The 64674-nt window shown below is 43.3% G+C and overlaps 5 protein-coding genes across 10 annotated transcripts; 3 read left to right on the top strand and 2 right to left on the bottom strand.

Annotated features, from left to right (window-relative positions):
* The first annotated feature begins 6814 nt into the window (after positions 1-6814).
* Positions 6815-9284, top strand: LOC123449578 (ER membrane protein complex subunit 6). The gene is made up of 4 exons (XM_045126856.1): positions 6815-6993; positions 7825-8020; positions 8720-8739; positions 8872-9284. The coding sequence occupies exons 1-4, from the start codon at positions 6905-6907 to the stop codon at positions 8900-8902; spliced, it is 336 nt and encodes a 111-aa protein (XP_044982791.1). The 5' UTR covers positions 6815-6904; the 3' UTR covers positions 8903-9284.
* Positions 9285-9681: 397 nt separating this feature from the next.
* LOC123449570 (50S ribosomal protein L7/L12-like) lies at positions 9682-11001 on the top strand. The gene is made up of 2 exons (XM_045126845.1): positions 9682-10315; positions 10800-11001. Exon 1 carries the CDS (start codon positions 9706-9708, stop codon positions 10294-10296), a length of 591 nt encoding a protein of 196 aa, XP_044982780.1. The 5' UTR covers positions 9682-9705; the 3' UTR covers positions 10297-10315; positions 10800-11001.
* Positions 11002-11100: 99 nt separating this feature from the next.
* On the top strand, positions 11101-22165 carry LOC123449542 (disease resistance protein Pik-2-like). Of its 5 annotated transcripts, none has more exons than XM_045126814.1 (9): positions 11101-12119; positions 12229-12326; positions 12430-12553; positions 12720-12765; positions 12852-13033; positions 13122-13324; positions 13452-14140; positions 19710-21715; positions 21817-22165. In XM_045126814.1, the coding sequence occupies exons 6-9, from the start codon at positions 13136-13138 to the stop codon at positions 21951-21953; spliced, it is 3021 nt and encodes a 1006-aa protein (XP_044982749.1). In that variant the 5' UTR covers positions 11101-12119; positions 12229-12326; positions 12430-12553; positions 12720-12765; positions 12852-13033; positions 13122-13135; the 3' UTR covers positions 21954-22165. The 5 variants fall into 5 exon arrangements, with proteins under 5 accessions (XP_044982749.1, XP_044982741.1, XP_044982735.1 ...); XM_045126806.1 differs by having other exon boundaries at positions 12681-12765; XM_045126800.1 differs by having other exon boundaries at positions 12652-12765.
* A 1019-nt stretch (positions 22166-23184) lies between these two features.
* Positions 23185-27646, bottom strand: LOC123449530 (protein DETOXIFICATION 14-like). 2 transcript variants are annotated; one of them, XM_045126784.1, is made up of 7 exons: positions 27194-27646; positions 25349-25893; positions 25176-25262; positions 25042-25098; positions 24708-24946; positions 23730-23935; positions 23185-23619 (listed from the first exon to the last, which is right to left on the bottom strand). In XM_045126784.1, the coding sequence occupies exons 1-7, from the start codon at positions 27461-27463 to the stop codon at positions 23536-23538; spliced, it is 1488 nt and encodes a 495-aa protein (XP_044982719.1). In that variant the 5' UTR covers positions 27464-27646; the 3' UTR covers positions 23185-23535. The 2 variants fall into 2 exon arrangements, 1 of the variants encoding a protein (XP_044982719.1); XR_006632022.1 differs by lacking the exon at positions 23185-23619 and having other exon boundaries at positions 23843-23935; positions 24257-24946.
* An 8670-nt stretch (positions 27647-36316) lies between these two features.
* LOC123418606 (antimicrobial peptides-like) lies at positions 36317-37642 on the bottom strand. The gene has a single exon (XM_045107034.1). It carries the CDS (start codon positions 37605-37607, stop codon positions 36669-36671), a length of 939 nt encoding a protein of 312 aa, XP_044962969.1. The 5' UTR covers positions 37608-37642; the 3' UTR covers positions 36317-36668.
* Between the last annotated feature and the right edge of the window lie 27032 nt (positions 37643-64674).

The raw sequence follows: 64674 nt of genomic DNA, 5'->3' as shown, positions 1-64674 counted from the left end.
GCAAAGCAATATGAAATTTGTCGTCCCGGGCCAAGTAACGGGGTTGTTGGGTGCCTACCACATGATACTACAATATGTAACCATAATTTCCAAGTACCTACTCAGCATGCAATTGGGCATAGGATGGTAGAACTACGATGCATAAAACATAGGTGATACATGATCAAATGACTTGCCTGGTGATGTTGACGAAGAAGAATTTCTCGAAAAAATAACTTGATAGACTACTCGTCACTCTCCGATGAAATCTATATAACAAACATATCATTCACATAAGCACTCATACTAGCAATCATTCTAGCAATCAAAACAAAAGAGAGAGCGAAATAGAATCCGAAAGAAACTTCAAATAAAACTAGGGAGTCTTCTACTACATCAACACTAAATAGTTTTTGTCTAACACAAAATAATACAAGGAACTAAGATATAAATCTAACTAAGATAAAATAGAGTATTTTTCACAAAACTATTTGAAAGTACTTCCAAACGGGATTTGAAACAGTGGGGAAACCAATTGCAAGTTACTAAGGAACTAGAATTGATTTCATGAAAACAAATAAAAATAAAATAAAAACTTGTTGCAAAACTACTGTTTAACTAACATAAACAAAACAATAATGTTTCTGAAATAACAAAGAAAATATTTTAAAACAAAAATAGAAAAGGAATTAGCCGAAATCCTAAAAGAGGTGAAACAGAAATTGTTTCACAAGAAACAGTGAGCTAAAATACTCAAACAAATCTGAAATTTTTAACACTGATAAATAAGATCACTAGTGATCAGTACCAAAAGGAATCAAATTAAAAGCTATTTTTAAACTCCTGGAATAGGCAAAACAAGGTTTAAACTAAATCTAATCTAACTGAAATTTGAAAATTTCAAACATAGACAAATTATATGTTTTAGAAACTACAGGAAATTTGTGAGCTACTGGAAAAAGAATCAACATCATTGGACTTCGGGATCAAAAGCTATGGGCTAAACAAGATTGGAACTTTTTTGTTTTTGCAACTAGACAGAAAAAGAACTAATTTGCTAACAGACACGGGGGGGTATACGTGGCGCGTTGTGAGTGGTTGCGGTGGTGTTTGTTGCTAACGTTAGGAGCAAACGGCCGAGTTCTAACCGAAACTTGCTGGCTAATGAATAAGTGAAATAAAACCGACGGTTTTTGTGAGCTAAACCGAAAAGTTACCCTGCTTCTAATCTACACCATAGAATATAGATCTAAGGGCAACCAAGAAAAGAAAAAAAAGAACAGAAAGAGGGGGGCCTTACCGTGGCTGGGAGTTGCTCCCGTGGCTGGAGCCTTCTCCGGCGAGGGTGGGGGTGGCCGGCGAGGGTGGGGAAGGGCCGGTGGAGTGGGGGATCCGGCGAAGGAGGGTTGGGGTGGGGCTCCTGGGGGGAGGCGAGGGGGAGTGGCGAGGGTGCAGGGGGCGACGTGGTGGAGTTTCTCGTCTCCTTGTCGTGGCGATGGGGAGTAGTGCAGGGTGTGTGCCGACGGGAGGGGTGGTGGAGGAGGGGTGGCGGGGTGAGGTGGGCTCGCAGGGAGGGGAGGGTTGCAGCGAGGTAGGGGTGGGGTGGCAGGGGAGAAGCTCCGGTGAGCTCTCTGGTGACCGACTCCGGCGAGGTGGCGCGCGAGCTAGAGGCGAGGAGAGGCGGCGGTTTCAACGGGAATGGAACGAGGAGGCCATGGGGGTTCTTATAGAGGCGACGGGAGGCGCTCGGAGGGAAAGAGCTTTGCGAATCCCGGAGGTGGGGATTCCTCTGTCCATGGGAGGGAAAGTTCCTGTGACGTGAAGAAGATAATAGAGGAAGAAGATGATCTTTGTTGGGCCAGAATAGGAAAGTGCTTAATGGGCCAGCAGGAGTTTCCAAATAAAAGGGATTCCTTTCCTATTTTTAAAACTAGGAAACTAAAACGATAAAAGGGAATTCAAATCAATTCGGAATAAGGAGTTTCTATATACTAAAATTATCAGAAAAATAAAATGTAAATGATGGGCATTTTTCCACGGCAAAAATAAAAACTTCAGAAAAAAATATTTTCACAAAATTGCCTAAAAGGTTTATTTTCTTTTGCAAATAATTTTCAAATGACCCTCTAAGTTTTAGGGTTCAAATAACTTTCAAAATGCCCGTGGGTTTGAGGGTCATGTTCCTCCTCTCTAGAATGTATTTCCCGGCATTTCTTGCACGAAGAAATCAAATGAAAATGCAAAAGAATTCAAGTGCAAATATCTCCGTTTAAATTCTTTTTAGTTGAAGAAGTCATGTCATCTTCTCTCTTTGCTTTTAAAAGGTTGAATTTGAATTCAACGAAGAAGGGGAAAGTCATTTTATTCCCTCTCATTCGAAAGTTTTTGAAAAGTTTCAAATTTCACACAAGTTTCAATCACTCAAGCAAACAAACAAACAATCAATCTAATAATTATATTAACATTCCAAAATTTATAATTTTGGGATGTTACAAACTACCACACTTAAAATGAATCTCGTCCTCGAGATTCGAAGAGGCTAGAAAGAAAGGTTAGGGTTTGGGTGTCTTCTAACAATTCCAATCTCCGGCAAGGTGGGATGCTACCACACTTAAAATGAGAGATACTGGTCCCTCAAAATGCTTTAACGATCCTCTGGGGTTTTGGCAACTGACATCGCACAGTCTTCATATTAAATACTTTGGTGATGCTCTCCCGTTGATATAAGCTTCTTCCGTCACTAGGTCTTCTTAACTGTCAGTCTCGTGGTCAATTCTAAATAACATATCGATGGTTCTCATGGTGGTCTACCATTTGTGGTTATCCTGTAGAGAGAGGGGTCTTGGTTTCATTCTCACCGTAAAATTTCCTACGCGTGACAACACATGCCATGAACATGGGGCGTTCATCATACCATTCTAAGGCTTAAACAAAAGCTTCAATGAACGTCGTCTCTCACTATGGGTAAGTCTCTCAGATTTACCATTCCGAATAGCAAGATAAATGATAAGAGTAAGTCGTCATGGTGATCAATCCATTCCGCACCCAAATCATTTCTCTGTATAAGGTTTAGCGAATCTCGCATTCTAACACTTGGGCATCCTCACAAACATTGCAGAATTTCTCTTGTCCACGAACGAAGTTCGGATAATCCATTGGTTCTGCAAGCTGAACGAAACATCTATCGTATCTTCACAACTCTCAGGTTTTCGTATGCTCCTAAGAAAACGTTTGTTGATCCATCATAGCTTCTTCCATAAATCATATTCATTTCAGAATCAATCCTTTATTACATCCTTAAAAACTCCAATTCAAGAGTACTCTATTACAAATGCTGCCATCCACATTGTTCGGTATGGTCGAGCATTTCTGCCAACTTTATTCATCTGTCTCTCTTGGAGGTACTTTAGTTCCACTCGAATTTTCCGATGTGCTCCTTGAAGTCGTGGTACATTCCTACTAAGTGGATCCTGTGGGGTTTACCGATTACTACCACACTTAAATGAATTATACTCATGCCTGCATAGACCGTATTTTCTCATATCCTCATAAAGTTCAGAGATCTTTGCTCGTAGAGAAACAACGCATACATTTTCAACATAGGCAATCATGAGACAATAAATTCCATTAATTCATGATGTTATTACAATCTCAGGGACTTATGTTACAAAAATTTCACTCCATGATCTTATGAAAAACAAGAGTGCTTCAGATTACACTTATTGCCATGGTCAAAACTTAACTACTCCATTCTAGCTTTCTTTCTTTGTGGACAATCGCTAGCAAAATGTCCCGCTTCCTTGCAACAAAAGCAAATGAGTTCTGACAAGTCTCGAGGCGTCTTAGTGTTTGCCTTTGCTCCTTGGGTTCCCGGCTTCCTTCCTGAGCACATGTATTTGTGGTGGCCAAATTTCATACACTTGTAACATCTGACATGACTCAGGTCTATATCTGCAGAGTTTTGGCTCTTCCGAGGGTACTTTTTCTTCTTTCTGGACTCCTTCATTTTGGCCAGTTCTTCTATTTCAAGTGGATCAAACTCCACTTCTTTCGTCGGGAAGTTTCCCAGATACTCTTGGCTTCTCTTCGTGCAATCCTGTGAATAATGTCCTTCTTCTCCACATGAGTAGCATGCATTGGAGAAAAATCTGGTCAGACCTTGTCCATCAGGGTCTTCAATGTACTCGTTCATCACCGGTTCTTCTAGAATCTTCTTCTTGAGGGTTTCCTTCACTGCATCTTTCTGCTGCTTGACAACTTGTTGCACTTTGGGGTAAATGTGACACTGAGCTGGGTAGTGGGTGGTTCCCTCACAAAGGAAACAAGTCACCTGACTACTTGGGCACTCCTCAGCTGGGTGATTTTCTTCACAATGAGTGCATCCATCCGTGTGTTCTTCCTGGGTGTGTCCTATTTCTCCACAGATCTTGCATGCACAAGTCTTCTCATTCGGATTATCATAGCCCTTCTGAATGAGACGGGATCTTAACAGAGTCTTCTTGAATTCCTCCCAGGTTTCTGCTCCACTAAATCCTTGTATGGCATGATGCATTTTCCACGAGATAGCAGTACTTTGGGTAAAGTACTGGAGAGCGTGTTCCACTTCATACTTCCTTGAGATCAAGTTGCTCCCGAAGTGGTTCTCCATGTTTTGAATCCATATATCAGCTTCCAGTTGGGTCATTGGTCCAGAGACTACAAGTCCAGCTTCATACTCCATCTGGTAGGGTTGAGGTTTTGGGGATGAGACGCGTAAGAGAGGGAGATACACATAAAAACAATATTTTTGAGAATAGGTTTTATTTGTGGCTGTCGAAAAACACACACCAATGACGGCTCACAAATCATCGTATCTAACGTGGGTACATAAAAGAGGTTTGGACTTCTAATGGTCATATAAACATTCGAACGCTTCAGGGTCTTCGAATTATTCGGGTCTTGAGAGTCTTCTGTTGGTGTAGCTTCAATTCTTCAAACGCGTGGTGAAATCCTCTTTACTTAGAAGTAGAACTCCGTTGATTCTTCATGAGGTCAAAGGGGTAAGGGGATTATTTAAAGTTCTAAATTATTTACAATAAAGAAATAAAACAGAACTGAAAATAAATAAATAAACGGAACTAAAAGCAGGCGCCTGTGCATGGGCCGGCCCATACGGTGTGCTGGATATTCTGCCAGCGTGCAGAGCGTAATATAGGAGGTTTTTACATGGGCCGGCCCAGTCCTAGATTTTTCGCTTTGTGAAACGTTTTCTATTACTTATCGGTGGCATGGTGGGTAATTTATGCAAACTTTAGGGGTAATTTTCAAGACGGACGACGAGAAACCGAATTTGCTTTATTATTAGGGAGAGATATCTTTACCTAATAATAAAGAGGCTATCGCTTCCGTCGGAAAACCCACCGAGGTGATTTTACAAAAAAGCCCTTACTGTTTATGACATTAAACTCGTAGTATATATTAAATATTTTTTTAAATACTCATATCTTTTAAACCGTAACTCCAAATTTTACATATTATACATGGAATTTGATTAGAAAAATATGTAGAATTTAAATATGATATTATTTTGTCTGTTAAACGTTTAATAAAAATACTATATAGGATGCAATCTTAATAAATAAGTCATTATTCATCTTTCTTTCATACCGGTACTCATCCGGGTTGGGAATGAACACGTCAACAAAATCACGATTAGAGATGAAACTGAAGGTCACTTGACTGATTCTTTGTACGTATTAGACCTACATGCAAGCCGTGTTAAAATAGAAGACCTGTGAAATTTTAAACTGCATTTTTATATGATAAGACCATCTTTATTTGTATCGTAACTATAAATTCTTAAATTATAGACATTTTTTATAAATTAAGAGCGTGTGTCGTGTGGTATTTCTTTCTCCCGTTGCAATGCATGGGCCCTTTTGCTAGTAGATATAGATAGATATAGATTATTAGGGGAGAGGTAAGATAAGATAAGAAAGCTTCTCATCAGCCGGTGGAAACAACATCTGCATCGATCGCCTCGTACAACTGACACGTGCCCCATGCTGCTATCCCACCTCACATCCTTATCCTTATCTCCAAACGTCTCACAACCACTAATCTTTGTCTCCATCTTTTTCCATCCCACGAGCCATTGCTCCATGAGCTTGAGCAGGAATGGAATCAGGCGCCGCACCTCGGCCTCCTGGCGAGCTGCAGGAGCTCGTGCTGGTGCTGGTCAGGCGCCGCACCTCGGCCTCCTGGCGAGCTGCAGGAGCTCGTGCTGGTGCTGGTCAGGCGCCGCACCTCGTCCCCTGGCGAGCTGCAGGAGCTCGTGATGGTGCTGGTGCTGTAGCCTGTAGCAGTCGAGCTAGTCGACCACGTCGTCGTCGGCGTAGAGCAGCTCCTTGACTTTTGTTTGCAGAAATTCCTGAAACATGACCTTTGTTGCAAAAAATTCTCCCGCAAAAGTATATATGTTGCAGAAAGGCGAAGAAAAAAAAATTTCTGCAACAAGCAAATTGTTTCTAAAACTCGACCGTTGTTTCAGGAATTAACGGGTCCAAAGTTTATTCTTGCAACAAAGCAAAAGTTTCTGCAACTCAGCCATCGTTTCAGGAATTATGGGGTGACTGGCCCGAGCGGATCGGACGGCTACGCGTAGATCAGACGGCCCTCCAAGTGGTGAATGTTTATTAAACATCCGCCGGTGGATGCGTAGCAGGCCCCATAAGATAAGGTAAGATAAGATATACGTAGGATTCCTAAAAAAGAGAAAAGGCCGAGGACGAGCAGGCCAAAATTACCTCCGTCAGGAAAAAAAACTAGACGAGGTCCACCGCCAAGTGACCCAACCCCGCCCCCGTACAGTCGAGCCGTCCAGATCGCTGCCGTCCCAGACTCTCCGCCCCCAAATCTCGCCCGGAAAAAGAGAGATTTTGCGGCGATGGCGGCGGCCGGCGGCACCTCCTCCGACGATGTCCCCGTCATCCAGGCGGAGAACCTCACCAGCAACGTCAGGTCCATCCTCTACAGGTACGCGCCTCTCTCCCCCTCCCTCCCTTCCGCGCACCCCCCTTCTCTTCCCGGTGGGTTCGACGGTTGACTCGATCTAATCTGGGCTCTGGAGGTGTGCTCAGTTTTGGATTATTTTTTAGCCTGTTCATGCGTGATCCCAGCGTATCTCGTGGATCATTAGCGTAATCGTTGGTCGCTGGATGTTTCTCTACAAGTATTCGAGAGAAGGGACGAGGGTACTGGGTTTTAATTTTTCGATTTAGATTGAGCAATGGGACGACGACTTTGGAATTAGTGTGTTTCTCCTGGAACCATGGTGCGCTGTGGGAGAACAACGTTACGCTGTGAATTGGAACTTTTGGTAGCTGCTGGTGGACTGATTAAAAATGATTTGCTTAGATTTTCCTCTAAGGTTGAGATGCATCGTACCTGGGAGTCTGGACTGGGGGGAACACAGTTGGTGAACAGCGAAGCTAAACTGCTGAAGTGATTCGATCTGGGGGACATGCTTCTTAGATATGTTAGATCCTAGGTGTATCTAGTTTTCGAGTGGAAGGGGTATAGAAGTGATGTTCTTGTTTTCGAGTGAAAGCTGTTTAGACAGTGTAATTACAGTTTAGTAACTATTTTAACGTGTTTGGTTGGTGGTGGACATATGCAGTACTACTTCGGTAACAGGCTTCAGCAACTGATGGCTTCCTGTGCGGCGATGCACTATCCAATTTCTTGTTTCCATTTTGTTGATAACACTTGTTTTCGACTATAAGGAATTACCCTATATGTGTCACTTATCTGCTATTTAACCAAACATGGTCAGGTCCTGAACATGATGATTTGTTTGTGTTACAGTCGGACATTCTTGTCGATCATCAGTGGAGTTGTTGCTGGCATCTGGGGGTTCACGGGTCTGACGGGTTTCGTCTTCTACTTTCTGATAATGATGGTAGCATCTCTTGGGCTCTTGGCAAAGTCAAAGTTCTCAGTCCACACATACTTCGATAGTTGGAGCAGGATTTTAGTTGAAGGAGTTTTGGCCGGCCTTATGGTAAGTATTGTTGCCATCATGATGTATTCTGTGGTTTACACCCCAACCGCATAAACATTTTCACCCTTGCATGCTATTTTATATACTGTTGAAATATGTCATGTACATACACTACCTGTCTTGGTTTTTAGTCTAAATTCATCTTGGAAGCTATTGAATATTGAGTTGGATCCAGATGAGTTCTTATTTAGTACAGCTGTCAAAAAACCTAAAGTTAGGACTAGGAGTTATGCAAGTATATACAACTCTAATTTGCCACTGTGTTCAAAGACTAGCTGTAGCTTTAGATAATCCAGTAGGGCCACAACCATGAATAATAGTGAAACTTGGGAGGATTATTATCTATTAAAGTATCTTTGTTATAGTTAATGGCCACTCATGCCCTTTGATAGATGTTGCAAAATGATCCAAACACAACTGTTTATATTCTACTCAATTGCATATGTATTTTTTGCGTTCTCGTTTTCAAGTTTATCTTCTAATATTTGCTCATTATTAAAGTATCTTTGTTATAGTTAATGGCCACTCATGCCCTTTGATAGATGTTGCAAAATGATCCAAACACAACTGTTTATATTCTACTCAATTGCATATGTATTCTTTGCGTTCTCGTTTTCAAGTTTATCTTCTAATATTTGCTCATTACAATGAGCTTTTGCTTTGCGTGATGTTCTAACATTGTGATTTTTTCATTTGCAGTCCTTCGTGCTGTTCTGGACGTATCCTTGATAAATTAATGTGCTATTCTTTTATTTTTAACAGATACTGGAGTACTTAATTTGTCCCCGTCCTCTTTTAACTGCTTCTTTGGTGATATATTCTTGCTTGAGTTCATCCTTAACACTTGCCAGATTCGCGTACGATATCGTCCACATCTTCTGAGTTCTGATGGAAGGAGAGTCTGATGAGCACATCAACATGCCGCACCTTCTGATGGGAGGAGCTAATGTGAGATGAACCAAGCATATGCAAGATTTCCCCTAACATGATGGAACAAAGGAGTCTCCTCTTTATTATCCATTTTTGTTGTTAGTTACTTTTACTGTCTAGTTTGGTGAACTGCAACCTTGTATATGCCTATTTGATGGCTGGTGTATCAGATATCACGGTGTAAGCACCACACACTTGAATTCATTTACGGATGTCGTAGTTCCCGTGATGATCGGAAACAGTTATACTGCTCTATTTATTTCCCGTCTTCATGGCTTAATGCTGTCGAATGGCTCGAAGTGAAAGCACTATTCAGGCATGATTGACTTCTAAATGTGTCATCATTTGTTTTGTAGAATTCGTTTTACTTGCTTCTATATACAATTTGTATAATCTGGCTTGTGTTTTTGTTGCCAAACTATTGTGTGTTTTTGGGCTGATTATGATCTCTTTTACTCTGTTGAGAGGATTCTGTACTACTGTTTTTTGTTAGGGTTATAATTGGATAAGTGCCACCCGGATTTTGTTTTTAGGGGTATGTACTACTGCTTTTCCTTTTTTCTTTTGAGGGATTGAGGGAAGGGTTTTAGAAGAGAAGCGTAACCAGAAGAAACATAATGGGCTCACTGGGCCGGGTTTACTATTATGGGCCTAAGTCCAGATCCAAAGTAGCAGGCCATGGCTTCATTTCCAAAACCCAATTCCCAGAGAGCATCGCTCCCACTGGCCCCAGAACCCTAACCTCCAGCTCCACCATGGCCTCCTCCCTCCTCCGCTCCGGCCAGCGCCTCCTCCGCCACCACCGCGGCCGCCTCCCCGCGGCCTTCTCCACGGCGGCCGCCGAGGAGCTCATCGACGTGCGCAAGCTGCCCACCGACTACGACCCCTCCACCTTCGACCCGACCGCGCCGCCGTCCCGCCCGCCGCCCTCCGACCGCGTCTGGCGCCTCGTCGACGACGTCTCCGCCCTCACCCTCGCCGAGGCCGCCGAGCTCTCCGCCCTCCTGCTCCGCCGCCTCGACATCCCCTCCGCGCCGCCCATCGCCATCCTCAACTCCGCCGCGGGTCTCGGCGGCGGCGGCGCGGCGGCCGCTGGCGCTGCCGGCGACAAGCCCGCGGCCGCGGCCGAGAAGACGGTCTTCGAGCTGCGGCTGGACTCGTTCGACGCGGCCAGCAAGATCAAGGTGATCAAGGAGATCCGGACGTTCACGGACCTCGGGCTCAAGGAGGCCAAGGAGCTGGTGGAGAAGGCCCCCGCGGTGATCAAGGGAGGGTTGTCCAAGGAGGAAGCCGAGAAGATCGTCGAGCGGATGAAGGCCCTTGGTGCCAAGGTCGTCATGGACTGATCGGCGCCTGCATTTCGAGGTGAGATGAGATCTCTCTCGCGGAATTGTAAACTCAGATTAGTTTGAGCCAGCAGATGGATGACTAAAATTGTCGAGAAACTGATGACCATGTCACCTACACGCTAGTTGTTTTAGCACACACCCATCACATTTCATTATGATGCAATGTGTGCCATTTGATTGTGTTGTTCCGCTGTGATCCTAGTAACCCTTGCTGTTTAATCGCAACTGCACATTTCTGGATTTACAATTGCCCATTTGTCACAGCAAGTCGAGTTATTGATTTTAGACGTAGATGCAAATGTGGTCTACTCTCTGCCGTGCTCCGTACGAATAATAACATACGTCGCTCTACCTTGAATGGAACTGAACTCTTGTGAGTTGGTGTGTATTAGTTATTTTATCTGCACACATCACAAATTTCTGATTCCTTTATTCTGTGGAATCAAGGAAGCAGTTGTGCAATATGTATGCAAATTTAAATCTGCTGTTCTTATCTGCAGGTACTCTTGAATGTATGAACCATATGACTTCCATGGTTGATTGCTGCGAGCATTGTGGGATTGTCAGTGTCGTTGAACCTTTTCAGGTTCAAAGTTTTTCATGATGCTGTATTCTCTTAGTTGCCTTCCACTCTTATTTTGTCGATGAATTTTCTATCTCTAAAACGAAATGTGGAATAAAGTATTTTAAAAGATCAGATAAGAAACATGCGCTGAAATGACTTCTGACCGCAATTGAGTTGCCTTTTGTTAATTTTGGAAACTGAAGTTACACTCTGGCTGGCATGCGTACGGTTCCTTATTAGATGTTCTGTGGTGCACTGCCCCTTCCTTAGCTCTATGATCTGCTTGTATTCTGGCGAAATATTCAAGTTTGGTGTAATGTGGTGACCAGTCAACTAACTACAGATTTATACACTGTATTACGCAGTTCTCCAGCAAATTCTTCTCTTTATGTATACATACACATTTGTTGGAGCAAAACGGAAGAAATAGATTCCCCTCAACAATGTTAAGGATGCTTTTGTTGTTCCTTCTGTTGTTTCATGTGGAGTAGCTAGCCCGGGATAGGGTTCAAAGCAGCCTGGCACTAATATGCAGGGTTAGAAACAGTCTGAGAGGCAGAAAACCTGGGTTGAACAGAACAAGAGCTGCTTCCCAGATTGTTCAGGATGCTAGCTACTCGACGTGAAACAACAAAAGGATGAAGACGTACTAATCTGCTGCTGCTGCTGCTGTAATTATCACTGTAATTATCCTTACACGGACTATGCGGACACGTCTGCCTGTATCCCTACAGGTTGTTCAACTATCGCTGTCTCCATTATCAGCTTAACATCTCACTCCTGTAGGAAACAATCATCAGTGCTGAACTGAGTGATGAGTTGATCTTCTGCTGATTTGTTCAACACCTGCAGGTCAATCCTAGATAGTGTTATCTTAAGTAAACAGCCATCCATAAAAAAAGGAGGGAGCACCTAAGAAATAATTTAGAGGCCAACAACCTGCTGGTGTAGGGGCCCTGCTGGAGATGCTCCAAGAAAACAAATGACCAATCCTTCCATGCAACGCCATATTATATGCTAGTGTAATGCTACCAATAGACACAACCTCTGTTAAAAATGTAACCGATTCATCAACCATAAAATAGACACAACTTGCCTCACCCGTTGACCTCCTAGCCGAGCTCCTCAGCCTTACTTGGCAGTCCCATCTACATCTGGACCAGCTAATCTCTGATCTCCTTTCTTGGTGTGGTATCTCTGGCGACTCCATTCTTCAGTGCGGCTGAACAACAAGTGGTTATTGATTTCTGTCAAGGTTTGTTCTTTTTTTTTTCCTCTCTTCTTTCCCTTGGGTTGAGCTTTTCAATTGGAAGTTTGTGCTTTTCTGGTCTGAGTGAGTTCTTGATCTATTGTTGTTGTTCCAGACTTGAGATCGAGCCAGCTTGCATTTGGTTGCGGAAATATTACTTGCCTGCAGATCGACCGAACCACTACAGCTCTTGTTTACCTGGCATCGCAGCAGGTAAATCTTTTGAGCTACTTTGTATTCTCCAGTTCAATGGCATGTTCACCAAAGCTAAAATAGACACTGCTAACCTACGGTAGCTCCTAACCACACTGCTCAGCCTTACTTGGTCATCCCCTGCTCATCTGGACGAACTAGTCTTGATCTCTTTTCTTCGTGTGGTATTCCGGTGACTGCATTATTTATTGCGGTTGAACAAGAAGTGGCTGTTGATTTCTGTCAAGGTTTGCCTTTTTCTCTTCTCTCCCTTGGGTTAATCTTTTGAATTGGAAGTTTTTTTTTTTGGTCTGAGTAAGTTCTGGATCTATTATTGTTGTTCCAGGCTTGAGATCTAACTGCATTGTTGGTCAGGGAACTTGATCTGTGGTGCGCCACTCTCCTGTCTTGCAGATTGTCCGAGCCAACTACACTTCTTATTTGCCTCGCATCGCAGCAGGTAAATCTTTTGAGCTAGTTTGGTTGTCTCAGGGTACGATGGCATGGTTCACCAATGGTAAGAAGTTTAATTGTCACCTCTCTTAGCGATGGGCTAGCCGGCTGTGGGCATCCAGGAGCTGGTGGCCTGTCGAGTGGGTGTACCAGAACAAATTCACCTGCTCGTCCTTGGTAAACAGAGTTAACTTTTGAAAGATGTGAATGCTACAAAATAGATGGAACAGATCCAGATGTTTTAAATCTGAATGAACGTGCAGCACAAACCAAAGGTAATGCCTTATATACTTACACGAAATCAAGTTGTGGCTGATGTGCTTTAGCATTTTCATACTAAGAAGTGCCAACGAAAATTGGCAGATCGGGCGACTGTGATGGAGGCTGTAGTGAGCGCCTCCCATGGCGCCGTGCAGATTCTGTTGAGGAAGCTTGGCAACATCCTCGCCACCAAATACACGCTTCTCCATGGCATTCGTGGGGAGATCCAGGAGCTCAAGGATGAGCTTGAGAGCATGACCGCGTGTCTCCGCGACCTCGCAGACAATGATGATCACAACGAACAAGTAATGCAAATGCTAGTTGGTGGATCTTTTTAATTGAACTCTTGATCGGAAGGAAAACATGTCTCTTGTAATGAGATGATACAAACACTGGCATGATTAACTGATGTGCTCATTCATATACGTGCAGACTATGACTTGGATGAAACAAGTGAGGGAGGTCGCGTTTGATGTGGAGGACTGTATGGACAGGTTCTGCCATCACCTCAGCAGGAACCATGGAGACCGTCATGGACTCCTGGAATACCTCCATAGGATGTTCAACATGGTGCGAACATTGAGGGTGCGGCACAAGGTGGCCACCGATATCCAGTGCCTCAAGTCTCGTGCCCAGAAAGTGAGTGACCGGAAGCTCAGGTACACGTACAGTCTAGACGACTCGGCTGGGCGGTCGGGCAAAGCACTTGGCACTTCGTACAGCCACCTCGGCAGTTTGGACCGCTGGCTGCCAGCAATCCATGGTGACGGGCCCGGGCTAGTCGGGATGGGCAAAATGACTGATGCTGTGGTCGGGCTGCTCAACGAGCAACGCCTGGCAACGGTGGGTCCCCGAGTGCTGTCCATGGTGGGGTTCGGTGGCGTCGGCAAGACCACCCTCGCGACGACCGTATACAACAGCCCAAAGTTGGGTGGCATCCAATGTCGCGCTTTCATTCCGGTGTCCCAAACATACGACGTTCGTTCTCTTCTGGAGTCCATGCTGAAACAGCTTTTAGCTTCGGCTAAAAAAGATAAAAATGATGATCCCCTCAAGAACATTAAAGACTGGGATGAAAGAGATTTATTTGTCAAGATCAAACAACATTTGGCTGACAAGAGGTATATAATGATACACTACTTGTTTATTGATCATTTGATCATTGAGTCTTGCATTGCTGATTGTTCATAAATTAATGAAATGCTTCTTTTCAATTTTATCTGGTTTAATTAGTTTCCTCTTATGCCATACTCCATTTGTTTCTTTTTTACTCTGCATATTAGGTTTGTTTTAAGTCAAACATTCTTAAGTTTGACCAAGTTTATAGAAAGAAATACCAGCATTCACAATATCAAATCAATATCAGTAGATCCATCATGGAACGTATTTCATATTGTATATCTTTGGCATTGCAGATATTGATAATTTTTTATTATAAAAAAATTTGTTCAAATTTTACAAAGTTTGATTTAACACAATTTTGGTATGCAGAGTAAAAAGAGACGCATGGAGTATAATTTTTTTAGCCATGTATAGTGGTTGATAAGACCATATGTAATGTTACGAGATCCTAAAATTATGGAGTGAATAAAACTAAAGCTTGAAAAGTATGTGAATAAGAGAAGACATCTCGTATAATGCAGACAAACGTATTATCTTCCTAAAAGATTTTTTTCATTTCTTTCTTCCGTGTCATCGCTAAGATAGCAGCATTGTACACATCCTAAAGCAACTCTAGCAGATTTTCCAAATCTTGGGCCTATAAATCAGTTATGGAGTGCAGTCCAGAGATTTTTTGGAGGTTGCAGCACCACTCCACGTTTATGGTTTGGGTAGTTGGCGCTATCCTACTCCACGTTTATGGAGCTTGAACCAAATGGTTGTAAGATCACAAGGATCTTGATTGTGTCACCCACCAAGCGAAGCAACCTATTCCACCATGGCTTGCACAAAGAAGCCTTGGTAAGGGGTAGATCTTTGCAAAGTAGGGTATCTCCTTGGCTTCACAGATTCTTAAGTGACTTCTAATCGTCTAGGAGGCCACACCCTCCAAATCTGACAAGTAAAGCAAAGTCACTTGATAGAAACTTCTCAAAAGATCTTCAATCAAAACATCACTCAAGAACCCATAGGATCACTCTCTCACAAAGATAGGATTGTGGTGAAAGAGACGAACTTGATGTGTAGGGGTTCATGAAAGGGTGGAGTTCTTGGCCTTCAAGAATCAAGAAGTGTTCATTGAATAACTCAGCACTTGTTCTTTCTGAGTAAATAGCATAACATTACAAAAATTCGGGCTAGGGTTTCGAAAAACTACATTTTTTGAAACTTACGTTAAATTAGGGATGAAAACGGAGCGAAAACGGACGGAGCTGGGTGCTGCCACATTTGTTTTCATATTTTTTGTGGCAGCGGAAAGGAATACAGAAACCCCGGAAACAAATAGAGAAACCAATACCACTGGAAACGAAAATGGAGCGAATACGGCACAGACAATTTTTTTTGGAGCGAAGTGTTCACGGGAACTAAAGACCCGTTGAACCATAGACAAAAAAACAAGAAAAACCAACAAAGTTGTTTAATTGATAAGATGATTACTAAAAATTATGATATATCATGGCTATATAGTAGGATATTTTAGCGATGGCGGCGTGCTCGATTAGGGTAGGAATCTGCTCGCGTGATGTTATGCTCGATGTACTACTAGTAATGTAGAAGCCGGGCTATCTCGGCCATTCTGTTCATCATGTGTAGGGGCTAATAGTGTAGTCGTTGGGCTACAAAACAACATGTGCTCATATTCAAAACGGAAAGGTGAATTCTGCTTCCGTGTATGTTCCACCGGAATACATCATTCCGTTCCCGCACAAAAAAATCCGTTTTGCAAATTTCCATCTCCACTTCCATTTTTCCTCTCCATTTCTATTTTTCTTCCATTTTCACCATACCTTTACATGCCGCAAAGTTGGTTTTTGATTAAAAAACTACCATGTTTCACTGATGGCCGTGTTGATTTTAAGCACGATTATGACAGCCCGGTTCCACTTGTCAGGTCTGCCGTGGCAATAAAAGCCAACACCGTTATCTGACCCGTTAGGTTTGACGAGGGCCCACCTGTCAGCTTCTTCTCCTTCCCCTTTCTTCTCCTCATGTCCCTGCTATGAGCGACATTTCCTTGCCGGCGAGGAAGTGTGTGAAGTGCTTGCACGGAGGCGATGGTGGGCACCATGTGGCCAGCACCGTGGATGACGACGAAGGTGAGCCGTGACGAGCTTGCATAACGTCTGGCGCATGGACGTGATGGGCACGCAGGCGTCCGTGTCGTCGCTGTGGACCCAAACATGGAGGTCGATGTCGACCATCCTCTTGACCACTGGAGCGTCGACGTCGGCGAGTCCTTCCATTGCTGGAACAGTGGATCGCGGCATGCGGTCCTTGCCGTGGCTGCTGCTCCTTGCGACTGCTGCTGCTCCTTGCTGGCATGCCCGCCCTTGGCATGGAGAGGTGAAACCCATAAGATATCGCGACCAACTCATGGTTCTGGCACATGGATAGCAAGCTTCCACGCACCCTGTCCATGGCTAGTTCTTTGGTGATACTCCAGTCCTTAAGATCTCTCTTATGGACTCTCCCAAGTCAAGTTCGGTCTACCCCGACCTCATTTGACATTATCAACACGCTTTAGCCGTTCGCAATGCACTGAAGCTTCTGGAGGCCTGCGCTGAATATGCCTAGACCAGCTCAGGCGATGTTGGACAAGCTTCTCTTCAATTGGTGCTACCCAAAGTCTATCTTGTATATCATCATTACTGACTCGGTCCTTGTGTGGCCACATATCCACCTCAACATGTGCATTTCCGCCACACCTAACTGTTGACCATGTCGCCTTTAGTCGGCCAACACTCAGCGCCATACAATGCGGGTCGAATCGCCATCCTATAGAACTTTCCTGTTAGCTTTTGTGGCACTCTCTTGTCACAAAGAATTCCAGAAGCTTGGCACCATTTCATCCATTCGGCTTTGATTCGATGATTCACATCTTCATCGATGTCCCTATCCTTCTGCAACATTGATCCCAAATATCGAAAGGTGTCCTTCTCAGGAACGACCTGCCCATCAAGGCTAACCTCCTCCTCGTGTCTATTAGTATTGAAACCGCACCTCATGTACTCGGTTTTAGTTCTACTAACTCTAAAACCTTTGGATTCCAAGGTTTGTCTCCATAGCTCTAACTTTCTATTGACCCCCGTTCGACTATCATCGACTAGCACCACATCATCCACAAAGAGCATACACCATGTGATATTTCCTTGTATATCCCTTGTGACCCCATCCATCACCAAAGCAAAAAGGACTAAAAGCTAACCCCTTGTCTAGTCCTATTTTAATCCGGAAGTCATCAGTGTCGTCATCACTTGTTCGAACACTTGTCACAATATTATCGTACATGTCCTTGATGAGGGTAATGTACTTTGCTGGGACTTTGTGTTTCTCCAAGGCCCACCACATGATATTCCAAGATATCTTATCCTAGACCTTCTCCAAGTCAATGAACATCATATGCAGGTCCTTCGTTTGCTCCCCATATCTCTTCATAAGTCTTCGTACCAATAAATGGCTTCCATGGTTGACCTCCCAGGCATTGAAACCAAACTGATTTTTGGTCACACTTGTCATTCTTCTTAAGCGGTGCTCAATGACTCTCCCATAGCTTCATTGTATGGCTCACCAGCTTAATTCCATGGTAATTAGTACAACTTTGAACATCCCCTTTGTTCTTGAAGATTGGTACCTCCTCCGTCACAGTTTATAAGGAATGCACGTGTATCTAGGTCGTCAATTTGACTTATATAAAATATATTGTTTAACATAAAAATTATATCATTAGAAAATAGAACATCTAAAGTTTCTAATGATATATTTTTTGTAATATATGCCTTTTATTAAGTTGGTTAAATTGACGACCTAAATACACGTGCCGGACTTATAAACTGAAACGGAGGGAGTACTAATATACTCCGTCTCCATTCTTCTGGCATGTTGTTTGCCTGAAAAATGAGGTTAAAAAGCATGGTTAGCCATACTATCACTATGTCCCCAAGGCCTCTCCACACCTCAATGGGGTTACAACCAGGGCCCATCACCTTTCCTCCTTTCATCTTTTTTAAAGCCTCCTTGACCTCAGACTCCTAGATCTGCCGCACAAAACGCCTGCTGGTATCATCAAAGGAGTCGTCCAGCTCAATGATACAGCTCTCATTCTCCGCATTGAACAGTTTGTCGAAGTACTCCCGCCATATATGCTTAATCTCATTGTCCTTCACCAGGAGCTAGTCTGCTCTGTCCTTGATGCATTGGACTTGGTCAACATCCCTCATCTTCCTCTCTCGGATCTTGGTCATATTATAGATGTCTCTTTCGCCTTGCTTTGTGTCTAACCGCCGGTAGAGGTCCTCATACGCTCGACTCCTTTCTTCACTCACATCTCACTTTGCGGACTTCCTCGCCAACTTGTACTTCTCAATGTTGTTTGCACTCCTATCTAGGTATAGGCGTGAGAAACAATCTTTCTTCTCCTTAATAGCCTTCTGGACATCATCATTCCATCACTAGGTATCTTTAGCTTCGCTTCTACTTCCCCTCGACACTGCAAACTCCTTTGAGACCACCTTATGAATGCAGGTCGCCATCTTCATCCACTTATTGTCTGCATCACCTCCTTCCTTCCAAGGGCCTTCCTTAATGAAGCTCTCCTTGAACGACTTTGGCTCTTGCTGGGCACGAATCCAAAAGCGGAAGCCAGCGACCACAAGCTTATGTTGTGGGACAACACTCTCTTCAGGTATCACCTTACAATCTAGGCACGCACGTCTGTATTCTCTTCTCGAGAGGATGAAATCAATCTGGCTATTAAAAGTCACTAGATGTGATTCTCTTTTTAAAGAGGGTGTTAGCTACGATTTTTTTTTTGAGGGAGACGGTGTGTGGGGAATCTGCTAGAGTTGCTCTTATAGTTTTGTCTTCAAGTGATACTTCAAATTTGATCAAGTTTATGTATATGAAGGGGAAAAACCTGCACTGCCCATTACAAGAATCTATTACATTTAATTCTGTTTGCAGTAGTTGAAGCATCATTAGCATTATTTACATATTTGCGCTTCGGGGATGTTTTCTGCCAGCCCTACCGTCAAGTGAACGAGAAAATGACCCCATTTACTGTGTCTCTCCCCAAGTACACCTCGCTGATCCCCCCCCCCCTCGCGCGCATTTCTCTTTGGTCTCCAAGTCATTCTGTCGGTTATATCCATTAGAAATAATTCCCCATAGATGTACCATTGCTCCTGTAGGCTCGGATAGCTTTCTTTTTTGTGCTTTCTCTTTTGCTAGATGATGATCTTATTGGTTCCAAAAGAACATGAAGATCTTATGGTTAAAGATTTAACAATAACAGAAGTTATTGAATTAGAGGTTAGATGTTTTTCTTTCTCGAGAATTTGTTATGTATGATGGATTGACAGGTATGATGATTACAACCTCGAGGTTAGAAGATTTGATGTAATGTATGAAATCAAGTTAAAAATAACAAGCCAGTACACAACTCCTACTTGCATGTCCTAGCATGGAATCCCTGTCTCTGTTCGATTTCATCACTAGCCTACTCATAAGAATGTGTGCAATTTTTGTTTTTAGGTACTTGATCATTCTGGATGACGTTTGGCGAGCAGCTGCATGGGATCAGCTAAATGTAGCTATTCCTCGTAATAATAATCAGGGCAGCATAATAATTACTACACGCAGTCAGGAGGTAGCGGAAAATTGCTGCACCTCTTCCAATATCTATAAAATGAATCGGTTAGACAAGGGTGATTCAGAGAAGCTATTCTTCAAGACAGTATTTAATCCAGGGCAATGCCCGATTGATCTGCTGGAAGTCTCCAAGGTCATATTGAGAAGGTGCAACGGTCTACCTCTAGCTATAGTGAGCATAGGACGAATGCTAGCCCGGAGGCAAAACCAGACACCAGCAGAATGGCAAACAGTATGTAATAGGCTGGGTTCTGAACTAGAGACAAACCCCACTTTGGAGGGAATGAGACGGATACTTTCTCTCAGCTACAGTGATCTGCCGTACCATCTGAAAGCATGTTTCTTATACCTGTGTGCTTTCCGTGAGGATTCTGAGATCAGAATAGGCTCTCTGATTAGACGGTGGGCGGCCGAAGGCTTGATCATTGGAATGTATGACCGCAGTTTGGAGGAGATTGCTCAGATTTATTTGGACGAGTTTGTCAGTAGAAGCATTGTCATCCCTGAAAAGTTTGGCTGCAGCGGCAAGATTAAGAGTTGTAAAGTCCACGACATGATGCTAGAAGTTATCATCGCCAAATCTGTCAAGGAAAATTTCATCTCGTTCCTAGGGAGCGGTCAATACAACACAACAGCAGGCCATGACAAGGTACGACGGCTCTTCATCCATACTGGTGGCACCAAGGAGAAGATAACTTTTCCCAGCAAGAACATAGTCCATACCCGTTCACTGACAATTCTGGACAGCACTGTGAAACCTGTACCTATCAAGTTTTCTGATTTGAAACTTATAAGGGTTTTAGATCTTGAAGGATGTAGATGGTTAAGCGATAAAAACCTCAAGGAGATTTGCAAACTGTCTCTGCTGAGATACCTCAGCCTTAGAAATACTGCCATACCCCAACTACCCAATTCAGTAGGAAAACTTAAAGAATTGGTGACACTGGATGTGAGGGAAACTTCTGTCGTTGAATTTCCGAAAGGCATTACTCAGCTCCAGAATCTGAATCATCTACTTGTAGGCAGTTATGCCTATTACACGAGGACACGAAGTGTCAAGCATTTTGGGTGGAGTGAAGGAGCGAAGGTGCCACTTGGATTAGGGAATATGGGTGCCCTCCAGAGAATCTCTCATGCAGACATTTCTACAGAGAAAAGCTCGCGTGCAATGCGTGAGCTGGGAAAATTGTGCCAGTTGACCAGACTTTGTGTAGTCAACATGAAGGAAGCAAAGTTTTGGAAACCCTTTGCTGAGTCTTTGGATGAGCTTAGCAACTCTCTTCGCTATCTAATGGTTGTGGACGGTTCACTGGAAGGCGAGGAGCTGGAATTCTTAGTACGCCTGAAGAATCCCCCTCTGTTTTTGCAGAGCCTGCATTTGAAGGGACGGCTAACTAAGCTGCCTGACTGGGTTTCATCGCTCAATAACTTGGCCAGTCTGTCGCTTAGAGAAACTTACCACTTGACTGAGGCATCCTTTAAGGTTCTAGGGAAACTCCCCAGTCTTGTTTCTCTCAAGCTATACTGCTGGGGATATGCTGGGAGTGCCTTACGTTTTGAAGAGGACATGTTTCTCCAACTGAAGCAATTGGTCGTGGATAATTTGGAAAATCTCGAGAAACTCAGCTTCCGTGGGGGTGCACGTAATCTTGAGAGGCTCACATTGGCCTTCCTGAGGGTGCCCAGTAGAGGCATTCATGGCATTGGAAAAGAAAACCTGCGTCATCTAAGAGAAGTTGAGTTCTTCGGCGTCATTGTAGAGTCTATCTTTGACCAGGTGTTTGAGGCGGCCAAAGAATATCCAAATCATCTGAAAGTCACCAGGGAGGATCGACCTACTACGGAAGCTCCACAAGGACCCGCCCAGCAAGTGGACAACACCGGCCCAGGTTTGCATTTGCTTATTTCTTCTTCAGACCCTATATTTTCGTTTTAACAACAGCCTTCTCCTGGCCTCAATTTTTTCACTCATTCTGTGCCAGTTATGTAGGGACGGGGAGCAGTGAGCAGGAGCCAACCGACCAGCAGGTGGATATGCCTGCACTACGATGCGAAGATGAAGATGACGAGGCAACACCAGCTTGGCGTGTGCCGCCTTCTACGTGTCCTCACGCTTATATCTTGTGATGTGTATAACTACATGCTCTGTATTTTCTGAACTTAGGTTGAACGATCGATTGTTGCGCCAGGTTTTTCGTCCCATGGTTGTACTATTACAAAGTGGTAGTTCAACTAGTGGGTTTTCCTGGCGCGCATCGAACTTGAATATCTATTTTGTTTTGCCTTTATAGTGCACTGTTTTCTCTGTATTGGTAATGAAAATTGGGTGTTGCCTATAATACTTGTGAAGTTCAGAAGGAGTAGATACAAAGCAGTTAAACTGCAGTGCACTGCAAGAAGGCAAGATATGTGTTTTGAGGTAGAAGGCTATAAGTAGGCTGTTGATAGCGTGTCCAGTTAATTACTTTCTTAAAGTCGACACGAAGATCGATCGGCGTGCTTTCATCGTAAGCGGTGGCAGGCTGTAGGGGTCTGCAAATTCCATCTGACCCTTTTTTATAGTTCTACCAATTGAACTAAAATTTCAAAAGCCACATCATTGCTGAAATTTTAGTTCATTTGACTGAACTAGGGAGGACTGGTAACCTGATGACACTTCACATATTATCAAAATTCTGAAAGTTCCCTGAGACATCCAGGAGCGATCCACGCCTGGCACAAAGGCCTTTACTGCTTCTGTTCAGTTTGTTTTGGTCTTTTGAACAGTCCAGATGGAGCCAATGACACACGTGGCAACTCATCAGCGGTCCACAGAACATCCATAGTACTCTCTCCGTTCCTAAATATAAGTCTTTGAAGAGATTTCACTAGTATACTACGAACGAAACAAAATGAATGAATCTACACTCTAAAGAATGACTATATATATATATATATATATATATATAGCTTCCTAATGAAACATCTAAAAAGACTTCTATTTAGGAACGGAGGTAGTAGTTTTCTGTGCGCTCATCAACCAGTCACGGAATATGAGATTCAGTTCAGAATTTGATACTCCCTCTGATCCGAAATAAATGTCATGGTTTTAGCTCAAATTTAAACTAAAACTACGTCACTTATTTTGTATCAGATGGAGTACATGATACTGCTTGTGCCAAACAAGTCGGCTAGCCAGGGCAAACACCTAAGCATGGTCTGGCCAATCTAATTTGCAAGGAGATTAGAACGAACGTTTGCTTCCTCATAAACCTCGAATCTGCAAACACAAACTTGCAGTAAGATAAACACAGCCGTCCATACTCAATTTTGAATTAAAATTCGGAACCTTAAGAAAAAGACATATCCTAAGAATGTCTATGGCAATGTCATCGCTTTTATTTATTTTTAAGAAAGTTGGTAAGTAATCTGCTTTAGGATCCGTTAGCAACATCTTTGCAGAAGATGGCTACCGAAAGTGCGCCCGTGTTACTTCCACCCATCTTCCCAACCTCAACAATATTGCAACATTACAACTACGGGCACCAGTTAGTTCTTGATTTTTTTTCCGATTCTTCAGCAAACTCACCTCTCTATACATTCACGTCTCTCAAAGCAAAAAAATGAGGAATTCCACTGGATTGGAGACTGTCCTCTACAGCCACAAGATTAAGCTGCCGTGTCATCCGCTTCAAGTTCGGGTCAAGGGATCGAAAAAATCGCGACAAAATTACGCAGCGGCCGTTACATCAGACATCAAAGGCTCCTTGTCCGCTGGGGTTTCGCCGAATACTCGCTCCCTCGCATTGTCAGACTGCAAAACCAACAACAGCTCAGTGCCACATAAATCAGGTTTTCCCTTTCGTGTATGATCAACACTGCTGGTATGGATAAACTGCAAGGTTTTGAGATTAAAGAACAAACCATCTTTTGCCAGTTGCTGAAGAACACTATGCCGGCGAGGAGTAGGAATTGCATTATGGAGCCGCAGGAAATGCCCATCCAAAGCCCTTTTCCTCCCATCTTCAGAACAAACCCGAGAAGGAGGGACATTGGAATCCCAAACAGATAGAACGAGCCGAGGTTAACATAGGCACCCAGGTGCTGCGACCCACAGCCTCGAGCGATACCTGAATGATTAACACACAGTGTATGTTAGTACTAGACATGAATACATCTGGCGCTAAAACTATGTAGAAAAAACAGAAAGAGCAGCTTCTTCTCTATTGGAGTTTAGTGGTGTGATGTCATTATACACGAGGATCTTGCAAGTGTCTAAATTAAGCTATGCTGGAAATGCCAGGCAAGAGCATATGTTTGAGTGGATTCGGTTCAATATTCTGGCCTGTTCAGAACTGTCGACAAGCACGATCTTACACAAATAGTGAAATAGACCAGTCAAGCAAACAACAGTTCCACTAGCTAGAAGAGAGGTGCAGGCGATTGCATACTTAGTGAGGTGGCGCCCACTTAAGATTACATCCCAGCCAGATGTGTGTGGATGCAAACACCGGCATCCATGTTCACATAAGAGCACATGTTTGAAAGAACAAACAGGTAACTCCCCAAGTAACAATGTCGGCTTCCACAACACAAAATAGCATTAGTATAGTGAAACATTAATAAATCTAATAAGTGGCACGTTACCTGGTAATGTCTTTGCGAGATCAGCATGACTCACAAATAATAGTATCACTTGCTACCTAGCAAATGCTTATTACCAAAATGGATAAAAGCTACATACTGAATTATGGAAATCAAACTACAGGGCAAAGATATAAATATCATAGTATGGTGTCATGGCTGGAAACAAATATAGCTTACGGCCGCCGAAATCGTTATAACATCACTCTTTTGAAGGGACAGTAAAATTGACAGATGAATTAGTTAGAAAATTTTAACCTGAGAGAACTCCTTGTAGGCTATCAGCAGCAACTGAGATGCAGATGAAGGGAACCATTGCATTGACGTAATCAACAACCTCCTTATCACTGCTGTATGCATAGCCCAAGATGTGCTGGGATGCTAACAGTGCCCCAGTGATGAGAACCGCCTCAGTCACAGCAATAGACATGACAACGCGGACAGCCAGTCGAGCACCTTCAGGATTCCCGGCACCTAATTCATTTGCTACACGAGTGCTGCCCATTGAATAAAAACACAGAATGCCGTCATCAAATTATAATTCCGTCCAAAAAAGAAGTAATATCTAGAAGTGTGTTGAGCTTCTACTTACCTTCCAGCAGCACCAATCCCATATGCTATAGTATACATCAATGTGATTGTTGTCATGCTGTACAAAAAGACGTGCGTGAATATGATGCAAATATTACCATCAGTGCATATTACCTTACATGGGAAAATTCTTACCATGTAGACAGAACTGAAGTTTGCAGCTCTGGATTGGGTAGAAGTCCAGACAGAAGAATAATGACCTCAAATGACCACCATTCAAAACTGGAAGATTCACACGGAAACTCATTAGCTCAATAGGGAAAAGTAACGCGACACATGGCCATTCTGAATCACACTGCCGAGCTTACCATAACATTAGTGCAGACGGCAGAGCTAGGCGCATGAACACACCCACTCCACTGAAAGCATCGAGTGTAGGAGGCGAGAATGTCTCCTTACAAGAGTTTGAGCATCCGATGTACGCAACAAGCATGAACACGTTCAACCAGTATGATACACTTATCGCCAAAGCGGCTCCAATGTACCCAAGGCTGGTCTTGAACACTAATAACCAGCAAACAGGAATGTGGAGGAGCAATGTTGCAATGGAGGACCAAAGCATAGGGATTATCAGACTCTGAGACTGTAAGAACTTTGTTAGGGGCTGGCTGACAGCATATGCAAAGAGGGCCGGAATCAACCACATTATGTATCTTCCGGCTTCATGCGAGATCACCGGGTCCTGGCCTATGAGGGTCAGGAGTTTCCCCATGAATACCCAGAGAAGTGAGATTGGAATGCTGACAGCCGTCAGGGTGACCATAGCTCTGTAAGTTTGCACTCCCAATCTGCCATACTGCTCAGCCCCGTAAGCTTGACCACACAGAGTTTCTAAGCCGCTTGCCATTCCAATCTGTTATACAAAGAGTATTCAGATTACTTGTGTAAAAAATGTGCAACTCAAAGAAAACAGTTTTGTTAACACTGTTCAGAATATTAAACAATGATGTGCAGTAATAGCATGTAGTCTTAAGTCCACACATGGCAAGACTGCTACATCAAAATACCAAAGTGTTCCTGAACTGTGAACACGCCAGATAACAGAGTTACTCTTGAAAGTTTTGATGGAACAACATAGTTAGTTCCATTCCCGCATTAACCATTCGGTGGAGCTTTATCCCAGCTAATGAAAAAATATAAGAGAAAAGACTAAACCCCTCCTCATTCCTTTATAATAATGGCTACTACTTGCAATGACAATATGCTTTTTCTCTTGAGTTGGCAACATGTGATGTTTGAATAATTTCATCATCGCCGCACCATGGCGTGGTAATAAACTGATGTTACCAGTAGCAGCCACTGTTCAACGGCAGAACAAACACAAGTATATATGCTATGGTAAATTACTTTTTAAGGTATAAAGGAAAGAATGCAGTGCTTGCCTAGAAAAACAGAGAGAATAGCTTTGCCGCTAGTGAGGTCACTTTAAACTTTACAGTAAGGTGTTGGTGTTCAACTGGAGATTGACCACCTAGGCCCATACACTGAATGAGCACAGCACCAGAAACCCCCAAACTAAACCTACGGTGGACTCGTACACAGAGTTTGTAAACCGCTTGCCGTTCCAATCTGCCATGCAAAGCAGAGCGTTCGGATTACTCGTGTAAAACATATGTGTGCAACTCAAAGAGAACAGTTTTATTTAAAACAGTTGAGAATTGAACAAATGTGAGCTTTGCATAATTTCATTTATCGTGCTATGCCGTGGTAAACTGGTACTAATACACTGATGCTGTTACCAGTGGCTACCCATGTTCAGCGGCAGGACGCACACAAGTTTGTTACTACTATATTTTATACTAATAAAGAAAATAACTTTGTATAGTTGGCTAGAGAAAAAGAGAGGATGATTTTGTTGCTAGTGAGGTCGGTCACTTTACACTTTACAGCAATGTGTTTGTGTTCAACTCGAGATTGGCCACCTAGGCCGGGCTCATACAGTGAACTGAGTTGGGCACCACGACACCCCAAATTACCAAATCTACGGCGGACTTGTACCAAGTACCAACTGCTTGTAGCCTCCAGATCGTGCAATCGCAAGTGCGGGACGCTTGTTGGTTGGTAAGCCGGCCGGCAAATCAATAGGTTGCGACAGGGGCAATGCGGCGATCAATTTAAGAGAGAGAGAGAGAGGGGGGGGAGGGGAGACGTACGAGGAGGCTGAATCCGGAGACGGAGGCGAGGGAGGTGGCGATGGCGGAGGCGGAGAGCGCGAGGACGCCCCCGGGGAGGTGGCCGACCATCATGTTGGAGGCCACCTGCACGGCGTACTGCGCCACGCTCACGGCCGCCATCGGCAGCGCCACGTGCGCCACCTTCCTGGCCTCCTCCGCCGCCGCCGCCCCAGCCCACCACCAACCGCCCTTGCCCGCCGCCATCGCCGGCTCCTGGCGCCGGGGCAGCAGCGGCGCTCTGTCCTCCATGGCGTGCGCGTGCGTCCTCGGCGTCGTACCGCTTCTCCGGCCACCGGTGGCGATTGCGGGCCTGGTTTTGCGGTGGCGGTGGACGCGGCGGGCGGCGGGGGTTTAATGGGGGGAGGAGGGTCTGTCACGCTCGCTATCAGCGGCGCGGCGGCGGGTGGGGGCTGGATTCTTTCTAGTCTCGTCTCTGCGAGGAATATCGTTATCGCGGACATGACATATATGGTGTCTCTCGGGTGGGCCCCAGCCCCACCCCCGGGTCCAGAGCCTTGCCCTTTTGTAGCCCGCTTTCCAACGCCAAAGGATTTCGAAAATGGGTGCACGTTCAAGTGCCCTAATCCATCTCCATGATGTGTAAATAAAGAGGTCTTTTGGGGTGTAAAAAAGTGGGTTTTGGTCCATGATATAAATCAATAATAGGATTATGATTACAATCAGCTCATGCTAGCATGGAAATACAGCCTGGCATCTTGTTATGCAACCAACAATTGGTGCAATGCCCCATGATTGGCCAGACAATGTGTAATTTTATTTTCTATTTTTTTATCTAATTAATTGTAGTTCAAGAGAACTAGACTAGTTCTCTCCAACTACGTTTATATAGGTACAGACAGAGTAGACGATCAGTTTTCCAATCAAGGTACTTGGGGTCGATCATCTCCATCTTCCCAAACAGGCGTCGCCGGTCAGATTGTCACTGTTAGTCATAAATGGGAAGAAATGAACGCCAAAGTCCTGCCGGACCAACACCCTGGAAAAAAAGCACCGCTAAAAGTTATATACCTTGTGCTTGCAAATATATATACCAAATTATTGATGCTCAAAAAAACATTGAAAAAATGTGGATATGTGAGTTAAGTTTGTTGTAGGCCACGTCGACCCGAGCCTGGTCGACGCAGAGCAAGACATCATGGAATTCGTCACACATGTGCATCGCCATCTAGAACCCCCCCCTCTCCCCCCCCACTCCCCACACACACACCAAACATAATTTCATCCTTATTTGAGTGTCCTTTTTCTGCATTCCAATAGTAAAAATATTTTCAAATAAGTACACGTACTTTCAAGTTCTACAAAAGCAAATTTGGCTCCTCTACAAAGCAGTTTTCAAGGGCATGGTCGTGTGAAATTTGTGGGACTCGTCAATGACCCGAGAAAAATGTGTGTCTTCTTCTCTCGAAAAAAGGTTCGTCCTCACCATAGCAGTTTTAGGCCTAATTCTTTTTTGGTATTTAAAACCATAAGCCACTCATATTCGTTGAGGCTTAGAGCATCTTCAAGGGGAACTCTCAAACCACCTACACATACCCTAGAGAAAATGGCTGGTGGCTCGTCGTCTCATGAAGCCCCTAACCTCAGTTTGAGCCGGAGCAGGGCCTGGCCTTGTCATTCATAACAGAAAAGTATTTGTATTCGTGCATATGCACCCAAGTACCAGCGTCACGGACACGTAGTCATCAACGTTTAGCCATTGAATCAATCTAAAGCACATGACATCACATATCACAGGCACAAACGCAGAACGAAAAACCATAACCTCGATGCCTCAAGAAAACAACAATAATCTACGTTGAGGCTTCGCCCTGATGGATGTACTTAGGGGGAATCCGAATCTGGAAACCAGCTTAGAAATGAGAAGCCGTTCTCCGCCTAAATGGTGTCCTTGCGAGAAAGAACCCTAACCTAAACTAATAGTTGAAGCAAAGGCACCGATGTTCCTCTTCCCGCCGCCGCACGCCGTAGCGATCGATAGAGGAGAGGACTATCTTTGTGATGGCCGATGGAGCAAGAAGGAACTAGATATATTGATGCCGCGGCCGTCGCTTAGCGAGCACATAGAAAACAATTTGGTACACCCTTCACGTCCGTAATGTTAGGTTCTCAACTGCTACCATGTTGTTGTTTATCGCAAATAGAAAGTCATCAAGGTCGCGGTGCTGCCAGACCAACGTCATGGAGAATAAAACATCATCGCTAAAACCGTATAGCTCGTACTTGCAATTATAGAACAAATTTTTGATGTTCTAGATTTTTTTTTGTAGGACACCATTCCGACCCGAGTATGGCGAGCAAGACATCACTATTTAGAAGAAGAAAAATGCGAGGCATAGTAGCCAGGCACTCTAGAAATGAGAAAGGTGTTTCCAATTTTTTTGAAAAAAACAACAACTAAAAAATCAACATTAGAAAATTTTGGTTTCTAATAATCTGAAAAAATGACAACTAAACAAGGGTGTAATCAGTGTGTGTAAAATTTCAGGTTGAAATACTTTAAAAAACGACCTGTATAAAAAAGTCAAATTTGTCGTCTGGAAGATGAATAATGTCAACCACATATTTGCCTTTTTTTGCATAGCCCACATTTCAACATATTTAGTTCTGAAAATTTACATACTTGTGTTTATACCTTCATCTATATATGTATTTTTCAGAATTTAAAAAAATGTTAAAATACATTTTTTCATGAAATTTAAAGTTTGCATTGGGAGGCCTCCATGAAGCTCGGCCTCCAAACAATAATGCAAGATTTGCAGCGCCATACATAAAGAAATAAAACGATAGTGGCAAACAAAAACAACAGTTCCCTAAAATTCACAAAACCTAAAGTTTGAGAGAGGACACGAACCGAACACCTAATGCAAGTGATCCACGTCACTAGCCACCGAAATTCCCAAACATTTGCTGTACAAAATAGAAGCCCAGTTTATATGATTTTTTTTGAACTTTTGATCATGATTTTTTTTTGAGATTTATGAACAATTTATAAGAACTCTAATTTTGTGAAAACACATTTTTTGGAATCTCAAACATTTTGGCAAAACGGGAAAAACTAGTTTTTTTTGAAACGGGGACTACTTTATATTTACGAACAAAACTAAAAAATGGGAATTTATTGAATTATCTAAGATTTTTTAAAAAACACATTTTTTTTAAATGTGAACAATCTTTCAAACTATGATTTTTATTTGAATACAGTTACATTTTTTAAAATTCTGATATTTTTTTAAAATGCAAACATTTTTATAGAAACTCGGACACTTTTATAATTTAATATTCAAATTAGAAAATGGGAACATTTGTTCAATTTCTGAACAATTTTGGAAATACACAAACATTTTCGGAAAAGAATAACAATTTCTTAGTCCATGAACAAATATGAAAACAGGAGCATTTTCAAAACATAGAACAGTTTTATTTTTTTTTGAAATTTGTGATCATTTTTTGTAGCTAGAACATTTTTGAACTTATGTAACAGGAACATTTTTTGAATCTGTGTACATTTATTGAAAAGGCTAATATTTTTGGAAAATGAAGATTACATTTTTAGACTCCCGAAGAAAATTATAAAACACGTATTTTTTGAATTTTGTGAACATTTTTTAAAACGGGAACATTTTCTGAAAATCATAAAAAATCGAAACATGAGCATTTTAATAAGTTTTGAAAAAGGACACATTTTTTGAAGTTCCAAATAATTTCTAAATAACTTGCCGAACATTTTTTCAGAAACAAAGACAAAATTTGAAAACAGGAACATTTTTTCGCCTGCAAAAAACGAAACACGAACATTTTCAAAAATTGTAAAAAAGTTTTGAAAGCTGGAACACGTTTTGAAATTCCAAACAATTATTCTAAAGGTTGTGACTAATTTAAAGAAAAACATACTGAAAAAAATTTAAAAAAACAATCAATTCTGAAAATTTATGAACATTTTTTGAAACATGAACATATTTTTGAACTGAAGAAAAATGGGCCTTTTGCGAACAATTGTTGAAACATGAACGATTTTTAAAATTTATGATAAATTGTTTGCAATTCAAAATAATAATGGGAACATTTTATGAAAATCATGGACAAAAAATAGAACGATTTATAAAAAATATGAAAATAAAGGGAAGCAAGAAAATTAAAATCTAAAATGAAAAGAAAAGAAAAAAGCGAAATAGAAACAAAATAAAAAATAAAAAAAGGAAAAGGTGAGAAAATAAAAAAAAGGGAAAAACAGAATTAAGAAAACATGGTGCAGGATACTTTCATAAATTCCCCAAAACCAGAGAAAATCGCTGGGAATCTCTAGAATGTTACCAAAACCGATGACGTTTAAACGCTTAAGTGGGCCAGCCCATAGAGGCGCTGCTCGGTCACTCACCTGTGTGAAGCGCCAACGGTTTGATGGAATGAGTTGCGAATATGATTTTCCTCACTATATATCAAGCACATGAGAAAGACGAAAACTTTAATAATAATCGAAAAACTTATTTGGGCTGTATACAAGTTGAGGCAAAGGAAGTGGCAATTCATTGGTTTGGGACCCAGTGGGCCAGCCGGGCTCGAATCCCATGCAGTTTGTGCGAGCGAGATTGGGGTTGCGCTTTCATAGACTTAGACATCTCCAACAGCCACGCTATATAAGCGCCGCGTTGGAAAAAGCGAGTTTATTACACGCGCGGAGCCGCTCCGGACGCTCTAGCGGAGGCGTAAATAAATACACGCGCGACATAAACGGTTCAGCGCGCGGGGCGAAACGGCATCGCGCGCCCCTATTTCGTGCGCCCGCTACCGCGCGCTGCACACTCGAGCGCTCGCGCTTCCACTCCGCTCCCATTCCCACGCCGCCGCGCCTTCGCCCCGCTCGCGCCACCGTCGTCGAAATCGCCCGATGGACAACCACGCCGACATGCCCCTCACCCCCTCCTACGCCCGCGACCCCTCCGCCGCCATCGACGCCGGTGCAAACCCTAGCCCGGTGAGCTTTGGGCTCGTCTCCGCCGGAGCTCCTTCGAGCACCGGTCTCGCTCGCAGCCTTTTCATAGCACCACGGACGACCTCAACGGGTGGCGGCACACCGACGCCCGCCTTGACACGTGCCCCCACTCGAAGCTCAGGGTCGGCCTTGAGGGGGGGGGGAGGGGCGGCTGCTCCGGACCCCCAAATCAAAGGGCCCCCACCTCAGATATGTGCAAGTACTCATATGCAAACCATCGGGTGGCCAGAGGGGCCATAGAGCAGTAGAAGCTTTTCTTTCTCAGGAAGAAGAAAGGCAAACCGTTTGGATCGATGGGTGCTGCAGATCTGGGCTTTGTCCTTTCGTTCTTCTGTAGTTTTTCTCCTCTAGTAAACAGGGCCTTGCGATTAAGTGGATGTGGGCCAATCCTCCATCAAATCTAGACAAGACACGTACGATCCAGCACTGTCTAAAAAAACGTATGGTTCAGAAGGAAACTAATAAATACGTTATTAGGCTATAAATAAAAAAGCAGAAAACTACGGGATTTTATTTTTTCTTCCAAAGAAATTCTTGCATAATTTCCCAGGTCAAAATATCTTGCAGAAAAGTCACGTCATCAAAGAAATCCTGCTGACAAGTCTGTTAATGTAGCAAGCTATTATTCTTTTGAAAAACATTTTGTCTGTTCATCATTAATCATGACAGTACAACATAAAATATTAAAAAAATACATCCATATCTGCAGACTATCTAGTACATTGATAAAGAACCCTATACTAGAAAAAACTAAGTCTAGTGGCATAGAGCTATGACCAGCTCGGAACAAGGCGCGACGTGGGCACCACGACGATAGCGAAGCAGGGTCACACGGGCGGTACTTTTGTTTTTGTTGCTTTGTATCAAATACTAATTTATACATTTTTTAAAAAGGCTGATTCCATATTCTAAATTGACAACAGGTTGTTTCACCAGCTTTATTTTAGATGTTGTATATTTTTGGATAACTTGCGCTCGTCTTAGTATGTACGTAGAGGTGCTTATGACTGTTCGATATTAGGGTCTCGTCATAGAAAAATAATTTCCCACCCACCAACGTGTGTGATTGCAAAATCATTGTATAGTAAAAAATATTTACCTTGATCTCGTGTGCAATCATCCCCTCTTGATCTTGTATGTGCCCTAGCCGGAGATGCGCTATCATTAACTCCCCACGCAGGCACAATGAGAGAAGATCACACCGTGGCCACCAACAAGTGTGACGATACAACTTTAGAGAAGCTATGTCTTATAAAGACATTAAAAATATTCTTAAGGGCCCCGTTGTAAGTTTCACCCCGGCCCCGGAAATCAGAGGACCGGCCTGTCGAAGTTGCAAGCGCAGGCTGCTTGCGCACGTTGAGTTATAGCGCTCCCGCTAGAGCGGCTCGCGCGCGATATTTTTTTGCTCGCGCGACAGTTGGACGCTTGTTGGAGATGCTCTTATGAATCGCCATAATCAGAGGCGGTCGGCAAGGGCGGGTAGATGGGAAAGCGTTGGCGACCATGCCGGCGGGTAGGGAGGGTGATTGGTGGTCCAACAGGATCAGGTGTTTCCGAGTGTGAGCGCGGAAAAGTCAAAGCCTAGGCCGAGGTTGGCCATCATAGTCGGCGTGAAAGCGAACGGACTTAAAGGCCAGTGATGGGTCTGTCGCCACCAGACAGTCTGTGAACTTGGTGCAAACATGGGAGGAGAGCAATGGCGCTGTGAAGACCTCGACACTTGCTGCTACAACCGGTAAGAAAGGTACTAATCATATACATATCCCTTAGCTTCGTAAACACACCGAGTCATTGAGGGCGTGTTTGGTTTCATTAGAGAACAGTACCTACATTGCATAGCCTTCTCAACTCAGCCTGGTTGAGCAAAAACAACCCTAAATGCAACATCTGCAAGTTGTTTGGTTGTCTGCATCTAGGATCCCTACATTAGGTAATACGCAAGTGTACTTTGTTTGGTTGCCTGCATTGGCCCAAGCGACACATGAACACGGTGTTTGGTTGCATACGGCGTACATGGTGTGCTTACCTTGTATTCTACTTGGTGAGCTTACCCACAATGAGCACACCTAACACACCAACGCCACAGCACAGCAATGGCGATGAACTAGGCGAAGATGATGAAGTTCTTTAGCTTCAGCCCCAACTGACGGTCCGCCATAGCACCTTCCACTTTGAAACCTCCAACCTTGCCACTATCAACATTGCTACCTCCGTGCTTTTGCGCCCAGTCGGAGTAAGCTTGTTCTGCTGCCTACCTAGTCTTGAACCCTTTATGGCTGCTGTTGCTATACGATGCCACTCGTGCATGCTTCTTCCCATGAACTGTAAACCCATGGAGCCTTATCGATGAACACGACATACCACTTGCCCTAGCAATGCACAAGGGAAAGAGTTGAAGCAGCAAATCAGTGGAGCACACAAGTAGAAGTGAAGAAGTAAAGCATGCATGATCATACAACATAGCAAATTCTACCTAGCACTACCATGATGTTATCCTACCACCACATCCAAGAGAGGGTGTCGTCCTACCACCGCAAGTTCACCATCATCGTGAGGGGTTAGTATATACCACCTCATCAAAATATACAGACCATGAAATAGTTTTCCATCCCTAGCTACACAAAACGTACGTCGTCATCGTCGCCACCGCCATCACCATCGCCGTCAGGGACCATGCATGCTCACAGGCAGCACTACTCTAGTAGTAGTGCTTGCGCAGCCAGCTCCTGAGCCAAAACACCATGTGAGCGTCTGGCATGGCAACGAACCCAACACCCCGGGTCTTGTTGTCAAGCAGATGGCTGAGAGATGCCATGAGAGCCTCGTCGCTGAAGCCAGCCTTTGTCATGATAGCGCCATACAGGTCTGGGTGGACGTCGAGGGGCTTGCACTCCCTGATGGCTGTTGCCACCTCCTTCACTGCCTCAGTCATGCTGCAAAAGACATTGATCTCCTCCATCAGGCCTCCTCTTTTCCTCTTCCTATCATGGACGGGGTCGAAGGGCTTCTCGAAGTGCTTGTCAGGGCTATCAATGACCTCGACATCCGAGGTCGCAGGGAAGTCTGGCATGGGAGAACCAAGAGGCTCCCCCGAGCCCATGGCATGCTTCCCAGTTCCCAGCCCGAAGGAGAAGATGTGCTGCATCTGGCTGTAGTTCTGTATGGGTGTGTTGAGGAACTCAACGTCCCTTGGGTGGTCCAAAGAATGAAACACAAGTGTTGTTAGTTGCGATTAAGAGTAGACAATGGTGGACAGTATGAAAAGAAGGGTTGTGAGCTAACCGTGACATGGCCGACGTAGTGCTCTGCCTCCAGAACTATGGAGAAAGTGTTCTCATCCATGAGGCACCGCTAAGGTCTCTCAGCTTGGACACTTGTATCCATCGACCTCTCCACTTCCTCAGCTGGTTGGACACCTAGGTGGTGGACACGTCGTGCCCACAGAACACGAGCACCTGCTTCACAACGGTGTTCAAGTGCACGTCCTTAAAGTCCTTGTCAATCCTAAATCCACTAGAGATGAGATCACACATCTTGTTCAGCACGAACGTGGACATGAACGGCTGCCACTTCATGTTGTTCGATCTACCATCCTTCTTTGCCTTTGTTGTTGCAGCAGCAGCAGCAGGAGTTTGCTGAACAAGCACTATTGGCACATAGATGGAATCAGACACGAACACCTCTGAATCAGGTGCCATCTCGGACATAGGCTGCGAGTCCTGGACAAACGATGGAGAAAACTGGCTGTCCGACAGAACAAGGGTCTGACTAAGATCTTGCGTCTGCGTGGTCATGTCCTACAATCGTAGTGATTGTGTGTGTGTGTGTTTGTGTTTCGGCTTGCGAGTCATGCATGGACCATTGGACCCCATGGGGTTTGTATCGTGTATGTTGGCTGTTGAGCCTTAACCGTCCCTGACTGGGTTTGTATCGTGTGTGCGTATCGCCACACAGTGGTGTTGAAACTTCGACCTTGTTGCGAATGCGCTCGTTGAACCTTGTAAAGTTGTAAACCACAAAGGCTTCAGTTGTCCTAAATCAAAGCAAATCACTCGTTTAAGAAATACAGTACTTATTTGGACAAAGCATTGTAGCCAGAAAGATACATAGATTTTCGTCCTGGATGGAACAAATGCACGGAACACATACACAGACATACAGATACACATACACACATGCATGCAGCTCTCTTCCATGATAGGCATCGCCAAACATGCAGCTACCGCGCGCTAATTGGCCTTTTATTCTCACGCCTTTGTCGTCATAGCTGTAGCTAAAGCTAGCTAGACGTATACGCGGGCGTGTACGTACGCACGAGCCATAGTCGGCCAAGGCAGAGGTCTTCGTATAGAGCTGCTACCCGCCGGTGGCACGTACGCGCTATAACTTACATACACTCTTAATAGTTAATAGAGTATTATAGATGCGCCGCCGCGGCCGTCACACCATCTCGATGATGGCTCCGGCCACTGCTTCCCAGCCGTTGAGGCCAAAGCTCATGCACTGTTGCACGCATTGTTCCTTCCTTACCGGGTCTTGCCAGTGTTGACATTTCATCTCGCAGAATTCTCTGCTAGGATGATGATGTTGCTGGCTGTGGCACTGGTCCACGCAGAACTGTCTGCTGACCTGATCTTGATGATATGCACACTTGATGTCGCAGTCGTCGTTGCCATGGTTATCGCCGCGAGAGCCAACCTCCTCCTCCCGGGCATGGCGTCGCCCGTCGACATCGTCGTTGTTGCCAACATGGAGGGTGAGGCCAAAGCTCATGCACTGTTGCACACATTGTTCCTTCCTTACCAGGTCTTGCCAGTGTTGACATTTCATCTCGCAGAACTCTCTGCTAGGATGATGATGCTGCTGGCTGTGGCACTGGTCCACGCAGAACTGTCTACTGGCCTGATCTTGATGATACGCACATTTAATGTCGCAGTCGTCGTTGCCATGGTCATCGCCGCGAGAGCCAATTACCTCCTCCTTCCAGGCATGGCGTCGCCCGTTGACGTCGTCGTTGTTGCGAACATGGAGGGTGAGGCCAAAGCTCATGCACTGTTGCACACATTGTTCCTTCCTTACCAGATCTTGCCAGTGTTGACATTTCATCTCGCAGAACTCTCTGCTAGGATGATGATGTTGCTGGCTGTGGCACTGGTCCACGCAGAACTGTCTACTGGCCTGATCTTGATGATATGCACACTTGATGTCGCAGTCGTCGTTGCCATGGTCATCGCCGCGAGAGCCAACCTCCTCCTCCACCTGTAAGGTGGCGATGGTTGTGGCCCCATCCTCATGCTCTGCGCCTACTGTCGCCGGAGCCAGCAACACCAGTGCGAGCAGGAGGAAACACCAAACCCCACCCTTGTGAATGAACCCCATAGCTGCTCACACGAGATATGGATGGCAATGGATTGAAGAAGGAGGAGGCAGGTGACAGCATTTATAGATACACGCGTGAGATATTTACATGGGAAAGCCAGGTATATTCGCTGGAGGTGCGTCTACAATTATTCCATTAGATCGTCTTTCACTATGCAAGTATGTTTTTTCTTTAACACAAAACAGACACAAGCATTCATATAAACGTCCATACACTCATTCATATAATATACAAACGCATATTCTATCTCTATGAACATTTCAAAAACTGAGTCGTCATATCATCTTAAAATTTACAAGGTCATTGTAGACGTCTTGGTTGTTGATGAAAACGTCTCCTCCTACCAAACACGTATCGCTAAAAATATTAAATACATTCAGTAATAATGCAAGCATCAAGACTTTAATTCTGATGGACTGGGATATCGCCGCTCCTTTAACCATTCAACTACATTGGTTTATCATGCATGTATCCTCTGACAAGTATGTACATCATGATTTTAAGAGAACACGAGGGCAGCCCCCGGTTTATTAGTTATACACGATGAGAAACAAGATAAATCGTTCATATGATGCCCTACAACTAAGGGTCCCACATGCTTTAGCCGGTTTGTTTTTAGTATATATTTAACTAATTTCGTTTGCTGGCCGAATGGCTGATATTGTATTGGGAGCGTGAACCACGCGGTTTTGCTAAGCCCAAATACAACAGACAACACTACATATCTCCATCATGCTTTTTCTTAATACTAATTAATTAGGAGCATGAAACATGTGGTTTTGCTAAGTACAACAGACAACACTACATATCTCCGTCATACTTCTTCTTTTTCTTCTTTTGAAAAAGCTTTTGATCTGTTCATTAACTCTCAAAGTAGTAGACCCTTCTGGCTCTCGCGTCGTCACTCTCGGACGACACGAGAGCGGCCCGAAACCCTAGCCGTCACCACCTCTCCTCCCTCTCCCCGCCGCCACCCAAGGAGCCCTCCGGCTGCCACACATATTTTGGTGAAGGTGGGGGCGAGGGTCTGCTGCCTCACATCGGTGTGAGGAGCGCCGGAAGCCAGGGCGGCCACCCTGGGTGGAGATGGTGGCGTCGATCTCTACAGTAGATGGCCCGTACGGGTGTTGGCCGTCCAATCTGGTCGCGTTGGTGGCGTGACGACGACAAGGTCTTGCTGCTGTAGCATCGGCTCTTCTTCCTCCTGTCCCCTTCCCCTTACGGTGGTCTCCTCTCATCGCTCTGGTGGCTGGGCCGTCGGATCTGGCCATCAAGGATGGGGTGGTGGAGTCTTGGAACGTGGAGTTTATTTCGCGTTGATCTCGACACCGGGGCACTCCGGTGTCGTTCTGCCCCTTCAAAGCGGGTCGAGCTTCCAGATTCGCCCACTCCTCCCTCTTCCTTCACCATGCAAAAGTCTTGGCCTTTTGGACGGACGACGGAGGCGTTCTGGCGTCTCGATCCTCCTTGGAGGCAACGTTCAAGGGGCAGTTGGGGGTTGTGAGCCTGGTGCGTGATGATGGGTGGCAGCGGCGGTGCTCGGTTCACCTGGTTGCCGACGTTGGTGTTGGTCTGTGGGTCCTTTTGCATCTTTAAGCGGCTCCTGGCCTTGTAGCTGGTTGGTTGTCGGGTGGTGGTTGGCATCCGCGTGTTCGACACGGTGTGTACGAAAGGGACATAGTGGTCTTGCCTGTGACAGTGGCCCGAGTCGTCAAGCGAAGGAGTTGATGGTTTCCTTCAAGCGGTCTAGATCTTCATGTCCATGACAATTGTTGGCGCTAGGTGGCTTTGGTCCTCCTGTTCTGGCTGAGCAAGATCTCTGGCAGCTTGATCGCAACTTCTCTTGATGCTATGTTCCTAGCTACTCCTGGCCATAGTGAATTTGGCATGTACTTTTTCTAGTTTTTGGTCAAGTCTTTGCCTTTGTAATTCAGCTACATTGTATCCTAAACGGTTGATGACCTTACTAATTTGAAGTGAGGCCTTTGTGCCTTTTCTCTAAAAAATCAAGGTAGTACAAAGAACATCAGAAATAAAAAAAATACATCCAGGGCTGTAGACCACCTACCGACGAATATAAGCACTAGAGTTAGCCGAAGGCACGCCGCAATTATCACCTCTCCCTCCTCGGAGTTGGGCAAACATTGTTGTAGTAGACAGTCAGACATCCATTATGCTAAGGCCCCATAGAACCGACACACAATAATAGCAACTATCGTCGATGAGAAAGGTGCATAAACCGGAAGGATCTAATTTGGAGACACCCATACATAGACTAATGAATACCGGATCCGAGCGTTCCACCAAAGATAAATGCCAACCGAAACCCATGAGATTTACCGGAGACATACCTCCACACGCCCTCCGACGACGCTAAAAGCACCAACTGGATGAGGGCTAGGCAGGAAGGACCTTATTTCATCTTTAGGATGTCGCCACCTCGTCTTCATAAACATGGCACGGACCCTAACTAAACTTTAAGAAAACACCTAAAACGGAGCCATCCCGTTGGCAAAGGCCTGGATCCATGATGCCTCCATGGTCCCAAGACCATATGACAGACGAGATGGATCGTTGGTGACACCGGCGAGAGGCACAAAAACCCTAACTCAGCTTTTGGGTAGCGCATGAGCAAAAGGTACGAGATCAAAGTTTGAAATTGTCAATCTGTCATACTTTTTCTTAATACTCCCTCCGTCCCAAACTAACTCTCTCTACTTTATAATAGACCTAGTACAAAGTTGTACTGAGCTTAAGAATATTATTGTGCGACGGATGGAGTACTAGGTAATTGAATGTTGATGACGAGTTGATGGATATACTTCTCGCCCCTCGTTGGTTACCCCAAGTGGAAGGTGGAGATGTAGTCAGCAGCAGATTTCCCTTACATGGGGACTGTAAGGTTTATCGAACCAGGAGGACTCCGACGATCAACAAGTAGGTGTCCGCTGCTCTAGCGCTAGCAGAAGATGTGGACCTTCACACACAACAAATAACTTTACTCCCAGCGAGTTCAGAGAGGTTGTCAATCTCTCCGGCCTTGTAGTTTGCAAAGGATCAAAACACAAGCGGGAATAGTGATAGTGATTGAAGCGGAAAAGTAAATAAAAGCAGTAAATGGTGGAGGTGTAAACAATGGTGGTAATATGGACCAGAGTCCCATGATGTTCACTAGTGATGTCTCTCTCCCAAAAGACGATAAACAACTACGCTGGGTAAACGAATTACAGTTGGGCAATCGACAGAATTATAAACGCATCGCAATGCTAATCATGCTACTAGAAAGTTAGAGGCTCAAAAGTAATGGGCAGTATGCCAAGACAAGTAGACCGTTTATTCATCAACATCTACTTACTAATCATCCATTTTGAGATATCTATCTAGAACATCTCGCTGGAATTAAGTTGCGAGCCCCATCCAAAGTGTAAACTCAAAGCAACGGGCAACTGCATTAACAAACTTTGCGTAAAGTAAACAATACTTGCAACCGTGGTCACAAGCACCGTTGTTTTCTCACTGGTGGCAACAACACATCCCCTAGTCTCATGTTTCTGTCACTCGAGCTAGACATCAGGGGGCATGAACCCACAATCATGCATAACGCTTCCTCTTGGAGTTACAATCTACTACTCGGCTAAAGCAAAAAAAAGCAACGGAGAACATGCATGAAATACTCAAGAACATAGTATAAAAGGAGAACCAAATATATAACTCATCACAATCTGAAAATAATCTCATAATCCATCGGATCCCAGCAAACCAAGCATAGTAACAGCAGGTAAATTATACAGATGCCTTGATCATGTAGGGAAGCTCACAAGGGCTAAACATTGAAGCACAAGATTGGAGAGAAGACATCACATAGCTACTGGTCATGGACTCATGGTCCAAGGAGGACTACTCACGACACGTCCGGGAAGCGTCCATGGTGGTGGAGAAGCTCCCGGAGGTCAATCCTCCCTCCGGCAGGGTGTCGCGAAGAGGTCTTCTGACGCTTCCGATCTCGGAAGCGCTGCAGCGGCAGGACGATGAAGAAATTCATGATCTGGATCTGATGGAAGGGTTTCCTATCGGAGAGGTAAATATAGGCCGAAGGAGGGCACCAGAGGGCGTGGGCCCCACCCAGGCGACTTGGTGGCGCGGCGAGGAGAGGGGCCGCGCAGGGAGGCCGCCTGGGCAGCCCTGGCTCCCCTCTGGCCCACCTTTGGTGCTCGTGAAGCTTCCGTCATGCTGATTTTTATATATTTTTCTCGGGATTTTTGGGACTCTGTAAATTGGGGTAAAAGTCCCTGCAAAAAAAGACACCAGCAGACAGAAACTGGCACTGGGTGCACTGAGTTAGTAGGTTAGTCCAAATATGTGTAAAAAGGTATGAAAGTGTAGCAAAACATATAACAATGTCACCCAAAAGATCATGGAACAAGCAGAAATTATAGATACGTTTGGGACATATCAAATGTGCACTACAACAAGGTGTATATATGTATTCAGTTGGTTCAAGACCATACATGTCTAACATATATTACTATATTAAAGCTGCTAAGCTAGCCCTCTTGTGGTAAGCTCTCAGTTCTTAGGGTGATTGTTTTCTGTGCAGACACGTGGCTATACACATATGTGAACCAGTGATACGTAGGATATTTTAAATAGAGATACTCTTTGTCTGCACTGTTTACTCCTAGACATGAAAAGCATCAGTTATATAGTATTATTCATTGGATGTATTGTAAGTTAACACACAAGGTACAACTCCATGAAAAAAGGATATAAACACTAAATGCACAATGCATCTTATCGAATTATTAACTCTTAAGAAGAGTTTAACTTTAAAAGCTATTTTCTCAACTATTGGTACTACTGTAGTCTGTAGATGTGCACAGATCATTCTAGGGGTACTAAGATTAGTTTTTTAAACCATGTGTAAATCTAAATTCTAGGTGTGCAGAGATTTATTTTCTCAACTATTGGTACTACTATAGTGTGTAGAGGCCTAGAGATCCATTGCTAACAATCTAAATTTCTAGATCATCAGCTTGGTCTTAAGCTTACAAAATAGATTACTTTGTCTAAGCAATAATAGGATGTAATTGTTTTGAGTGACAGACATGGGTGTTCCGTAGAATTTTGTCCTCACTTCTTGGCCCCAATTCAGATTAGTTTTCTTCTCTCATGAGTGTTAGTTCATTTGGCACATTTGCTGTCATACTTAGAGCCCTAGTTCAGTATAGTTTTTTTCCTTCAAGTCCAGGTTAGTGATTTTCCTATATCAACTTTGCATTCACAATTATGCGTACCATAGAAGCATTTTGTCTCATGCTTTGGCTGTCTAACTCTATTTTCAATACAAATTCTAGACGACCAAATCATAATCATTGCGTGTTCTTCCTTGTAACTTTGGAAACAGGTCAATAATTTTACAAAGAAGAACCTTGTGTTCTGGAATATGGATGGAAGGTTACAGGTAAAGTCAGCCGACAGAGGACATTCATATAACTTAGGAAAGCAACGGTAATGATTGGCTCTTTGTGAGAAAAAGATATATCATGTTCCATGTTTTTATAGGCACATTAACATGAATATAATAGTCGTTAGCCTCTCTACATAATGTGTTGGGTCTCTAAAGTGAATCATCTGCTCAATATATTCTAATATTGTTAGGCTACATATCTTTAGTTGTTTGATGCATTATAGCGGGTTCAGTGGCCGTCTTAACTTGCCGCTGCAACATAATGTATAATTCATGAGTTTGGAGCCTAATTGCATATTATTATTGCTTCTTCTTTTACCATCCAACGACCATGTTTTCTTACATTATTGTATTTTTTTATGAGGATAGAGACATTGACTCAGTTTGGCCCTGGAGCCACTGATTTGTATCTGATAATTCTTGGAGTTGAGGTTCTATTATCCATAAAAAAATATTGGTTGGTCCCATCCAGTGTAGACTTGTGGGACTCATTATCCTATTTTTTCCCCTCGTCGGGTCTGTTCTTTGTTTGTTTTTCTAGCAAACGGAACAACATTTTATGCAACTTTCAAACATCTGAATAAACTCTTTATCTTTTCCCACGGAGGTATGGTGGTTTTTCACTCTTTGGTGTTTCGTTTCCTTTCTTCTGAACAAACGGGAAATCCCCTTGCAACTCTCAACAAACAGAACATATTTCTCCATCTTTTTGATATTTAGATCTAATATATTTCTAGAAAATGTAAGTTTCAAAAGGGTTAAGATCAATATAGATAAAAAATATGTTGTACGCATGAATATATTGTTGGTGACCTTAACAAGGCATCGGGCATTTGGCGGGTTATACAACACATGAACAGTTATGCAATCACTCAATGTCTTCACTGTCACTATAACAGGTAACCAGAACGGCAACAATGATGAGATTATCACTTCATAAAACAGGTACAGTTGGAAAACACATTAGATTTCCTCTATGCACCATGTATAGTTAGAAAATACATAGATATGTACATTGCATTTTCTGATTGTTCCATGAAGGGTAAAAATCATAAGAATACAATGAGATGATCTTGCTTTCGTTGATGGATTATACGGTGAAGCGCTTCACGATTGCTTATTAATAATAGGTTCTTAGCGAATAAATGAGAAGTGTAATCGATGTCAAACTAACATTTTTTATAATGCCTCATATGCAACATTGAAATCTCTCGAGGTTAATGTGCTCTACTAAGAAGAGGCTCGAATGTCTCGACTTTCGATGATAATGTATTTCACTGTTTTTTACAGGTCTGTGCAGCAGGAGAACCGTTGCAACCCCACTATCTTACAGTAACAACTCTGCAATTCAAAAGGTGCTCTGTTTACTATTTGCCCTCTAATTATTATTTTGTAATTTTTTGATTACCCCCTTTTGTTTTTAACCAATTTTTTCTAGGTATTTTTCCTAGAGTTAATTTTGTCTACCTTACACCAAATTAACCATTTTTCCTCTTCGGAATGGAGCAGAAGTTAATTTTGAATGCCATGTTAAGTTTATGGTCTGCACGGTTTGGGCTTCGAGTTACAGTCCATTGCAACCTAGCTAAATTGCTTAGCTTATGTGTAACCCTCTTCTCTAATATGTCATGGTAGTTCTTGGTAAGTGGCTCAAAAGGTTGACGAGTATAAGGGATTTGGTGATACTCAACGTCCATATAAAGAGTTGATCCAACATTTTGCATTGTTTTGTAAGTTATGAGAAATCTCTTCCATTATATTTTGTAGAGATCATGGTGGCTTCGCGAGTTTTTTTTAACACGAGTGGGTTTTTCAATATGGTAGATGTCGATGCCAGATTAATTTTTGTCTGCCTTCCTACATGATTTAGACATTCTTGCAGCTCTCAACTCATTTAACATTATATATACAAACTGGTAGATGTTGTCGGTATGATGGTTGCTGTTACGAATTTATTGCGTCCAACTGGTGCTGGTGCTGCTAAGGAGCCAAGGCGCCCAATAAGAATCACTGATGAACAATATATGCCCCCTTGCTTTCCATGATAACCGTCTTTACACACATTGTTGTGCCATAGAATAATAATTACTTCATTTTTTTCTTTTTTGTAGAAAAAAATGCTCCACATTTATATATGAAGATTTTGTAGCATACTCTTTTTAACTGAAGAACAATTTATATATGAACAAACAATCATTCATTTTGTAGAAAATTACTTCATTTACACACATTGCCTCCCGATATTTTGTAGCAAATTTATCTTAAGTAAAGAACAATTTTGAAAAAACAATCACCCGTCCTTTCTTGTCCTCTCTATGGTAGTTTGTGTGTGGAGCATTGTTTCCATCAAGCCTATCTTGGAATAATTACTCAAATTGAAATTGAAATATTAAATAAAATAAGATTAACATTGTCATGTAAACATTTTTTTATCATACTAAAAGTATTTTAAACCAACAGTCTACAATCAGACGAAAAAAGAGACACACTTTTAAAGCGACTTAAGGACCTACATGCAGTAAGCAACAACATAAAATAATTTCTTGATAACTAGCTCAACCTCAAAGCTAATGCTTCTCCTTCTCTTACTTCAAAATGAAAAATAACACACACACACACTGGCAAGCTCAACCACGGACGTGGCGTGCCGACGCGCCTTCTGCGTGCTAGTACTCCACGGGCATATCTCAACGCACTTCACGGGCTGAGTAACGTGCCCTAATCTAATTGCCCCCCTTTTTCTGGAAAGAGGGTTCAAACCCCCTGCCTCTGCATCAATCGATGTATACAACCATTTTTATTAATTATTCAACGTACGTCTAACAAGAACATACACTAAATCATCCGAAGCCACCACTCACACCTACAAATTAAACTCGATAATGTGGAGTGCTCTCACTCCCCATATCTAAAACCGGTGTCGTCACCGATACATCCACATAACGTATCGGAACCCACAACCGGTGCAGCAGACCTAAATCGTATACCACATGCACACGTTTTAGATGCCGCCATCATCATCATGCCGCTAACCCATCTTCAGGAGAGAGATCTGTATCATCGTTGCTAGTCCGTCCATCCGTCGACGCCACCACGGCTCGTCAGTCCAGATGCGAAGATTCTGGAAGATCTATCGTGCGTAGTACCTGCCGACCAGGCATGACATAGCGTAGCACCTGTCGGCCAGGCATGACTTGACATCTTCACCGAAAGCTCCATGCAAGATGATCGACGCTACCACGGTGCCAAACAGCGTCGTCACCCTGCGCTTATTCGTCCAGACATGAAGATTCTAAAAGAACTCTCGTGCGTAGCACCTACCAACCAGGCATGACTCAGCGTAGCACCTATCGGTCACGCATGACTTGATAGTTCCACCAAATCTTCGGGCCAGACGAAGGCGCTCCATCTCCTGCCTCTGTCATCTAGCGCTGCTCCACAAACGATGCTCCCAAGAGAGAAACGACACCGCAGTACCGTCATCGTTCGATCTGAAAAGTCAGATCTTAGGATTTTCCCCGAAGCAATGCCCACCACCAACAACTGTCCAGGACCCATATAGTGCCCACCACCACTCAGCCCTCAAGGCGACGCCTTCAGGAAGGTCAAGACGTTAAGGACGCCGCCGCCGCCCACCAGAGTTAGGGTTTTCACCGAGAGGCAGTGAGCTAGGAAGTGGAGGAGCAGACGTAGACCGACGTCTCCAAGAACAAAAACGGCGCCCTTGAGCATCGTCGTCGGCGCGGGCGGCGAGGGCCGGCCAATGGGTTTCCCCTTATCTGAATCTCCTCCACCAGCTTCGTACGCGGCCACGCCGGCAACGCCAGGAAATCGCATGAGAGAAGCACACCGCGGGTATCTGGATCAATGAAGATCCAATCTGAACAGTGACGAGTACCACCACCCTGCGCTGGCCGACGGCGTCCGGGCGCCGGGTCCAGAAGGATATGACCCGAACTCGACGACGCACGCGATCACCATGTCTTGCCCCTCTCGCAGCCGCTACACCGTCCCGCAAGAACGAACCCCAGTCGTCGACGCGCTCCGCACGCTGCCGCTAGGATCCACATGCAGCGCCACCGCATCACGCGCTAGTCCGGCGCCTCCTCACGAACGGCCGTCCCGCGTCAGCCATGTCGCGTGAAGGGGAGAGGATCCTTGCCGCCGCCCCTGCCGGCCAGGCTTCGCCCGGCGACGCTGCTGGCGGCGGCGAGGATGAAGGAGGAGCGAGGGAGGACCGAAGGCGACGGCTAGGGTTACCCCCTGGTCGCCCACGGGAGCGACGGGAGGGGGCGACGAGAGGGGGTTAGGGGGCGACGGGAGGTGGCGGCTAGGGTTACGGGAGGAGGCGGCAACTCAGTGGATGGAGGCAGCGGCTAGGGTTACGGAAGGAGGAGGCGGCGGCTCAGCTTGTGACCCGAGGTGTTTCTATTAGAGGTTCTGCCCTCCGGCTCCATCTAATTGCCTCCCCCCTAATTTAACAAATGGGCACATTCTATGTTTTTATCATTAAATAACTTTTCTGCTTCTTCACTCTAGTAGTATTATGTCTCCCCAATCCAAGCTCACCACCTCTTTTGATGGCACATCAGACTCACAATTCTCCTTTCACGTCCGCCCACACACACTTTAAATTTCAAACATGTAACCTTGCAATTGTGTTATATGTGTTTGACACTGTGGTTATCTTAACAAAATGTGCTTATAGTTTTTGATTGAGTCGTGGTTAACCTGCTCAGTCAATTATTCCATTTGATCGTCTTTCATCATGCATGTCTCCTCTGCCAAGCATGTCCACCGTAGTACTTTTAATAAAACACGAGGGGCACGCTACCTCTTATTAATTATACATGTTGAGAAACAAGAAAAAACACTCATATGATGCCGGAGAACCATGGGTCCCACATTATTTAGCCGGATGACTATGAGATTTTTTTTTAGAAAAGAAGGATTGCCTCCAGCCTCTTCATCAAAAAGTTGCATGCGACCGCTTTATTAAATAGAACAATAAAATAGTCTAGTTCATAACAAGATCATAGAGAGCCGTACAATAATTTAAACTCATAATAAGAATGTGACAACCGGCAGAAATAAGACTAGATGCCTAACCACCTATCCTACTACTCGATCGGCATCCAAACCAGTTGTAGATATCTCGAGCTACCATCTTTCATCGGATAGACCCAGTAACCAAAGGCTCCCTGGTTTCCGCAGGAGTGAGTAACGACCATGTACGAATCCATGCGATGCCCTGTAAATTACCTGCAAAAATTTTATACGTGTTTGTCTATTAAAAATCATGTCATTCTTGTAATTTCATATAGCCCAAAGTAAATCACATACTCCTATACGAATATGCCTCACAGTATTTATCTCAACTCCATTTTGCAGTATTTACACGGGATTTGGCTCTGGCATATTTAATTGATTTATTATATTTTTTTAGGAAAAGAGTGTTACCTCCAGCCTCTGCATCAACACGATGCATACGACCCTTTTATTAAACTAAACAAATTGATCTCGGTTCAATATAGTCTCCAACAAAACAGTAAAGAATCAAAAGTAGATCAAAAAGTGCCACAACCAGCAAAACAGGCCTAGATGCCTAACCATATATCCTATTACTGGACCGCCATCCAAACCGGTTGAAGATATCCCGCGCTACCATCTCCCATCAGGTAGACCCAATAACCAAAGGTTCCATGATTTCCGCAGGAGTGAGTAATGACCATGTATATTCATATGTCTGTCAAAAACCACATCATTCCTACAGTTCCATATAGCCCAAAGGAGTGCACAAACTCCAATTCGAATGTGTCTAGCAATAACCATATCAACTCCATCTAGCCATGCTCCAAATAACGTGTCAATGCTATCCAGAGATACAATGTTAAAGGCTATACGCACTGTGTGCCAAAGTACTCTCGCAAGTGAACATTGGAGAAAGAGGTGTGTAATGTTCTCTTTGTTATCACAAAAGCTACATCGAGTACTACCCCTCCCCCCCATTACGTTTAGCCAAATTATCCTAAGTAAGAATCACCTTCTTGTGCACAAACCACATGAAGACCTTGATCCTTAAGGGTACCTTGACTCTCCAAATATTAGTGGATTTTGGGATAATAGTTGTATCAATAAGATTCAGATACATCAATTTTACCGTAAATATTCCGTTATTTGTAAGCTTCCAATGCACCCTATCAGTTTCCTTTGATAACTGGATATCCATGAGCCTCCTAACAAGGTGTAGCCAATCCGCCCAACGATTGTCTATCAATGATCGTCTGAATTGGATATTTAGAGGATTTGACTGAAGTACTATGGCAACGTACGCCTCCTTGCATTGCGCAATATTATAGAGAGCTGGATATCGAATAGCCAGGGGCATCTCCCCCAACCATGCATCCTCCCAGAATCTCGTACCCTCACCGTTTCCAATAATGAATTTGGTTCCATGGAAGAAGGTTGAACTCACTCTCATCAATCCCTTCCAGAATGTGAATCATTGGGTCTGACTTTTACCTGGGATAAGGTTTTAGAATGTAGGTACTTATTACGCAAAATTTGTACCCACATGCCTTCTGTCTCTACCGAAAGTCTAAACAACCACTTACTTAACAGGCATCTATTCTTTACCTCTAAATTCTCAATTCCCAGACCTCCTTTGTCTTTGGGCCTACAAATAATATCTCATTTAGTTAATCTATATTTCTTCCTTTCTTCATCACTCTGCCAAAAAAATCTAGATCGATAAAAATCCAGCCTTTTACGTACCCCTAAGGGTACCTCAAAGAAGGATAAAAGGAACATCGGCATACTCGTAATTACCGAGTTTATTAGAATTAATCTTCCTCTATATGAGAGGATCTTGCCCTTCCAACAACTTAGTTTCTTCTCAAATCGATCCTCGATGCATTTCCACTCACTATTGGAAAGCTTGTGATGGTGAATAGGTATACCTAAATAACTGAACGTAGGCTACCAAGTCCACAGCCGAACAATTGTTTGTAAGTGTTCTGTTCCTCTTTGTCTTTCCCAAAACAAAAGGCTCACTCTTATGAAAATTGATCTTCAAGCCTGACAGTTGTTCGAAGAGGCAGAGTATAAGCTTCATATTCCTGGCTTTTGCTACATCGTGTTCCATAAACAATATAGTATCGTCAGCATATTGCAGGATGGACACGTCACCATCCACAAGATGCGGCACCAGTCCACCTACCTGGCCTCCTAGTTTATCCCTCCCTATTAGAATTGCCAACATGTGTGCAACTATGTTAAATAGGATAGGTGACATTGAATCTCCCTGTTTGAGACCTTTGAAAGTTTGGAAGAAATGGCCAATGTCATCATTGACTTTAATTCCAACACTCCCTTTTTGTACGAATGATTCAACATGTTTCCCCCAAATATCGTCAAACCCCTTCATACGTAGTGCCTCTTGTAGGAATGACCATTTGACCTTATCATATGCTGAAAGGACGTGGATGTCGCCTAGAGGGCGGGGGTGAATAGGCGCTTTAAAATAATTATGGTTTAGGCTTGAACAAATGCGGAATAAAACTAACGTTTAATTTGTCAAGCACAAAACCTACAACAACTAGGCTCACCTATGTGCACCAACAACTTATGCTAAGCAAGATAAACAACTAAGTGATAGCAAGATATATGACAATAAACAATATGGCTATCACAAAGTAAAGTGCATAAGTAAAGGGTTCGGGTAAGAGATAACCGAGGCACGCGGAGACGATGATGTATCCCGAAGTTCACACCCTTCGGATGCTAATCTCCGTTGGAGCGGTGTGGAGGCACAATGCTCCCCAAGATGCCACTAAGGCCACCGTAATCTCCTCACGCTCTCGCACAATGCAAGATGTTGTGATTCCACTAAGGTACCCTTGAGGGCGGTCACCGAACCCGTACAAATGGCAAACCTTGGGGGCGGTCACCGATACCCGTACAAATTGCTCGGGGCAATCTCCATAACCTAATTGGAGACCCCGACGCTTCCCCGGAGCTTTACACCACAATGATTGAGCTCCGAGACACCACCAAGCTTCTAGGACGCCAAAGCATCCACGAAGAACAATATCTAGGGTACTAAGTAGCAAAGGTAATAAGCTTCTCAAACTTCACTTCCACGTATCACCGTGGAGAACTCAAACGATGCAACTAATGCAATGGCAAGGGCGCACGGAGTGCCCAAGTCCTTCTCTCCCAAATCCCACCAAAGCAACTAATGCTAGGGAGGAAAATGAGAGCAAGAACAAAGAAGAACACGAAGAACTCCAAGATCTAGACCCAAGGGGTTCCCCTCACTTAGAGGAGAAAGTGATTGGTGGAAATGTGGATCCAGATCTCCTCTCTCTTTTTCCTCAAGAACTAGCAAGAATCATTGGAGGGATTGAGAGTTAGCAAGCTCGAAGAAGGTCAACAATGGGGGAAGAACACGATCTAAAGAGATAAGGTTCAATGGGGAAGAAGACCCCCTTTTATAGGTGGGGAAAAATCCAACCGTTAAGCCTCACAACCCGCACACAGCGGTACTACCGCTCATGGAGCGGTACTACCGCTCGGTAGGTTCACCAACCATGCTGAGGCCAAAAAGTATGCAAAAAACGGTCCGACGGTAGTGGAGCGGTACTACTGCTCCTGGAGCGGTACTACCTCTCCGGGGGCGGTACTACCGCTCGATACTGAAATTGTTGTAACTTTCGCACACGGACTCCGAATTCAACGAAACCAAGTTTGTTGGAAAGCTAACAACATGGGCTAACACAATCTTGATAGAAATATCAATAAGAAGCAAGTGAGAAACGTCACATAAGAAAATGGTGAGAACCCTTATTCGAATAAGACCAGTAAAAACTGCCAACGTCGAAAACATCAGAGAAGATGCATATGGACTCCGTTTTCGATGAACTCGAGCTTGTCATGAAGATGAACATAAGCTCTAAAAATCATAAAGATAAACACCAAACAAGAACCAAGAAGTATGATGCAAGGATGCAAATGGTTTAAGCTCTCAACGAACGATACGATCAAGCTACTCACTTGAGAGCCCCCCTGATAGTACGACAATCTGTCCTAAAACAGAAAACCTATCAAGGGCAAACCTATAACTTGCACCTCGTCCTATTGAGCTAGATGACGATGATCTTGGCTTCCTCAAGATGGACCACCTTTCTTGATTGCATTGGCTTGATGAAGACTAGTTGATTGCTCCCCATACACACTATGGGTGAGCCGCTCTTCAGCATTTCTTCACAAGTCCATTGGCACCACAATGGACGACAAGCATAAAGCATGATATATTCATGGTGATCCACTTGAACTTGCACACCGAAATATTGATGACCATCACCACTTGACGTCATCCTTCATGGGTTGTATGAGATCTTCCCTTTGACGCAAGCCCATGGAAGCATACCTAACCCCCACATAGAACTCTCACAAAGACCATGGGTTAGTACACAAACACGTAATGGACAATGCTTACCATACCATGGGATCACTTGATCTCTCCCAGTACATCTTGTACGTTTTGTGTGTTGATCATCTTGATTTACTCTTTGTCTGAGATCTTGATCAACCTTGTGTCTCTATGACCATTCTTTGGATAATACCTTGAATACCATCTTGGTCATCATATAATCTCCTTGAACCCAACAGATGGACTTCAAGAAGTGCCTATGGACAAATCCTATAAATATAACTTAAGGCAACCATTAGTCCATAGGAATTGTCATCAATTACCAAAACCACATGGAGATATATGCTCTAACAATCTCCCCCATTTTGGTAATTGATGACAACCACTTCAAGAGAGTTTATATAAGGAAATAAGCATAACCAAGCGCACACATACAAAGCAATAATGCATGCGTGCAAGATGTAAATGCTTACACAATAAAAGCAAAACCCTCTAAACATATCCAAAGTAAACTCTCTAAACTTCTCCCCCATTGGCATCGATTGCCAAAATGGAAGAAAAGTTTAGAAAGCCAATATAGTAGGTGGTCCTCCAAAAAGTGTGTACTTCTCAGCAAATGAGTGCAAAGAAATACACAAATACAATGATAAGTAGTTGGAGGAAAACAAACTATATTGAGGACCCAAAGATTGCAAATAAAAGGATCGTATGCCACAAAGACATACAAAAAATAGAGGCATGCAATCAAAAGATACCAGATGGAACAAACAATCATATGGTCCTTCGAACCACATGAATAAAAGATATTATGATAAAGGCAACAGAGTGTTTTATCAAAACTAGAGAAGCTCCCCATGATTTGTGCACTAATACGAGATTTTTGTATTTGATACAAGTGCACAAAATAGGATCGTTGCTCTCCCAAAATTAATAAAAACACACAACGAGTGCAAGAAGATAGATGAGACAATAAGCATATCAATTGCACAAAACAAATGGTTGAGCAACATGTAAAAGAAGCAACTTAAGAATAGGCTCAACCAAAATAATGTGTGTGAGTCATGGCAAAGCACTTGAGAAGACTAAGATAAGGATGAGCATTACTCATCAACATAGTCTTGATGAAATGAGACACAAAGTGCAAGACATATCACTCCCACACACACATACTAGAAAATGGGTTCACAAGCTTACTAATAAACAAAATAAGAACCAACGCTTGTGACAACCCATGGTGAAGATAGGAAGTAAGAACCTTGTCAAGAGGAGAGATACCAATCGAAATGGCAAAACCCTCATCAAGACAAGCATGAGGAAAAATAATCTTCACGGCCAAAGAGTGCATCAAGATGTAGGAAAATAAGATACGCACTCAAGACAAATCCTTTCACGAGGCCACCAAAAACTGAAAAAGGAAATGCAACAGTGGACGTGAAAGAAAAGAGGATATCAATAAGAGATGTAACTTCTCTCATGTGTAAAAGATTCTAAGTAAAAGACAATCATGATGATATATATCCACAAAGAAGGATGTACACACGAAATGGTTACAAGAAGGAACAAACTAGATATCCAAAAGGAAGTCATAAATATATCAATAAGATCTTTTGCTTGGAAGCATAGCACATGGCCTAATATTTTATTATTGTACAATATGAACTTCCAACATACGAACATCAAAGACATCCCAACTAGTAGTAAGACATCATCGTTCGGATGCTTTGAGAAAGGAAACACGTACTACAAGAACGAATCATGAGATTCATGTCATGATGCAACCTGGAAAAGAAAAGACAGGTTGGGGCCTTTGCAAGAAAAGAATGCATGAAGTGGATACTTGTTACCGAGACAACATTGGATTGATGTGGTAGATAGTTGTTCTTTGATCATCCTAACTTGGCACCAATAATCACGTGGTCTCAACACCTTCCTTATAGGTGAGCCGAGCATCCAATGCATCTCCAGTTGTTCCTGGAACAGAAAAACAAACAAAATGGTGCCCAAACTCATTGGGACCAAAAAGTTAGAAAACCAACAATACATAGGACAAACTCCACATACATATGTGCATATAGATATGAATTTTAATTTCATGCACACTTTAGCCAATTTATGACAGGGTGGAGTTTCCCCTATATATTGGGTCAAAGAAAGAAAGCAAGCAAAAGAAGCTGTATATAGTAGATATGGATGCTCAAGACTCTCAAGAATCAACTCAACACAAAGTTGATAAGTCACCGAAAGACAAGGTATCAAGTGATAATAAGATCCCAAACAAAAAAACTACCACTTGAAGGATATCAATTAAAAGATACCTCAAGGAATGAGATATCCATTGAAACATGTCAAATAAAAGGAAACAAGATACCAATTGAAGGAAAACAAACACGAGGTATCTAATTTCCAAAAGAGAGCTAGGTTCCAACAAACCAAACCCTCAACAAATTTTCATGATGGCACAAAGCATCATAAAGAGCAAGACTTGCCTCCCATCAACACACACTTGATGGGGATCAAAAGATTTTATGATGGGTGGATAAAGGGAGTGTTCTAAGGAAAATAGGATAGCTCCCCAAGGGACGTGCATTATATAGAATTTGCATTTAAATACAAAATGCACAAGATGGGATCATCACTTTCTCTATATCTATAAAAACACTAGACATGTTAAAATAGATCCACAAGAGGCAAGGAAGACAAACGAAACACAAAATCCAATGTAAAGACGATTAGCAATTCCTACCACATGATGGGAATACCAATTGTCAAGGACAAGAAGTATTTTGGAAATGATACTCATTGGTAGATCACAAATATATCCAAGATCATATTTACCCATAAAACGCAAGCAAATGACACGTGTAGAGCTAACATGCCACCTAGGAACAAGATAATTTACAATATCAACACTAAGTGGCAACACCTCAAATGTACACATTTTTTAGGTTTGTAATATGCACATAGCATATTACTCCCCCATAATGTGATAAACCAACAATATTAACAAGTGGCAAATTAAAACCAACAAGAGATAATTAATGGACCATATAGAATTTGAATTTCTCATGAGTAAGACATACCACATAGAAACTAGATAATCTTGAAGTATCAATACTAAGTGGTATTCCCCATGAATACACATTTATAGGATTGTGAGGTGTGCAAAGAACATCACTCCCCCACAATGGGATAATCCATTAATCTCTCACAAGAGCCAACAAAAATACAAACAAGATGCAAAAAGGCTCAATACAAGACTCACATGTACATGATATGCAAACCATCATACACATACTCGATTACTCAAGATAAGCAAGTTGGAAGCACAACATATACAAACACATGCAAGGTACAAAACCACAACATGCAAAGGGGAAAGCAACTAACAATGTAAACAGTTTAAGTACAAGTTACCGTAAGGAGGCACATTGGATATAAGATAGAAACTCGATAATCCAAATGACTTGGCTTGAGAAAATATGAGTGATGAAGACCCCTTAATTCTTCATTATGTATCCAAGTCTCTAATGTCCTCCACAAACACCTATTGATCAAGTTTGAGCTTGTTGGTCCCCAACCACGTTGGGTCCTAAGAGGTTAGTCACAATAGGCTTGGCAACCCAAATGGTACTTTTCTTGACACCACTTTGAGTACCAACAAACTTGGCAAACACATTGCCAACCTTATCCTTCCCAAGTGAATAGATATCATCAATAATGATTGGTTTGGATAAATTACCGCTCGTGCAAGAAGAAGCGAAGTGACCCTTCTCACGACATAAGTAGCAACATCTACCCTTTAATTTCTTCCCTATTGATTTCTCAACATGAGGAGTGTTGGCTTGGGTCTTCTTGGGAAGGGGCCTTTCTTCAACTTGTAGTTGAGTATGTGAGTGCACTTGTGGCCTCTTCCCTTGTTGCTTGTGACTTTGGGGCTTCTTCTTTAGTGGGCAAGATCTAACATGGTGCCCTTCAATTTTGCACTTGAAGCAAATAATCTTGGCCAACTTCTTGACTTGTTCTTGGCCCTTCTTCTTGAAGCTTTTGGACTTATTCTTCTTGTTGGAGTTGAATCCAAGTCCATATTTGTCATTTGGGGTTTTTTGCCCACACAAGACATTGTTGAGTGTGGACATTCCTTCATGACTCTTTTCCAAGTCTTTCTTCAAGGAAGTGACTTGGGCCTTGAGCTCTTTGATTTCCTCTACATGGTTAGTATCAACACAAGTACTAGAGGAAGTATAAGCTTCATTGTTAGAGAAACAAGGCATGGAAAGTAATTCATCACAAGATGTAGCAACATTGTGAGTAGATGAATTACGAGGACTAGCACATGGCAATATAGCTTTTTGACTAGAAGTAGTGCTAATGTCCACATGAGGCTCACTTGATGTTACCTTGGTAGTAATAGCCTCATGAGATAATTTTAGCACATTATGGGATACTAGAAGATCATCATGAGAGCTTGTGAGCATTACATGACTTTCTTCCAATTTCCCATAATTGCTAGATAGCAACTCGAGTTGAGCCCTTAGCTCAACATTCTCCTTTAAAATGGATGCTTCACAAGAAGTAGAATTAGTAGCACAAGCATCATTATTAACAATAAGAGGAGAAGGCAACTTGGCAAGCTCTTTAGCATATGAAGCTTCAAGTTGAGCATGAGACTCGGTGAGTTCGATGAGCGAACTCTTAATAGCCTTTGAGCCATTTTCGAGGTGCTCATAGTACTCAACGAGTTTAGCATGTGCAACTTCAAACTTATCGTTTTTAGTTCTAAAATCATTAGCCACCTCGAGAGCTCTATCATGGGATTCCTTTAATCTAGATAATTCTATAGCAAAGGTTTCCTCAAGAGATTCCTTGGTGGTTTGTTCATTTTCAAGAGCTTGAGATAGCTCCGCGATCTCGTTAGCGTATTCACGCTCTTGACCTTCCATTGTCTCAATGGTGGCCTCATGCTCCTCGAGATGAGCTTCCAACTCCTCAATGTATTTCTTGCCCTCAGTGGCAATAGACATGATTTCCAAGAAGTTGGAACAAGCAAGTTTATTCTTATAAAGAGATTTAAAAATCATTTCACCCTTAATTTTTAAGGATGCAATATTATCACTCTCTTCATCATTATTCTCATCCCCATTATCATCAACATCATCATCATGAGATATATTGGGATTCAAAGTAGGAGATACCTTTGAAGCCTTAGCCATAAGGCAAAAGTGAATCACAATAGATGATGATGTAGGATCCCTTGAAGCATCATTCAAGGCCACATCTTGTTCCATGGAGTGATGAATTTCCTCTACATTGTTAGCACAACAACTCGAGGAAATATATACATTTTTATCATGGCAACAAGATACAGGAAGCATATCATCATGAGATTTAGTCAAGCAGTTTTTACATGATATGCAAGGACTATAAACACAAGCATGTAAAACATTTAGAGTGCTCAAAGTGTTAATGCCCAAAGATGAAGCATTGCAATAATATAGTGATGAAGGATCATCAACAATAAACCCACTATCATTGTTGCAATGATCACCACTACACACCATATCATTACCTTGTGGCAATCCACATGTAGGTGAAGTAGATGAAGTTGAGAAGACCACACGACCGGAGGTGGAGGGAGAACAATCATTCCCACAAATCTTGGACGTACCATATTTATCTTGAAGCTTTGTCCACAACTCATGAGCATCCCGGAATGGCATGAGTTGAAATATAACTACATTGCTCAAAGCATCAAAAAACACATTAGAAGCTTGAGCATTGAGATAAGAGTTTTTCTCATCCTCTAAAGATATATTTTGAGAATCCTTTGGAGGAGGAAAACCCATATCTACAATTCGCTCTAAATTTGGGTCCAAGACCCGAAAGTTATTAAGCATGCAAATTACCCAAACATCAAAATTTGTGCCATCGAAACTAAGAGTGTCAGTGAATCCTAAACCCCTAGTCGACATCCTTACTCTCTAGGTGGTTAAACCTAATAAAGAGAGACCTAGCTCTGATACCAATTGAAAGGACGTGGATGTTGCCTAGAGGGGGGGTGAATAGGCGCTTTAAAATAATTATGGTTTAGGCTTGAACAAATGCGGAATAAAACTAACGTTTAATTTGTCAAGCACAAAACCTACAACAACTAGGCTCACCTATGTGCACCAACAACTTATGCTAAGCAAGATAAACAACTAAGTGATAGCAAGATATATGACAATACACAATATGGCTATCACAAAGTAAAGTGCATAAGTAAAGGGTTCGGGTAAGAGATAACCGAGGCACGCGGAGACGATGATGTATCCCGAAGTTCACACCCTTGCGGATGCTAATCTCCGTTGGAGCGGTGTGGAGGCACAATGCTCCCCAAGATGACACTAAGGCCACCGTAATCTCCTCACGCTCTCGCACAATGCAAGATGCCGTGATTCCACTAAGGGACCCTTGAGGGCGGTCACCGAACCCGTACAAATGGCAAACCTTGGGGGCGGTCACCGATACCCGTACAAATTGCTCGGGGCAATCTCCACAACCTAATTGGAGACCACGACGCTTCCCCGGAGCTTTACACCACAATGATTGAGCTCCGAGACACCACCAAGATTCTAGGACGCCAAAGCATCCACGAAGAACAATATCTAGGGTACTAAGTAGCAAAGGTAATAAGCTTCTCAAACTTCACTTCCACGTATCACCGTGGATAACTCAAACGATGCAACTAATGCAATGGCAAGGGCGCACGGAGTGCCCAAGTCCTTCTCTCCCAAATCCCACCAAAGCAACTAATGCTAGGGCGGAAAATGAGAGCAAGAACAAAGAAGAACACGAAGAACTCCAAGATCTAGACCCAAGGGGTTCCCCTCACTTAGAGGAGAAAGTGATTGGTGGAAATGTGGATCTAGATCTCCTCTCTCTTTTCCCTCAAGAACTAGCAAGAATTATTAGAGGGATTGAGAGTTAGCAAGCTCGAAGAAGGTCAACAATGGGGGAAGAACACGAGCTAAAGAGATAAGGTTCAATGGGGAAGAAGACCCCCTTTTATAGGTGGGGAAAATCCAACCGTTAAGCCTCACAGCCCGCACACAGCGGTATTACCGCTCATGGAGCGGTACTACCGCTCGGTAGGTTCACCAACCATGTTGAGGCCAAAAAGTATGCTAAAAACGGTCCGACGGAGCGGTACTACCGCTAGGGAGCGGTAGTAAAAAATTCTCCCGCTCCGGGGGCGGTACTACCTCTCCGGGGGCGGTACTACCGCTACAGGAGCGGTACTACCGCTCGATACTGAAACTGCTGTAACTTTCGCATACGGACTCCGAATTCAACGAAACCAAGTTTGTTGGAAAGCTAACGACATGGGATAACACAATCTTGATAGAAATATCAATAAGAAGCAAGTGAGGAAAGTCCCATAAGAAAATGGTGAGAACCCTTATTCGAAGAAGACCGGTAAAAACTGCCAACATCGAAAACATCGTAGAAGATGCATATGGACTCCATTTTCGATGAACTCGAGCTTGTCATGAAGATGAACATAAGCTCTAAAACTCATAAAGAGAAACACCAAACAAGAACGAAGAAGTATGATGCAAGGATGCAAATGGTTTAAGCTCTCAACGAACGATACGATCATGCTACTCACTTGAGAGCCCCCCTGATAGTACGACAATCTATCCTAAAACAGAAAACCTATCAAGGGCAAACCTATACCTTGCACCTCGTCTTATTGAGCTAGATGACGATGATCTTGGCTTCCTCAAGATGGACCACCTTTCTTGATTGCGTTGGCTTGATGAAGACTAGTTGATTGCTCCCCCATACACACTATGGGTGAGCCGCTCTTCAGCATATCTTCACAAGTCCATTGGCACCACAATGGACGGCAAGCATCAAGCATGATATATTCGTGCTGATCCACTTGAACTTGCACACTGCAATCTTGATGACGATCACCACTTGACGTCATCCTTCATGGGTTGTATGAGATCTTCCTTTTGACGCAAGCCCATGGAAGCACACCTAACCCCCACATAGAACTCTCACAAAGACCATGGGTTAGTACACAAACACGTAATGGACAATGCTTACCATACCATGGGATCACTTGATCCCTCTCGGTACATCTTGTACGCTTTGTGTGTTGATCATCTTGATTTACTCTTTGTCTGAGATCTTGATCAACCTTGTGTCTCTATGACCATTCTTTGGATAATACCTTGAATACCATCTTGGTCTTCATATAAACTCCTTGAACCCAACAGATGGACTTCAAGAAGTGCCTATGGACAAATCCTATAAGTATAACTTAAGGCAACCATTAGTCCATAGGAATTGTCATCAATTACCAAAGCCACATATGGAGATATATGCTCTAACACATGCCTTCTCGAAATCCACCTTGAAGATAACCCCGTTTAGTTTCTTCGAGTGAATTTCATGCAGCGTTTCATGCAGGACCATCACACCCTCTAGTATGTTCCGTCCCGACATGAAAGTCGTCTGACTAGGTTGCACTACCTCATGTGCAATCTTGGTCAACCTATGCGTTCCTATATTTGTAAATATTTTGAAGCTGACATTCAGAAGACAAATATGTCTAAATTGTTCTATACGTATTGCACCCTTCTTCTTTGGCAACAATGTCACTGTTCCGAAATTCAGGTGAAATAATTGTAAGTTTCCGTCAAAAAGGTCTTGGAACATAGGTAACAAGTCACCATTGATAATGGGCCAACACTTTTTGTAAAACTCAGCCGAAAATCCATCCGGGCCGGGTGCCTTATTGTTTTTCATTTGTGATATGGCTTCAAACACCTCTTTCTCCGTGAAAGGCGCGGTTAATAGCTCATTCTCATCCGTCCCGAGCTGAGGTATGTCCCTAGCCATTTTCTCTTTCATGAATACAAAATTGATTTATTATATAAGGCCGATATTGTATTGGGAGCATGAACGACGCAATTTTGCTAAGTCCAAGTACAACAAACAACGTTGCGGCTATCTGTCGTGCTTGTTCGTATGCCTTGCACCATGTCGAGATGCATTTAGGCCCTTTCCGATGAGGAGCTGGTCTCAAAGATCACGACCAACAGTGAACCAAATGCAAAAAATTGGATGTTTGAATTGTATGAAACGCTGAGCCATGCCATGTTCACAAACATGGTGGTGACACTTTGGTCGGTTTGGTATGCTCGAAGGAAAGCTATACACGAGTATGTGTTCGAGAGCCCCGACCCTTCCAAACCATTGCATTTGTGAACTCTTTCATCAGTGGGTTGCAACAACTGCCGAAGGGGCCAGTACATCATGCGTCCACAGTAGCTCCAGTCGAAGTGGTAGAAAGGTGGCTCGCTCCGCCTCAAAATCTGTCCAAAATTAACACAGACGGAGCGGTCGCTCGGAACAGGCATCGAGCTTGGAACAGGAACAGGCAGAATCAAGCGATTGTCAGAACTCTGTAGAAAGCTACTTCATCCGTTTCAAAATAAGTAACTTAAAAATAACTTAACTTTATATTAAAGTTAATGCAAATTTAAATTATTTTTGAGTTACTTATTTTGGGAGGAGGGAATATATCATGCCATCCAGTGGCGGATCCACCATTGGGCGAGCTGGGGCGATCGCCCCGGCTCTCCGACGACAGAGCAGGGTATTTTTCGTGCCTAGCGACCTTCGACAAAACACAATGAAGCTTCATCATGATCCATCGCCCCGGCAAACTTTAATTTCTAGGTCCGTCGCTCATGCCACCAATGAACTGAACCGAAGGAACTCTGAAGGGAAGCAAAGACAAGAACACCAAGCTTCACAATCACATGTGATCTATATGCAAACCTGCATTTACTCATAGAACCGCTCATAATGCAATTGTGGGAAAATGTAGTAGAAAACAAAAAAAAACACCCTACGACCAAGGTCCCAGAGCACTATGAAGATGCATACATGGTTAGATTAGATCGTTTCCAACTTCAAGATGTAGCAGAAGAAGAGTTGGAAAAGATAGTTCTTGAAGTCCCTCGAACCGTCCACGGTGATCCTTCGAACTGAAGGCCGAAAGCACGTCCTCTTTATAGATTGCAAGTATACATGGTTACGATCCGACAGTGCTCCCTATCAGAGCTAATCGTCATCGAATAATTAGAGAGAGAAGAAGACAACCAAACAGAGCTTCTCTATTATGAGGATTATAGAGATCTAGATATAGCTTCACTTATATCAACTCCAAATTAGAACTAGAACTAGAAAACTAGGGGAGGCTCCAATACTTGTGTCTACAAAGGCCAAAATCCTATAGTATATATAGGTTGGGGGAGAGGAATGGGGTGGCCGACTCGGGGAGCCCTCCCCTTTCGTCGGCCTAGGGTGTGGTGGAGTCCAACTCCACCTCCCAATTCAACATCCCCTTGGGGCGTCTCCATTAATGGGCCTTAGGGCCCATTATCTCTCTCCTAATAGTCCTTTTAGTATTTTATTAAGCCCGTTCATATTAAATAAATTTTAAAAGTCTCGTAACCAATATTAGAACCTTTTAATATTTATTGAAGCCTCCGGAAACATTTTCCTCCTATAGATCATTACACGGTAAACCCTGAACACTAGTGGACAAATGACTAGTCACAACTCTTGTTTGTGGCGTGTCATTTCTCACCAACGCCAACACTAATATTTTTAAATAGTGACGACATCGACCAAATTCATACGCCCTACCTATTTTCTTAGTGCTGGCGGCGTTGCCAAATTAGGCCCGTCATTGCATATTAGGCCCATTAGGCCCACGCCAGCACTAGTCGGTTTTAACAGCTCCCGATCGACGTAGTAAAAAAACCATCGTCCTTTCGTCCTCCTGTTGATCCCAACTCCATCACGTCCTCCTTTCGATCCTCGCCGCCGCACCGCCCTTCTCCGCCGCCCTGCCAGACGCTGTCGTCGCCTCCGCCCGATGCCCCCGAGCACCTCCGCGGTAAGTCCGGCGCCCCCTCCCTCTCTCCTTTTGCTTAGAGTTAGGGTTAGTTGCCTTTTGGTAGTAGGTATATTTCCTCCTTAGAAAATTACTAAGTCTAATTAGCAAATGTGTTGCAATTGTTGCATTTAAACACCTCAAAGTAATTGTCATATGGTATATTTCCTCCTTATTTAGAATGACTAATGTTTAGTATCAATGTGTTGCAATTGTTGCACGTAAAACACATCAAAGTAATTGTCAATAGCTTTAGTATCACCTCCCAAATATATGTACGAAGGAATAGTGAGAGATAGGAGTGGATGTGAGAGATAGGATTTTGGAGGGCAGGCTTCAAGTTTAGGTAGGCACATTAAATAGGAAATGACTATATATTGACCATGTTCTTTTCAACTAAATATAAGAACTTGATAATTCCTTTAGTAGCCTCCCTTTAGGATGCTGCTGTACATTTTGGACCCAAGTAGCACTTATATATATAGTGAACTATTTATAGGATATTTATATCTTTATTTGGGTTCTTTAATATACTTACCAATTTTGCATATGTGTTTTGGTAGCACACTCGCACTAGTAGAAAACAGGGCTTTCATCCTAGCCGGATCAGAGCAATAGTCCCGGTCGCGTTACGAGCAGCTAGGACGTCGGATGGAGCTCGATAGGCATTAGTCCCGGTTTGAATGAGACCTCGACTAAAGGGGTTTACCACCTTTAGTCCCGGTTGATGTGTGCAACCGGGACTAAAGGTCGTCCCTTTAGTCCCGTTGGAGCCACCAACCGGGACTTAAGGTCTCCTTTTTGGCGGCCCAAATTCTACGCGGGAAGGGACATTTAGTCCCGGTTGATGGCTTCAACCGAGACTAAAGGTATATTTTCTCTTTTTTGGCTTGTTTTGTTTTTCTAAACACGACAATTTCTGTTTTTAGATTTGGAATGACTTTTAGAATATTTATAATTTTTGAATGAATCTTTTTTGCTTTAGGTCACAAAAATCATATACTTTCTGTTATTGCTAGTAGTTTTCAAATTTAAATAGTGTAAATATAAATTATTTGAAATTTGTGTGAATCACTACTTTGGGAATAACTTTACTTTAAAAATAGATTTTTGGAGTGACTCTTTTTCTTGCTGTTTAATATTAGTGTGTTTTACCATTATATTAAATTTGGTAATTTTTTTAGGTTATTTGAAATGGGTGTTTTA

Source organism: Hordeum vulgare, chromosome 1H (genome assembly GCF_904849725.1).
Source record: "Hordeum vulgare subsp. vulgare chromosome 1H, MorexV3_pseudomolecules_assembly, whole genome shotgun sequence".
Lineage (NCBI taxonomy): Eukaryota > Viridiplantae > Streptophyta > Magnoliopsida > Poales > Poaceae > Hordeum > Hordeum vulgare.
Note: the sequence above shows the minus strand (reverse complement) of the source record. Positions and strands in the feature narration are given on the sequence as shown.

Coding starts and splice junctions, on each gene's coding strand:
- LOC123449578 (XM_045126856.1), top strand. CDS start 6,905: ATGGCGGCGGCCGGCGGCACCTCCTCCGACGATGTCCCCGTCATCCAG. Junction 6,994..7,824: donor GTCAGGTCCATCCTCTACAG/GTACGCGCCTCT, acceptor TTTGTGTTACAG/TCGGACATTCTTGTCGATCA. Junction 8,740..8,871: donor TCCTTCGTGCTGTTCTGGAC/GTATCCTTGATA, acceptor AACACTTGCCAG/ATTCGCGTACGATATCGTCC.
- LOC123449570 (XM_045126845.1), top strand. CDS start 9,706: ATGGCCTCCTCCCTCCTCCGCTCCGGCCAGCGCCTCCTCCGCCACCAC.
- LOC123449542 (XM_045126814.1), top strand. CDS start 13,136: ATGGAGGCTGTAGTGAGCGCCTCCCATGGCGCCGTGCAGATTCTGTTG. Junction 13,325..13,451: donor ATGATGATCACAACGAACAA/GTAATGCAAATG, acceptor ATATACGTGCAG/ACTATGACTTGGATGAAACA. Junction 14,141..19,709: donor CAACATTTGGCTGACAAGAG/GTATATAATGAT, acceptor TTTTGTTTTTAG/GTACTTGATCATTCTGGATG.
- LOC123449530 (XM_045126784.1), bottom strand. CDS start 27,463: ATGGAGGACAGAGCGCCGCTGCTGCCCCGGCGCCAGGAGCCGGCGATG. Junction 25,099..25,175: donor ACTTCAGTTCTGTCTACATG/GTAAGAATTTTC, acceptor CTTTTTGTACAG/CATGACAACAATCACATTGA. Junction 23,936..24,707: donor CCTACAAGGAGTTCTCTCAG/GTTAAAATTTTC, acceptor TTAATCATTCAG/GTATCGCTCGAGGCTGTGGG.
- LOC123418606 (XM_045107034.1), bottom strand. CDS start 37,607: ATGGGGTTCATTCACAAGGGTGGGGTTTGGTGTTTCCTCCTGCTCGCA.